Source organism: Hemiscyllium ocellatum, chromosome 35, assembly GCF_020745735.1.
Source record: "Hemiscyllium ocellatum isolate sHemOce1 chromosome 35, sHemOce1.pat.X.cur, whole genome shotgun sequence".
Lineage (NCBI taxonomy): Eukaryota > Metazoa > Chordata > Chondrichthyes > Orectolobiformes > Hemiscylliidae > Hemiscyllium > Hemiscyllium ocellatum.
The window spans coordinates 38,544,122-38,616,210 of NC_083435.1; the positions used below are offsets into that span (position 1 = coordinate 38,544,122).

The window sequence follows — 72,089 nt, forward strand, 5'->3', positions numbered from 1 at the left end:
AGTCCCAGTCACTGTTTCCGATCCTGATCCAGTGTCAGTCCCAGACATTATTCCCGATCCCAATCCAGTGTAAGTCCCAGACATTGTTCCTGATCCTGATCCAGTGCCCGTCCCAGACATTGTTCCCAATCCTGATCCATTCCCAGTCCCAGTCACTGTTCCTGATCCTGATCCAGTGTCAGTCCCAGACATTATTCGCGATCCTGATCCAGTGCCAGTCCCCAACACTCTTCTTGATCCATTTCCAGTCCGACTCATTGTTCCTGATCCTGATCCAATGTCAGTCCCAGTACTGTTCCTGAACCAATCCGCGTCATCGTTCCTGTTCCTGATCCAGTGCCTGTCCCAGATCCTGATCCAGCGTAAGTCCCACTCACTGCTCGTGTTCGTGGTCCAGTGTCAGTTCCAGAGATTGTTCCTGTTCCTGATCCAGTGTCAGTTCCAGACATTGTTCCTGATCCTGATCCAGTGACAGTCCCAATCACTGTCCCCGGTCCTGATCCAGTGCCAGTCCCAGACATTGTTCCCAATCCTGATCCAGTGCCAGTCCCAGCCACTGTTCCCAATCCCGATCCAGTGTCAGTCCCAGACATTATTCCTGATCCTCATCCAGTGCCAGTCCTAGACATTGTTCCCAATCCTGATCTAGTGTCAGTCTCAGCCACTGTTCCAGTCCTGATCCAGTGTCAGTTTCAGTCACTGTTCCCAAACCCGATCCAGTGCCAGTCCCAGACATTGTTCCCAATCCTGATCCAGTGTCAGTCCCAGTAACTGTTCCTAATCCTGATTCAGTGCCAGTCACAGTCACTGTTCCCGAATCTGATACAGTGCCAGTCCCAGACATTGTTCCTGATCCTGGTCAAATGCCAGTCCCACTCACTGTTCCTGTTCCAGATCCTCTGCCAGTTCCAGGCATTGTTCCTGATCCTGATCTAGTGTCAGTCCCAGTCACTGTTCCCAAACCTGTTCCAGAGTCAGTCCCAGACATTGTTCCCGATCATTATCCAGTTCCAGTCCCAGTCACTGTTCCAGATCCTGATCCAGTGCCAGTCCCAGTCATTGTTCCTGATCCTGATCCACTACCAGTTCCAATCACTGTTCCTGATCCTGATCCAATGTCAGTCCCAGTACTGTTCCTGAACCAATCCCCATCATCGTTCCTGTTCCTGATCCAGTGCCTGTCCCAGTAACAGTTCCCAATCCTGATCCAGCGTCAGTCCCAGTCACTGTTCCTGTTCCTGATCCAGTGTCAGTTCCAGACATTGTTCCTGATCCTGATCCAGTGACAGTCCCAGTCACTGTTCCCGATCCTGATCCAGTGCCAGTCCCAGACGTTGTTCCCAATCCTGATCCAGTGTCAGTCCCAGTAACTGTTCCTGTTCCTGATTCAGTGCCAGTCACAGTCACTGTTCCCGAATCTGATACAGTGCCAGTCCCAGACATTGTTCCTGATCCTGACCTAGTGTCAGTGCCAGTCACTGTTCCCAAACCTGGTCCAGTGCCAGTCCCAGACATTGTTCCTGATCCTGATTCAGTGCCAATCCCAGTCACTGTTCCTGATCCTGATCCAGTGTCAGTCCCAGACATTGTTCCCAATCCTGATCCAGTGCCAGTCCCAGTCACTGTTCCCAATCCCGATCCAGTGTCAGTCCCAGACATTATTCCTGATCCTCATCCAGTGCCAGGCCTAGACATTGTTCCCAATCCTGATCTAGTGTCAGTCCCAGCCACTGTTCCTGACCTCATCCAGTGTCAGTTCCAGTCACTGTTCCCAATCCAGATCCAGTTCCAGTCCCAGACATTGTTCCCAATCCTGATCCAGTGTCAGTCCCAGTAACTGTTCCTGTTCCTGATTCAGTGCCAGTCCCAGTCACTGTTCCCAAACCTGGTCCAGTGCCAGTCCCAGACATTGTTCCCAATCTTGATCCAGTGCCAGTCCCAGTCACTGTTTCCGATCCCGATCCAGTGTCAGTACCAGACATTGTTCCTGATCCTTATTCCGTGCCAGTCCCAGTCACTGTTCCAGATCCTGATCCAGTGTCAGTCTCAACCACTGTTCCCAATCCTGATCCAGTGTCCGTCCCAGCCACTGTTCCAGTCTTGATCCAGTGTCCGTTCCAGTCACTGTTCCCAATCCAGATCCAGTGCCAGTCCCAGACATTGTTCCCAATCCTGATCCAGTGTCAGTCCCAGTAACTGTTCCGGCTCCTGATTCAGTGCCAGTCACAGTCACTGTTCCCGAATCGGATACAGTGCCAGTTCCAGACATTGTTCCTGATCCTGATCTAGATTCAGTGCCAGTCCAAGTCACTGTTCCCGATCCTGACCCAATGCCAGTCCCAGTCACTGTTCCCAAACCTGGTCCAGTGCCAGTCCCAGACATTGTTCCTGATCCTTATCCAGTGCTGGTCCCAGACATTGTTCCTGATCCTGATCTAGATCCAGTGCCAGTCCAAGTCACTGTTCCCAATCCTGATCACGTGCCAGTCCCAGTCAGTGTTGCTGTTCCTAATTTAGTGCCACTCCTGGTCAGTCCCACTCACTGTTCCTGTTCCTGATCCAATGCCAGTTCCAGACATTGTTCCTGATCCTTATCCAGTGTCTGTCCCAGTCACTCTTCCCAAACCTGGTCCAGTGGCAGTCCCAGACATTGTTCCCAATCCTGATCCAGTGTAAGTACCAGTCACTGTTCCCAATCCTGATCGAGTGCCAGTTCCAGACATTGTTCCTGATCCTGATCCAGTGCCCGTCCCAGTCACTGTTCCAGACCCTGATCCAGTGCCAGTCCCAGACATTGTTCCAGATCCTGATCCAGTGTCAATCCCATTCACTATTCCAGATCCTTATCCAGTGTCTGTTCCAGTCACTGTTCCCGATCCTGATTCAGTGCCAGTCCCAGTCAGTGTTGCTGTATCTGAACCAGAGCCAGTCCCTGTCAGTGTTCCCGATCTTGAATCAGTGTCAGTCCCAGTCACTGTTCCTGTTCCTGATCCAGTGCCTGTCTCAGTAACTGTTCCCAATCCTGATCCAGCGTCATTCCCACTCACTGTTCCTATTCCTGATCCTATGCCAGTTCCAGACATTGTTCCTGATCCTGATCTAGTGTCAGTCCCAGTCACTGTTCCCAAACCTGGTCCAGTGCCAGTCCCAGACATTGTTCCTGATCCTTATTCAGTGCCAGTCCCAGTCACAGTTCCCGATCCTGATCCAGTGTCAGTCCCAGACATTGTTCCTGATCCTGATCTAGTGTCAGTCCCAGTCACTGTTCCCGATCCTGATCCAGTGTCAGTCCCAGACATTGTTCCTGATCCTTATTCAGTGCCAGTCCCAGTCACAGTTCCCGATCCTGATCCAGTGTCAGTCCCAGTCACGGCTCCCAAACCTGATCCTGGGTAAGTCCCAGTCCCTGTTGCAGGCCCTGATTCTAAGCCAGCTCTGTTCCTTTCGAGACTTTGAGTTCAGAATCTGTATGTCTCTATGTCTTAATAACCTGACTCACACCCTGGTCGGGAGAGTAAGGCCTTAGTTGAGGTCGATCACAATAGTCAGCCTGTGGAAGTGTCCAGTGTGGTGCTCCAGCCCCTAAGACATGTAAAAGATAGTCCCTTTGATGAGGCATTAATTCCGGCACTCCAGAGGAGACATTGTGGAGCCCCAGTCAGCACAAGTACTAGCACAGTGAGCTCAACTTACACACTGACTCTACCCTGAGGTCAATGCACCCTCAACTACTCTGCAGCTCATATCTGATTTCTTTCAAACTAGCCCAGATTCTGACATCTATTTTAGTCTTTTATCTGGTAATTTATATCCACAAAAGCCTAGACAGCTATCAGCTTGGTTACACACATGAGGTGGTCTCCTGCTGTCACAGCCCACCATCGTACCATCTGTCTATGAGGAGGTTCAGTTATCAGCAAGGAACATTTGCCCAACCAAACCTGTACTGTACCGGGCAGGATGATCTCTGAGAGCTTTGTGGTCCTCAGGGATATAATCGCCAACGTTCAGGACAGGGGGTTGGACACCTGCCTCATCAGCCTGGACCAGGAGAAAGCCTTTGACAGGATATCACACAGGTATATGTGGGGCGTAGTCTCTAATGGGCTTTGGGAAGGGAATCCACAATTGGAGCCGACTGCTCTACACCAACATCAGTAGTGCAGTCTCAATCAATGGGTGGGAATCAGATTCTGGATCTGATCTGGAAACTGTCTGATTCCCACTACCTTGACCTCTTTCAGGAATTGTGCAGTAGACAGCCTTGCTATCATCTACATGATGTTAGGGAGACCAGTCAAAGCAGATGTTATTTACCCTGGCTATGTGTGGTTTGACCCATTGGATGCAGGTGAATGTGAGGATGGGGTGTTATACCTCATCACCTTACAATAGATTTTATCCGATAGAAGAAAGAACTAGTACAGTGACTAATTACGGAGGCCACACTCAACCAAACAGTCTCCATGCAGTTATTAAAGACTCTTTTGCGACTGTAAATATCCATTTTGTATTTGGATTCACAGAAAGCAGGGGTGTGAACCCACTGGTGTTTTTAATTTTAGTGTTTGAGACTTGTGACTGTATTAAAGAAAATAATTAAGATTAGGACACTTTTAGTCTTAACTTTTGCAATAATTAAGCTTTTCTGTGTATGAAATTGAAAGTACATAATTAAGGATGTTTGTATAGAGAAAGGGCTAAGGGTTTTGGGCTGACTGTCTGAAATTCAGATGTTTACCAGCAAAGGAAATTTGACTTGGGGCACTGAGGCTCATGGGATCAAGAGGAGGGACAGTGGCCAAGCAGCCCTCAGCCTAAACAACTAGGCCCAATATAAATTGGGCATAGCTTCTGCAAGCAAGGCCAGAAGGAGTGCAGAGACCAAGGTTACCACAGGTCAAAGGTCAGCAGGGACCAGCCCAGACCTGTCTTGAACATTGAACAGAGGTGATCGAACTTAACAATGGGGCAGTTATTATATCCCAAAACCCATCAAGAGATACACAATCAGAACAATAGGAAAATACGTTAGCTTTATGTATTCCCCAGGTTCAGGCAGACTCCTTGGCATCTACAAAAAAACCCAGAGAACTGCTGATGCTGGAAATCAGAAACAAAAGCAAAAGTTGCTGGAGAAATTCACACATTCTGCCAGCATGTGTGGAGAAAAGGCAGAGTTAATGTTTCAGATCTAATGACCCTTCTTCAGAACTGATGGTAGCTAAGAAATGGTTGGTATATTTGCTGAAGATGGGGTGCCAAGGTGAAGGAGGGAGGAGGACATCATAGGTGGTGATAGAGCCCAGAGAAAGAGAACAGCGGTTGGGCAGGCAAATGGAATGGGGAAAGGTCAGCCTGGGGAATCAATAGCTGCAAATGGGGACCAAGCAGAAAATCAGGTGCTGTTCTTCCAGCTTTAGCTGAGATTCTTTGGAGGACTGAGGCAGGCTCCTTGTCACCTTGGATTAATCATATCTTGAAAGGATATAAGTGCACTGAGATGGCCTGGCCTAATCTCATTGGGCGCTTGACCCCTACCCTGTGACCCCACTGGAGGACGCCAAAGAATATGCCAGAAGGACCCAGGAAGGGATAAAAACAAACATATGGAGACAACTCTCAGTGAAGACCTAACCAGCATGCAGAGACCTGCAACTATGACAATGGAAGGATGTGTGAGATCTTCCTTTGATCCAGGAAGACCTTGAGTCCTTGGGTCAACAGAGCTCAGTGAATTGAATCCAGCAGCCCAGTCATATTCACCAGACCAGCCGCATATGTGTATCTGTACAGTCAGCCTGGTCTGGGAAAAGTTAACTTAATTTGTTGTGTAAGGGTTGTTTCTTTAATGTGCGAGTGTTTTAATCAAATTACATTTGAACTGCAGTCCTTTGTTTATCTCGTAAAATAAGAGCACCTGGGTAATGCGGGATTGAGTAATAAACTGGGCAAACTATCTGTAGAGAATAATTCATAGGCAACAATTGAGATGAGGATGAATTTATTCTGTGAGAGGGTTCTGAGTCTTTGGAACCGGTTGCTACAGGGAGCTGTGGTGGTGCAGTGTCCTTGTGTATAATTAAGGCTGAGATAGTCGATCCCTGATCAATATGGGATTGAAGTTTATGAAGAAAGGGCAGGAAAGTGACCGTGAGGAGTCTCGGATCAGCCATGATCCTGTTGCATAGCAGAACAGGCTGGAGGGGCCAATTGGTCTTCTCCTGATCATATTGCTAATGGGTCTTCGGACATGGCAATTGATGTTGGCTACCATAACTAATCAGGAGCAGCTCCCCTGTTCCTTATGATCTCCTTATTTCCAGAAAGCCTTTGACAAAATGCTGCACAGAAGGCTGCTAAGTAAGATGTTAAGATCTTAAGATTAAGGTGTTAAGAATGTAAAATTAAGCTTAAGTTGTTAACCCCATGATGTTAAGAGCAAGGTACTGGCATGGATAGAAGATTTTCTGACTGGCAAAAGCAGAGAGTAGGGATAAAGGATTATTTTCAGGATGGTAGCTGATGACTAGTGGAGATCCATAGGGATCAGTGTTGGCACCACAACTGCTTATATTATACATTAACAATCCAGACAAAGGAACTGAGTTTGCAGATGACACAAAGATATGTGGAGGGCCATGAAGTGTTGAGAAAGCAGAGAGGCTGCAGAAGGACTTGGACAGGCTAGGAGAGTGGGCAAAGATGTGACAGATGCAATACAGTGTGGCAAATTGCAAGGTTATACATTTAGTTAGGAATAATAGAGGCATTGACTATTTTCTCAACAGGGAAAGCCTTCAGAAATCTGAAGCACAAAGAGACGAGGGAGCATTAATATAGGATTCTCTTCAGGTTAACATGCAGGTTCAGGTTCATGCATGAGCAAAACCAACGTAGTGTACAAAATCCCATGCAAGGACTGCGCAAAACACTACACAGGACAAACAGGAAGACAGCTAACAACCCGCATCCATGAACACCAACTGGCCACGAAACGACATGACCAGCTATCCCTAGTAGCCATACACTCAGATGACAAACAACATGAATTCGAATGGGACAACACCACTGTTATAGGGCAGGCCAAACAGAGAACAGCCAGGGAATTCCTAGAGGCATGGCACTCATCCACAAATTCTATCAACAGACACGTCGACCTAGACCCTATATACCAGCCACTGCAGCGGACAGCAACTGACAACCGGAAGCGGCAGATTCAAACCGGTATAAATGCCAGAGGAATCAGCACAGAAGCGCTTCACAGGAGGCTCCCAAGCACTGAAGATGTCACCTAGAAAGGGGACGAAACGTTTGCAAGAAAAACTCCCAGCTCTGCGAACAGACTAAGATAAAAGGTAGGGAGGAGGTACTTTGGGGAAGGGGCATTGGAAATGCGATAGGTGGAAGGAGGTCAAGGTGAGGGTGATAGGCCGGAGTGGGGGTGGGAGCGGAGAGGTCAGGAAGAAGATTGCAGGTTAGGAAGGTGGTGCTGAGTTCAAGAGTTGGGACTGAGACAAGGTGGGGGGAAGGGAAATGAGGAAGCTGGAGAAATCTGAGTTCATCCCTTGTGGTTGGAGGGTTCCTAGGCGGAAGATAAGGCGCTCTTCCTTCAGCCGTCGTGTTGCTGTGGTCTGGCGATGGAGGAGTCCAAGGACCTGCATGTCCTTGGTGGAGTGGGAGGGGGAGTTGAGCCACGGGGTCGTTGGGTTGGTTGGTCCGGGCGTCCCAGAGGTGTTCTCTGAAACGTTCCACAAGTAGGCGGCCTGTCTCCCCAATGTAGAGGAGGCCACATCGGGTGCAGCAGATGCAGTAAATGGTGTGTGTGGAGGTGCAGGTGAATTTGTGGCAGATATCGAAGGATCCCTTGGGGCCTTGGAGGGAAGTAAGGGGAGAGGTGTGGCACAAGTTTTACATTTCTTGCGGTTGCAGGGGAAGGTGCCGGGGGTGGAGGTTGGGTTGGTGGGGGGTGTGGACCTGATGAGGGAGTCACAGAGGGAGTGATCTTTTCGGAACACTGATAGGGGAGGGGAGGGAAATATATCCTTGATGGTGGGGTCCGTTTGGAGGTGGCGGAAATGACGACAGATGATACGTTGTATACGAAGGTTGGTGGGGTGGTAGGTGAGGACCAGTGGGGTTCTGTCCTGGTGGCGATTGGAGGGGCGGAGCTCAAGGGCGGAGGAGCGGGAAGTGGAGGAGATGCGGTGGAGGGCATCGCCGATCACGTCTGGGGGGAATCTGCAGTCCTTGAAGAAGGAGGCCATCTGGGTTGTACGGTGTTGGAATTGGTCCTCCTGGGACTAGATGCGGCAGAGACGAAGGAATTGGGAATATGGGATGGCGTTTTTACAGGGGGCAGGTTGGGAGGAGGTGTAGTCTAGGTAGCTGTGGGAATTGGTCAGTTTATAGTAAATGTCCGTGTTGATTCGGTCGCCAGGATAGAAATGGAAAGGTCTAGGAAGGGGAGGGAGGAGTCTGAGACAGTCCAGGTAAATTTGAGGTCGGGGTGGAAGGTGTTAGTAAAGTGGATGAACTGTTCAACCTCCTCGTGGGAGCACGAGGCAGCGCCGATACAGTCATCGATGTAGCGGAGGAAAAGGTAGGGGGTGGTGCCAGTGTAGTTGCGGAAGATGGACTGTTCCACAAATCCTACGAAGAGGCTGGCATAGCTGGGGCCCATGCGGGTGCCCATGGCAACTCCTTTGGTTTGGAGGAAGTGGGAGGATTGGAAAGAGAAGTTGTTCAGAGTAAGGAGCAGTTCAGTCAGTCGAAGGAGGGTGTCAGTGGAAGGGTACTGGTTGGTACAGCAGGAAAGGAAAAAGCGGAGGGCTTTGAGTCCTTCGTGATGGGGGATGGAGGTGTACAGGGACTGGATGTCCATGGTGAAGATAAGGCGTTGGGGACTGGGGAAGCGAAACTCATGGAGGAGGTGGAGGACGTGGGTGGTGTCCCGAACGTAGGTGGGGAGTTCTTGGACTAAGGGGGACAGGACCATGTCGAGGTATGCAGAGATGAGTTCGGTGGGGCAGGAGCAGGCTGAGACAATGTGTCGGCCGGGGCAGTCAGGTTTGTGGATTTTGGGCAGGAGGTAGAAACGGGCGGTGCGGGGTTGTGGGACTATGAGATTGGATGTGGTGGATGGGAGATCCCCTGAGGTGATGAGGTTATGGATGGTCTGGGAGATGATGGTTTGGTGTTGGGAGGTGGGGTCATAGTCAAGGGGGCAATAGGAGGAGGCGTCCGCGAGCTGGCGTTTAGCCTCAGCGGTGTAAAGGTCGGTGCGCCAAACTACTACCGCACCTCCCTTGTCTGCCGGTTTGATGGTGAGGTTGGGGTTGGAGCGGAGGGAGTGGAGGGCTGCACATTCCGAGGGTGAGAGGTTGGAGTGGGTGAGAGGGGTGGAGAGGTTGAGGCGGTCAATGTCACGGCAGCAATTGGCTATGAAGAGATCGAGGGCAGGTAAGAGGCCAGAACGGGGCGTCCAGGTGGATGGGGTGTGTTGGAGGCGGGAGAAGGGGTCATCAGAGGGTAGGAGAGAATCCTGGTTGAAGAAGTAGGCACGGAGGCGAAGGTGGCGGAAGAATTGTTCGATGTCTCGCCGCGTGTTGAACTCGTTAATCCGAGAGCGTAGGGGAATGAAGGTGAGGCCTCTGCTGAGGACTGATCTTTCATCCTCAAAGAGGGGGAGGTCTGGAGGGATGGTGAAAACACGGCAGGGCTGGGAGCTAGGACCTAGTGTGGGGCTGGAGCTGGGAGTGGGAGCAGGGTTAGGCGTGGGGGCGGGGTTGGGCGTGGGGGCGGGAATCGGGGCAAGGATGGAGATCGGAGCGGGGGCGGAGTTAGGCATGGAGGCGGGGTTCGGCGTGGGGACGGAGATCGGCGTGGGAGTGGGGTTAGGCATGCGAAACTTGCGCCCACACCTCCCTCCTCACTTTCCTCCAAGGTCCCAAGGTATCCTTCCATATCCGCCACAAATTCACCTGCACCTCCACACACATCATTTACTGCATCCGCTGCACCCAATGTGGCCTCCTCTATATTGGGGAGACAGGCCGCCTACTTGCGGAACATTTCAGAGAACACCTCTGGGACACCCAGACCAACCAACCCAACCACCCCGTGGCTCAACACTTCAACTCCCCCTCCCACTCCACCAAGGACATGCAGGTCCTTGGACTCCTCCATCGCCAGACCATAGCAACACGATGGCTGGAGGAAGACCGCCTCATCTTCCGCCTAGGAACCCTCCAACCACAAGGGATGAACTCAGATTTCTCCAGCTTCCTCATTTCCCCTCCCCCCACCTTGTCTCAGTCCCAACTCTTGAACTCAGCACCACCTTTCTAACCTGCAATCTTCTTCCTGACCTCTCCGCCCCCACCCCACACCAGCCTATCACCCTCACCTTGACCTCCTTCCACCTATCGCATTTCCAATGCCCCTCCCCCAAGTCCCTCCTCCCTACCTTTTATCTTAGCCTGCTGGACACACTTTCCTCATGCCTGAAGAAGGGCTCATGCCCGAAACATCAATTCTCCTGTTCCTTGGATGCTGCCTGACCTGCTGCGCTTTTCCAGCAACACATTTTCAGCTCTGATCTCCAGCATCTGCAGTCCTCACTTTCTCCTCCTTGTGAAACAAAAAAGCCAAGATTGAATGGTGAAGCAGATTTGATGGGCAGGATGGCCTAATTCCATTCCTATGCCTTATGGTCTTATGATCTCAGAAGCTTTCAGCAGTATTGCAGTGCTGAATTAACTGAACAGAAGGACAATACAATGTGACATAAAGCAGGCTGCCCTTCACTGTTAGAGCACACTGACTTAATGGTAGAATGTAAAATTTCTCCTGCAGAGAGAGACATTGTAAAGGCACTGTGTGTATCCCAAGCTGCAGTTTAACTTTGAACACTCTGCCTGAGTTTTGATGCAGCACTTGAACTGAAGACAGCCAGGCTATGTTTGTTTTGGCAAATGGTTAATTTGAGCAATATATTTATATTGCAATCCAGGATATGTTTCAGTGGCACCCAATTGTGAACATAGAGAGAAGAACTCAGCTTCTCAGTCACAAAGCGAAAGGGAAGCAGCATATTGAGATGATACTAGAGTCTGAGTCCCTGCCACTGTCTGCATTCTCGGGTTTAAATTGGCCTTCAGATGTTGTACCAACTGGGTAATGATTTATTGCATGACTCACTCACTGACTTCTCCAGCTCAATGGAAATGGGGATAGGATAGTGGGTAAAACAAGCTACTAATTCACTGCTGTTCACTTGCACTTCTGTCTGAGCCTGATTTCTCCACCAGTCACTGCTCCAATTCTGACAGTTAGTCAGATGGGGCAGATTTAATGGCATCTTCCCATTGCTAAAGATGAGACAAAGTGATTCACCTGATAATATTCTAATTTTCATTCTGATTTTTCCAACCTATTACTCACAGCTGTATCAAAATAAATCTTGCCAATTTCTGATTAAAGTATTGGATGTACTAGGTACAGTGGCTCAGTGGTTAGCACTGCTGCCTCAGGGTGCTAGGGACCTGAGTTCAATTCCAGCCTTGGGTGACCATCTGTGAGGAGTTTTCACATTCTCCCCATGTCTGCATGGGTTTCCTCCCATGTTCCAAAAGGTGTGCAGGTTAGGTGGATTGGCCACGCTAAATTGCCCATAGTGTTCAAGGCTATGTAGACTAGGTGGGTTAGCCATTGGAAATGCAGGGTTACAGGGGTGGGGTGGATCTGGATGGGATGTGCTTCATAGGGTCAGTGTGGGCTCAATGGGCTGAATGGCCTGCTTCCACACGATAGAGATTCTATGACACTACCCCACCATTAGCTGCTATTGTTGGCAATCAGAGACTAAGGCCGTAGTCCATTAAACTCTTGGAAGAGGACTCAGTCAATTCAGTTAAATTGATTCAAATTTGTTCAGTCTGTTAGTTATAATGGTCCATGTATATGAACATCCTTAACCCACCTCTCACAATATAAATATGTACAGTTAGTGATAATCTCAACTTAAAGGGGATTCTAATGAAAGGTCATCTTAACTTGACTGAAACATTAATGCTGTTTTTCTGCCCAGATGTCCATGCCTGACCTGTTACATATTTCTAGCACCTTACAGGTGGCTCAATGGTTAGCACTGCTGCCTCACAGCGCCAGGGACCTGGGTTTGACTCCACCCTCGGGTGACTGTCCGTGTGGAGTTTGCACATTCTCCCTGTATCTGCGTGGGTTTCCTCCGGGTGCTCCAGTTTCCTCCCACAATCCAAAGATGTACAGGTCGGGTGAATCGGTCATGCTAAATTGCCCATAGTGTTAGGTGCATTAGTCAGAGGGAAATGGGTCTGGTGGATTACTCTTTGGAGGGTCGGTATGGATTTGTTAGGCTGAAGGGCCTGTTTCGACACTGTAGGGAATCTAAACTAATCTAAATTAAAGCTCAAATTATAGAGGACTACTAGTATCTAAATTACACATTAATAAGATAGGTTTCTGTCAGTGCAGCCTATCAGAGTGTTGGGTACAAGTTGTCTGTGATTTTCCATCAGAATTTAATAGATAGTAAGATGTCCATAAAACTTGTCGTCTTTTTCATTAGAACGCTCAGTGGATGACGCTATTTCCTGGATATAGAATATTTTTTAAAATGCCACAATTGCTGTGTTGTGATAAAAACACACTGTCAGCATGATTTTCTATTCTTAGGCAGTGGAGCACAGATGTGCTGTATATCTAACCTCATGCTGTCCCTGTCCTGGGGATGTTTGATGGAGACAGTGTAGAGGGAGCTTTACTGTATCTAACCCTGTTCTGTCCCTGTCCTGGGAGTGATTGACGGAGACAGTGTACCGGGAGCTTTACTGTATCTAACCCCGTTCTGTCCCTGACCTGAGAGTGTTTGATGGGGACAGTGTACAGGGAGCTTTACTGTATCTAACCCTGTTCTGTCCCTGTCCTGGGTGTGATTGATGGGGACAGTGTACAGGGAGCTTTACTGTATTTAACCATGTTCTGTCCCTATCCTGGGAGTGATTGATGAAAACAGTGTACAGGGAGCTTTACTGTATCTATCCTCATTTTGTCCCTGTCCTGGGAATGATTGATGGGGTCAGTGTAGAGGGAGCTTTACTGTATCTAACCCTGTTCTGTCCCGTCCTGGGAGTGATTGATGGGGACAGTGTACAGGGAGCTTTACTGTATCTAACCCTGTTCTGTCCCTGTCCTGGGAGTGATTGATGGGGACAGTGTACAGGAAGCTTTACTGTATCTAACCCTGTTCTGTCCCTGTCCTGGGAGTGATTGATGGGGACAGTGTAATGGGAGCTTTACTCTGTGTCTAACCCTGTTCTGTCCCTGTCCTGGGAGTGATTGATGGGGACAGTGTACAGGAAGCTTTACTGTATCTAACTCTGTTCTGTCCCTGTCCTGGGAATGATTGATGGGGACAGTGTAATGGGAGCTTTACTCTGTGTCTAGCCCTGTTCTGTCCCTGTCCTGGGAGTGATTGACGGGGACAGTGTAATGGGAGCTTTACTCTGTATCTAACCCTGTTCTGTCCCTGTCCTGGGAGTGATTGATGGGGACAGTGTACAGGAAGCTTTACTGTATCTAACTCTGTTCTGTCCCTGTCCTGGGAATGATTGATGGGGACAGTGTAATGGGAGCTTTACTCTGTATCTAACCCTGTTCTGTCCCTGTCCTGGGAGTGATTGACGGGACAGTGTACAGGGACTGTGATTGTTGATAGACCATCTACTTGACCTTAATTGCATGATTTGCACCCATTAGATTTTATTGGCAGGACGAAGGGGTAGATGCAAGCTATGTCCTTACTCTTGCTCGAGAGTTTGATCTGAGTTGAGGAAGGGAGATTGGGAAGAGTGAGGGTAGAGATGGGACAAGAATGACTATTGAACAACAGGAGAAAAGTCCCAAATTGAAAGTGTAATACTGCATCTTTAAACCCTGTGGGACTGGGATTTTTACTGACCAGTTTCAGTGGCTGAGCTTCTTGCCCAGCTTCTCTTGACCGTATTCGCTCTGATGACAGGGTCTTCAGGGTTAAAGGACAAAGGCAGCAAAAACAACTGCATGATCTTTTCCCCAATGGATTGAACTTCCTGATGGGAGGTTTTGATCATTACTCATGAAAAGTTATTGACCTGAATTGTCAACACAATTTCTCTCTTCATAGTTATTGCCTGATCTGCTGAGCGATCCTATCATTTTCTGTTTTTGTGTCTGATAAATTCTGCTAAATCAAACAGCTTGGACATGGAGATTTCAGCTGGGAATATAGAACAGAGTAGGCAGCATTGGAGTAAAAAATGAGGTCTGCAGATGCTGGAGATCACAGCTGAAAATGTGTTGCTGGTTAAAGCACAGCAGGTTAGGCAGCATCCAAGGAACAGGAGATTCGACGTTTCGGGCATAAGCCTGATGAAGGGCTTATGCCCGAAACGTCGAATTTCCTGTTCCTTGGATGCTGCCTAACCTGCTGTGCTTTAACCAGCAACACATTTTCAGGCAGCATTGGAGACTGAGTGAAACCTCCAAACAGGAATGGTTTAGTTCAATAAACAGGTATCACTTCACTTACTATAATATCTTTTTAGAAAGATCCTCATGTCATTGCAATTCTTTCCCAGGAGAAACAAACTTTATTCAGAGAAATTCAGAACAGGCTTGTAGTTCACCTGGAAACAGTTGATGGAGGAGATCTCAATTTGTGATTGGTTTATTAATGCTAAACCGCACGTCAATTACGGAGTCATACTCACTACAGTCAGTCAGATGGAAACTGGGCTTTGGAAAGGCTGACAGCACACCAAGAGGAGCTGGCCCTTGGTGAAGTCTGATCATATCTGAGAGAAACAAGGGGTTTACAATGGAAGCCAAGAGTTACTTTGCTGTGTTAGTGCTGGTCTTCATTCAAGCAGCCTGGGCTGCAAAATGTAAGTTATATACGTGATCGTTTATAAATATTAATATCTAATCTAAGTGAGCTCAGTGTGGTATTATTACAGGGAGTATAAATATTAATTAACTGAACTGAATCATGTGTATTAACTGGAGATTTAACTGTGCTTGTATATTTCTGAAGAGTTAGACTTTGCAATCCGTAGATCTGTAAATTAATTGTATTATTTCTGACCAACCGAAAATGTGCTAATGAAGTCGTAGGTGAATGAAACGTAACAGTGTTTCTAAAATAAAGCCTTTACATTTATAACGATTTGGTTCCATTTCTATTCTTCGCCACCTGGCTATGAATTATAACAAATAATAATTCTACATATTTTTTATATTGTAATACAACAAGTATAACTTCCATTTATATAGCACTTTTTAAATCAGAGAATTACTCAAAAATCTTTACTGGAGTTTAATCAGACAAAACTTGAAAAGAGTCCGAGAAGGAATTGCTCAGAGGGGGTAACTTGCTTACTGAAATTTAACTTTAAAGGAGCTGCCAAAAGTAGGAGAGCGAGCTGGAGACTCAGGGAGGGAATTCCAGAATTTACAATCTGGGCTTCGGGAGCCATTTCCACCAGTGGTGTCGTGTCAGAAGCCAGAGTTGACAGAATGCAAGGTTGTTAGGCTGCAGGAAGTTACAAAAATAGGGAAAGATGAAGCCATGAACTAGTTTAAACACAAGGATGAGAGTTTTACATTTGAAGCATTGCCAGGTGAAGAGTTGACGCAGATCAACAAGCTCAGGTGAACCCGACTTCATGTGAGTTTGGATCCAGGCGGTAGAGTTATGGTGAGGTTCAGACTTATGTAGGCTGGAAGAGGGGAAGCCAGTTTAAGAAAGCTATGGAACAAATGTTTCAAAGGGTAAATGATTAGATAGAGTGGGCTTGTGTTCACTGGAGTTGGGAAGAGAAAGAAGTGGTTTGGTTGGTCTTGACCAGATGATTGTGGAAAGGATGTTTAATCTGCTGGGTGTGTTCAGAATTTGGGGAAATTGTTTTAAAATTAGGAATCGCCCTTTTAGGAAAGAGATGAGGGGACTTTTTTTCTCACAGGGTTGTGCAACTTTGACACTCTGCCTCAGAAAGTGGCGGAGGTGGGGTTAATGAATATTTTTAAGGCATTGACAGATTGTCACTTGCCTAACATGAATCTAAATTTACCAAGGATGGAAGGAATTTTGAACATAAACAGATCAGCCTTGATCTTAATGAATCACAGAGCATGCTTGAAGGATTGAACGGTGTACTTCTACTGAAAAACGTGTTGCTGGAAAAGCGCAGCAGGTCAGGCAGCATCCAAGGAGCAGGAGAATCAACATTTCAGGCATGAGCCCTTCTTCAGGAATGAGGAAAGTGTGTCCAGCAGGCTAAGATAAAAGGTAGGGAGGAGGGACTTGGGGGAGGGGCGTTGGGAATGCGATAGGTGGAAGGAGGTTAAGGTGAGGGTGATAGGTCGGAGTTATCTGTTCATAAGTTTGAGCCAAGAGAGATGACAGAGATGGAAGTGGTTGGACTCAGTGATGAAGACAGTGTAGGGTCAGAGGCTCAGATTTGGGTCATATAGGACACAGAGTGTGTGAATGGTCTGGTTCAGCTTCAGTGAATGAAGGGGGTGGGGGGGGGGTGGTGGAGAGTGGAAAGACTGGCTAAGTTTAAGTTTATAGTGGAGTACAAATTGAATGACTTTGATCCTTGGAATAGTTAGCCAGAGGAACTTTTTGATCATCCATTGCTGGATATCAGAAAGCAGTATGACAAAGTCAAATCAGCGACGATGTCAGGAGATGAGATGGTGAGGTTGGGCTGGTGTGTTATTGGTGTCCACATGAAAATTGTGCTGTGGATGAGAAATAGCAAGGAGCAAGAATAAACCACAAGGATTCCATCACATACAGCACAGAATCCAGTCATTGAGACACACCACTCCATGCCTTTGTTTATGCTCCATTTCAGCTTGACCATTCATCCTTGTCTACCTCAATCACCTCTATTCCCTTCTCCCTCATCTGTCTATCCAACTTCCCTGGAAATGCACATATACCACACACCTCCGTGCTGTCAGTGGGGGAGCAGAGAGAGAAGTCAATGAAGAATTTCTCTCACCCTGGTTAGATAATACCAGAACCAAGTGAGAGCAGATCTACAGCAGAACAACAGTGAAGGGAAATGGTGTAGTTAACCATGTCAAAGGTCACAGACAGGGCGAGGAGGTGAATTCAGAACAGAAACCTGCTGTGGAGTGGGGGGGAGGCAAGAAGGACAAAGAAGGAAAGTTAAACTTCACCAGTTATTTAGTTAAAAATCACACAACCGGTTTATTTGGAAGTCCTAGCTTTCGAAGTGCTGCTCCTTCATCATATAGCAGGATCAAAATCATCAGAATTTATAGTAAAAGATTAGTGTCACGCAACTGATACAATCTATTAACAAGCCTAGATTGCTGTTAAGTCTTTTATCTTTTAGAATGGGTTGCAGGTTTCCTGTTCATTAATATGGGATTAATCCTAGTCTTTTTCCCTGGGGAGGGGATTCCAAAACTAGAGGGCGTAGGTTTAAGGTGAAAAGGGAAAAGTTTAAAGGGACATGAGGGGCAACTTTTTCACACAGAGGGTGGTACATGTATGGAATGAGCTGCCAGAGGATGTGGTACAATTACAATATCTGGATGGATAAATGACTGATTGGAGTGTCTCTCAGCACGCATGAGTTGGACCTAAGAATCTGTTTCCATGCTGTTTAACTCTGACTCTATTTCGTGGCTAGATTCTACCCCTGTGAAATGTGTTTGTACACAATGTATGTGATTCCTATGCAGGTGTTTGAATATTGTGTTCTTTGCATTAGCATTTCATTTTGATACAAATATGCTGTTTTGCACATATTTAACTTAGTAACTTTTTTTTAGCTTTTTTAAAAGTTAATACGAGAAAATTTGATGTACATTGAAGAATTAAAGAGGATCCCCCAATATGTTATCGCCCTCTGGTGGCTGGGAGTCCATTCCCATGACTACACCACTATTTTGTAATGCACATTGTACTGCTGAGCACGGTGGTTATATCGAAGCTCACTGTTTTCACCTGAATGATACTGAGATTTCAATTTGTCTGCTAACCTGAAGGTAAACATAACCCACTGGCGGATTCACAACACCCTCTCATTTCTTCAAGTTATTAGTGTGAAAAGCTTACCTCGTTCTCTATAGTTTGAGAAATATTTTGATTCTCACCGAGATGTGTATTCTATTCAGTCTAACATTACCTGTAAAATGAACCAGCTTGATGGTGTATAATTGGGGCATTGACTCAACAATGATCATCAGCCTACTTCCATATAGTAGTCCAGATGTCCATTAACATGAATGGTCAAGGTCACCATGCCCAGTACAGATAACGAGTGTTTTATTAGTTGGTTTTGGAAAAGCTTCCTCACTCTGGTGTTGTGGGTTCTGAGCTGGGTAAATAATCCAACACTATATCCTCACACCCTGTTTCAGATACTAGTGAAGGCATTTGCTTAAAGGTGGGTGGATGATTGGATTTTCACCTAATCCTTCCAATGTTCACACTTGGCCTCTTGGCCTGTTGGACAAGCTCAAAAAGGTTAGCACCTTCACAGATGCTGCTTTTTTAGTTTGAACAATTTTAGAGGTTCCCACAATTTGGTGGAGATGTTGAATTTTTTTTTAGGCTGACTATCTGGATGTCTTTGAAGCATTTCCTCTGCTCTCTGATAATTGGTTGTGGTGACAAAGCTTAGAGTAGAAAGCCTGTTTAGGGAGCGTTGTGTCTGGTAAACAGATGATTTGGCCCACCTAATGACGCTGATTGATTAGAGCACCTTTCCTTCCAGTGGATTTACAGGATTTTGCAAAGGCATCACTGGTGCTATTTCCCAAGGGAAAGCTGCCCTGTAAACAATGAGCATGGTGTTGGATCAGTTATCTTTCTCAACAAATACTCTGTTCCTCAGCTGGCCAGGGGCTGTGCTGATGGACTGGAGGCAATGCTGAATTTTAGCAACATCTGCACTCACTGAAAGGAGGCTCCCCAAATTATAGGAATTATCCAGATTGTCCAATAGCTTGTTGTGGACTTTGACAGCTGGAAGGACAGTGCTGTGTGGTGGGAACACTCTGGTTAAATATTTCCCTTCTGGAGTTTTAGCCTGAGGTCCATGTGAATGCACTGACAATAATTTATCTCAGTGTGCAGAGACATAGATACTGCAGCTTGATGGCAGAGGTCACCGTGGTCTTTACTCCATTCTGCAGGTAACACAGGTTAACAATTTCCCACCTGTCCTGTAGAGAAGCTCATTCAGCAAGGGACTTCTGGATTTGAGGTGGAGCACTGCAGGGAAGGTGGAAAAGAGGATTGGTGTGACAGCCCTGCTTCACTCCAGTTTGTACATGCACTGGGTGGATCCCTTCATGAGGATCATACAATACAGCATAGTGACAGACCCTTCAGTCCACCCAGCCTGCACCAATTCATATTTCTTGTTTAAACCCACTACATCTTGTCCAGATATGTTCGTCTCCCATTCAAGTGTCTATCAAGATACACCTTAAACACTGCCAATGTGCTAGATTCCACCACCTCAACTGGCGCTGCATTCCAGGCACCCACCACCCTCTGTGTGAAAAACTTCTCTCTGCATTACTCCCATAAACTTTCCAACCTCAGCTGAATCTGTGCCCTCTTGTCACTGATCTTTCCACTCTGGGGAAAAAGCCTCTGACTATCCACTCTATCAGTGCCTTTTATAATTTTGCACAGCTCCATCTGGTCGTCTCTCAATGTCTGTCTATCCATGTAAATAATCCGAGTTTATCTAACCTCTTCTCATAATTAAAACCCTCCATACCAGGCAACATCCTGGTAAATCTTCTCTGCATCACCTCAAAGCAGCCATGTCCTTCTGGTAATATGGTGACCAGAACTGCGCATGATATTCTAAATGTGGCCTAAATAAAGTTTTGTACAGCTGTAACATAACTTCCCAATTTTTATATCCAGTGCCCTGGCTAATGAAGGCAAGCATGCTGTCTGTCTTCTTGACCTCATTAGCCACCAGTGTTGTACCTTTCAGGGATCTGTGGACATGTACACACAGAATATAAAACTGTTGACTATATTGATGTCACCCACAATATTTCCAAATCAAATTGCATTTTAATTGATTCTCCTCAGAATATGTTAATATAGCACAGTGGCAGATAACTTATTAAGAGCTGAAAAATGTGTTGCTAGAAAAGCTCAGCAGGTCAGGCAGCATCCAAGGAGCAGGATAATCAACGTTTCGGGCATGAGCCCTTCTTCAGGAATGAGGAGGATGTGCCAAGCAGGCTAAGATAAAAGGTTGGGAGCAGGAACTTGGAGGAGGGGCATTGGAAATGCGATAGGTGGAAGGAGGTCAAGGTGAGGGTGATAGGCCAGAGTGGGGGTGGGGGCGGGGGCGGAGAGGTCAGGAAGAAGATTGCAGGTTAGGAAGGTGATGCTGAGTTCGAGGGTTGGGATTGAGACAAGGTGGGGGGAGGGGAAATGAGGAAGCTGGAGAAATCTGCATTCATCCCTTGTGGTTGGAGGGTTCCTAGATGGAAGATGAGCATCTGCAGTCCTCACTTTCTCCTAGATAACTTATTAAGCCAGTTAAAAGGCCTATGAGACCTCTGGAACATAACAATGAGATGTTTCTGCTAGGCAGGTGTCCATAATAGATGTCAGGTTGCTACCAGCACATGGGGCTCAGGATTGCAGCACTCTGGATGGGTTTTTATTGCGTTCAGTGATGAACAGGGTTCCCAGCTCCAGTCTGGGCTGTGGTGAGCTTTCTCCAGCACCAGGAGCCCCAGTTACCAGCCTCAATCAAGGATCAAGGTCAGTGTACCCTCTGGCCATTCACTGACTGCCTTGTGTCAGGGGATAGGGGGCTTTTGCTGCAGCTCCAGGTTCAATCCCCTCACCCCCCACCCCCCTCCAGAGGCGTGTAACAACATCCCTAAACGGATTAGTTTGTCAGGAAACTATCCCGCTGCTTGTCCCGATTCTGAGGCATACATCACATCCTCATAGCTGAGATTCCAGTAGCACATCCAACCCTCGGATTTTTTTGTAAAGAGCCTCTTACCGCCAGAGGCCTCACTGTCATCTGGCAAAGGGTTTATTTATAAACTCCTCAAAATAAAAGCTCAGGAGGTGGGTTTTTGTACAATATTTCAGTTTGTTCAGCTGGTGTTCTTGTTGGCTGATGTTTTCTGTCTGATCCTCTCTCTCAGTGTGGGTGCTGTCTGATCCTCTCTCTCTCACACACACACACACAGATCGACACCGACATGCCATGAACTACTTGGTTCAGGAACGCAGCCCTGATAAACAGTTCGATGTGGAGGAGGACGGAGATGAGGTTTTATACATGGATTTCAACCTGAAGAAGGAGATCGGGCGGATCCCGGAGTTCCAGCACCTCACAATGCAGGGAGGAGAGGCGGGGGTCTCAGCCAATATCGCCATCCTGAAACAGAATTTGAATGTTTGGAAGAACCTGTCCCGCGGCTCCCCGGAACCGAAATGTAAGTAACTGGCTCAGTATCACCCTCATAAATAAACCCTGGAGCTGGGGGACGGGAGAGTTCGGGGTCAGGTCAGAGTAAAACACGGAGCTGGAGTACAGTCTGCTCGGAGTAAACTGTGGAGTTGGTTTTGTTCTGGGACACCATGACTCCCTGACATGAGGAACCTGCTCTCTGCTCTTGCTCCCTGCTCTGTGGTTCCTTGTGCACTGCCCCTCTTGCTGAATACATATTCTTTCTTCCCAATATCTGATCTTGTCTATTAAATCACAGATTATTTAGAAGAAGGTGGTTTTGAATTCTAATTCCATGGAAAATTTTAGCTGGAGACAGGTAGCTTCGAGAAACAGAGCGCACAGACCTCGCAAAGTGTTTGCAAAAAAGTAAATGTAATGGAAGAGAATTTTTCATGGAATGAGTTGGTGTCCAGAGTACACTGCCTGGGAAAGTGATGGAGTCAGGTTTAATAAGACATTTAAGAATGTGTTTTAAAATAAAATTTCTATCAGATTAGACAGCCCCAGTTCGATCCCCTGTGGAGGATCCTTTACAGCGGGATTATTCCTTTCTCTTTCAGTTATCTGTGCTGCACACAGTCCCATTCAATAGTACACTGAATAAGTTTGCAGAGTGCTAGGCCATTTACAGATTATGTACCTACAGGGAAATGATTTTTCATAGTTATGTTGAATATTTCATTTGCAGCTTGTTTTCAGTTTTTTTAAAGCAACTGCTTTTAAATGTTTTGGTGTATTTCAGCCCCATGCTGCTTTTCTACAGACATCTTGTGCAGGGAGGAGGGAGGGAGATAGGTAGGCAACTCGAAGGCCCGCCTAATAAACATGCTTCTGGACCTGGCCACTGTGACCATCCCAGGTTCAGGCAGTGGGCCATGGAGTAGGTTATAGAAACCAAGTACCTGCTCTCTCTTTCATGGTTATGGTCACACTCAGGTGTTGGTTGAGAAGGACCTCACAGTGTCCACCATCACCATAGAGGCCTTTACTGACTTGTGGGCAGTACAGGGGCTGGGATGCATTATCACACTAGAATGTTATTTTGATTTGAGTTGAATAAATGTCCTTGCCCATTCTGTAAGTCTCCATTAAGCATTTGATTTACTTTTATATTAATGCTTCATCACAGGCTGCTAACATGATTAATATTTTCTTTAAAAAGCATCAACAGCTGTGTACTGTGATCCCCTCAGTTGCCTGCTGCCTCCCTATTGATGGCCACCTTGGCCAGGCCCAGGAGCAGACCCACGAGGTGACCCTCTGATGTGTTACCAACAGACTCCTGTATGTTTATTTAAATGTGAACAAAATGCAGGGTTACATCAACAATGGTAATATGTTAAAGTGTTCAGAGAGCCGATGATGATATGATGGGCTGAATGGCCTCCTTCTGCACTGTAACAATTCAGTGATTCTGTGCGGCCAATGAGAAGGCTAAGAATTCTTCTCATGTGGATGTAAAATGGGAGAAACATTCATACCATCTAGTGGTCACAGAGGTCAAACCCTATCATCACTTGTTTCTTAGGCACAGTATTTATTCAAGCATTCCCTCTTTCATAGTAAATAATTGTATATAAAATTACAGGACATTCAAACAGTTCTGAAAGCATTCTGGTGGGTCTACAATATGTTGAGACCATCATTATTTTTTCTTTTATTTTCTCATATTTGATTTGGAACTATGAGTTGCAGTTGAGAGTTCAATTTTAAGTTTGAATAACTTTATAAAGAGAAAACAAAAGACTGATGTTTTCTATTGAGAATTGAACTGGAAAAATGATGTAGGTTAATGACTGCTGTTATGACATGGGGTAAACTCTCCAGCTTAATTTAATCATAAAGGTACTTTTAAGAGATTTTTTTCAAGCAGGCTGTTACATGCTACTGATGCTCTGAGATAATTTCTTTGGGAAAGTAATTAAGAAGTGGAGATTATGATCCAGCTGGAAAACAGCATACAGACGCTGTTAGTTGATCTTCACTTTGATGGAATTTCTGTTTCTTCCTTCATGATACTTCATAACTATGCTGTTAAAAATGAAAAGGCTTCAGTAATGTTCAAGAAATTTTGTCCAGATTTAAATGACGGCGATGAAGCTGAAGAAAGTTGGAATATCTTGCATGAGGATTTGCTATCCTCATGCTTTGAAACCTTCATGCCATTATTGCCTTTACCTGGAAAGGTTTTCCCTGTAATAGCAAAGCACCTAGAAACTCAATGTACATTTCCATTTGTTCAAGGAAACCTTCCAAGTCCTAGCATGTAACAGACTGCTTGAAAAGATATCTCTCTTAAAAGTACCTTTTCGATCAGTAACCTGTGACGCAGAAATTCCTAACAACGAGCAAAGAGGACACAGGAAGATCCAAAGACAAGAACGTACAGCTGCCTGGTTTTGAGATAAGAAGTATTGTTTTGTAAATCTTATTTGGGGGTTTTATCGAACTAGTAATATAGAGGGCAAGGTAAAAGATAGGTTAGAGAAAGAAATTGTAAATTGTGGTTAGTTAATTATTCTCTGTTATACTTTAAGAAATAAAGTTGGTAATTTTTACTTTACATAGTTCTTTGCCATTCAAATTTTTACAGATTACTGCATGGGATAAATCTTTTCCGCGCTGCTGGTTTTAAATTAAGCAGAGGATTTACCCTGTGTTGTAACACTGTTCAAAGAACACTGTAGACAATCTAGCACCCAGATGTTTTATGCTCAGAGACTGGCAGTTGGTTGGATGATGAATTGGTCAATCAAGAGAGGACGTGTGCTAGTCAGCCAATCACAACAAAAGTTGGTAAACAAGAAAAATCTGTTAATGAGATGTGCCTTTAAGAAGAATTTGGTATGTTCTGTTTGTTTTGAAAGCAAGTGTTGTAAACTTGGAGCTAAGCTGTTTGCTCTAGGCTCAACAATTTAGGTCGCTTTTTTTTAAACCAGAGTCAAGAATACACAGACACAAGGATTGCAGGTTTTCCTTTTCATTTGGTGAACTGATTTTCGGCAGAAGATCCAGCTGCAAAAGCTTGAGTTCTGTCTTTCCTTTTTTGAAATTTTATTTTCTCCTGGTGGTTTTTATGAATTTACCTTTGCCAAGTCTATTTATAGGATGCTGCTATTTATCGAATATCAGAACAGTAGTAGTTTATGTGTAAAAAAACATGACTTTGTTAAGCAATTTGATAGAGTTCTTTTATTTTTATTTTAACTGTAGTGTAAGAATAAAGTGTGCTTTGCTTGAAGTAAAGTTTGACTAATTGTGTCCATAATATAATGTCTTACACTTGTTTTAAAATAAGAAAGATTTTGAGTCAAGACTATCTTCTAGACATGATTTGAGGGGGATGGTTTGGTCCATGACAAATCAAAGGGTGAACTGGCTCTGAGTAGGGTTTTTGAGCAGGAGGCAATGTTACTTCAGAAGCTGCAGGACTGTTTTTGGTTTTGGTTATGCTCTCTCTAATTATTCTACAGTTATCCATTTGTTGGAAGGCCTCAGAAAAGAACCCCAGCCTGTAAGAAATAAGTAAAAGTCTCCATAAGTCTGTAGAAGTGACTTGCATTGACTGGTGAACTCGGAATTGAAGCAAGATACAGTCCTTTGCACCTGTAATACAAACCATTCCATTTCTTGAAGGCCTGGTGGTCATTGTTAAAATAGTTATCAAATTGGCAACTTACAATATTTTATTTTTAAAAATATGTATTCCTTAACTGTGTCTGCCAGTGTATGAGTCAGAGTTGGTGATCAAAGAAAATTGGGTTTAGGTGGTAGATATTCATTAGATTGACTTGTAGTTCATCTGTGTTCTGCTAATGTTACATTATTAATAATAAATTGTTAATTTTTGTTTAAGTAATTAACTCGGTGTCCAAGATTGGTTATTTGTAAAGTCTGGTGAGGAACAACTGAACGATTATGAGGGTCATTGAATATTTAAATTTTGCTATGTTATGAATCCAGTGATAGTGAGGGTGTTATAACAGATGTGTGTGCAGTGTGTTGATGCCAGTGCTGCAGCAGGGGTTGGTATTGATCTGTTATGTTTGCTGGAGTGTGGATGACCCATGTGACTGAAGCACATTCCATTCCTAATTATTATTCTTGTATTCTAATCCTTAAAAGGACACTTAACAAAAGGAAAATGCGCTGGGTGCAACAGGAACAATGTTGCATTGGCAAGGAACAGATTCAGACAGAAACATCTAGTCTCCAAGATTTTCAGCGTGAAGTTTCATGTTTGTGGTTAGAATAACGCTACAAAGCATCAAGAAAGAATCTGTGGTAATTTGTCTCAAAAAGAAAAGCTCTTAGCTCACTTTTCCTTTCCTGGGAACTTCTGTCAGCAAAGTATGTGACCTGAAACATCCTTACCACTTGTCCAGTGTTCTGAATATGTATTTCAGAAGCTATCTCTGTCTCTGGTCCAAATAAAATCAGCTGGTGACTGCCATTCAAGAAACACATCACAGTACCAGCAGCTTGTGCTAAATGAGAAATAAAACCAAAAGAACTGTGGATGCCGTAAATCAGAGATAAAAACAGAAATTGCTGGAAAACCTCAGCAGGTCTGGCAGCATCTGTGAAGAGAAATCAGAGTTAATGTTTCACTTCCAGTGACTCTTCCTCAAAACTGAGCAAATTGTGCAGGAAGGGTCACTGGACCTGAAACATTAACTCTGATTTCTCTGCACCGATGCTGCCAGTACTCGCTGAGCTTTTCCAGCAATTTCTGTTTTTATTTGTGCTAAATGAGAGTTCAGCCATAGAAAACCATTTTGGGACATTCAGTGAATAATCATTTTCTCTTGAATTTAACTGTCATCTAGCCAAAGTACTTAACAGTTAACAATCCAGAGAGATCTTCTATTTTTTGTTTTTCCTAGACTGTGCGTGTTAATTTTCTGGAAGGTTAGTTATATATATTTACATCGTATATGAAATAACTCCAAGTAGGGTGGTATCATGTCACCAAGTCACCTTTTATTTAAATGTGCACAGTACATAACACTGACGCAACAAGCACAGAGCCAAATCCATGAGACAGCAGAACCTTGACACTCCTGTTTCTATCTGTCAGCCAGGGCTCTCTGAAGCAGGTAACAGGATCAGGATGAGTTCCTCGATCAGGAACTCATTGAACTCAATGAAGTCAGTGAAGTCCACCTGGCTGACCTAGTTCCAGTCACTACAGTTCACACCTTTGTTACAAATCTAAACACCAGTGTTTAAGCTTATTGCATACAAAACTAACTATTATTTGTTAACTAAGACATGTGACCTACATATTACTAATACTAACCCAGGTACAGTCTGAGACCTATGTAAATGAATGTATCACTGATAAATCTGTTGTGAGTGATAGAGCAGGACAAACACAGTATGGGAACAGATTTGAAACGATTGCAAATTTAACAGGTTGAGGAAGGAACATAATAATGAAAAAAGCTGCTTATATTACTCCCAGAAAATCACTGATGTAGCACCAAAATATTCAGAATGTAACTTTATTTCCAAGTTAATATTTCAACTCAATCAAACTCAGATTCTGTTCCCCAACTCCTTTTCCCTCATTATTACCATGCCACATCTTTCCCCACCACTCCTTTCTCCACTATTTATTTCCCCCACTATTGCTCTTATCCACCCATCATTTTTCCCTAATCCTTCTCCCCCACTCATTTTCCTCCAGACCTTTACCGCCACCTCTTTTTCTCCAGTATTTCTTTGCCAATATTTCTCTCCTCCCTATTCTGTTTCTCTCCTCAATACCCCTTCTTTGCCACCGTCCCACCCCTTTCACTTGTAATTCAGGTTTTTGATGTTTAAATTTCCTATTTTAGGGATGGAATTAATTTATTTTATATTCAAGTCATATTTTTCAAAAGGCATTAGCCAATTATATTGTGCAATCATTGTATAAAATATGATTTGACCCATCCAGAAAATAATCCATTGTCTTTTGTCTTCCCCAGCAATTTTCCAATTTATAAAGTCCCTTGCAGTCAGTTTTCCAATAAAACATACTTACATTTTGATAGGACATGTGCTTTATCACAATTCAAGGCTTAATCTTCATAAATACACTGCTGTTTCTGTCTGGTTTGCAATCTGTTTTTATGTCTTGGCTTGATTAAGATGCATTTTAGAAACTACCTGTGCAAATGTTGCTTCCTTGGTCAGAAAGTGTGATAGCCAACCTTGTCAATCATTGCCCCAAATTCATTTGAAATAATTTTTATGTATGTCTCAAAGATTCTGGTGTAATGGACACTCTGACACTTCTAGCAGGGTTTTCATTTTGCCCTTTTCTATGATGTCTGTTCCAGGTAGGAACAAACTCACCAACCCCATTTGAGTGAGTTAAATCTAAGCACCTTATTTCAAATGTTGGGCAGCAAAATATTTTAACAATATTCTGATCACCTGGAGTCAGGACTGGGGGGTTAGTGTGACCTGTGGCAAGTGTTTACTTGAGAATTGATTCCTGTTCAACTCCTTTTAAGTTGATTTTTTTTTGTTTTCTGACTTATTTGCACCAAATAAATTAGTAGGAATATTACAATAATTAAATAGACAATTATTTGAATATATGAAGCAATTCTTATCCATAGGTAGATTTCAGTAGTCATCATAATATCTCAACATAAAGAATTGTCCCGTTTCAGGGACTTTATCAGAATTTTAGGATTTATTCGGTGTCAAAGTGAAACAATTTCTTGAATAATTAATATATTTCATTAATCTTGGTAATCGGACAGACAAAATATGTATATCTAAATTTAGTGACATATTGTTTGCTGCTTGAGCACATGCTCCATATTAATCCAGGCTGATCATATGAAAACATATTGAACAGAACCCATACATTCTAAACCTGCTCAGAATAAAATAGTTATCATGATACATGGATGGTGTGCAACTTGAAAGGGTTCAGAAAAGATTTACAAGGATGTTGCCAGGGTTGGAGAATTTGAGCTACAGGGAGAGGTTGAATAGGCTGGGGCTGTTTTCCCTGGAGCATCAGAGGCTGAGGGGTGGCCTTATAGAGGTTTATAAAATCATGATGGACATGGATAGGATAAATAGATGAACTCTTTTCCCTGGGGTGGGGGAGTCCAGAACTAGAGGGCATAGGTTTTCCCCATGGTGAGAGGGGAACGATATAAAAGAGACCTAAGGGGCAACTTTTTCATGCAGAGGGTGGTGTGTGTATGGAATGAGCTGCCAGAGAAAGTGGTGGAGGCTGGTACAATTGCAACATTTAAAAGGCATCTGGATGGGTATATGAATAGGAAGGGTTTAGAGGGATATGGGCCAAGTGCTGGTAAATGGGACTAGATTAATTTAGGATATCTGGTCGGCATGGACAAGTTGGACTGAAGGGTCTGTTTCCATGCTGTACATTTCTATGTCCCGATGAGATTACCGTACTGCTACTCTTTGTATATTCCATATCATTTGACCCCATTTAAGTTCACAGGCTTAAGCAGTATGTTCTGGTGTCACAGGATAAACAATGAATCCGAGTGTACACAGAGGTCTAGGACCACATCCCGCGATGCCATTTACTGAGGCTACATAATCTGGTTTATGGCATTGAATTATACAGCTTATTCTGTGTAACGCAATGGTTTCTATAAATGGAAAACTATTTCTTAACATCCTGCCATTGCCTATGGTATGGATTTATAATTTTCCTTCTTCGCCATCCAATATCCATGGCATACTCCCCATTGTGTGCATAATGGTTCTTGTTCTTCTAGGCTTCCTCACCTGTCTATGCTTGGATTCATTACTGTGAAAGCATTAAACCTCATGTTAGAAAATTTAGCAAGGGACTTATCTACTATCTGTATAGTCCTTCATACAAGTTTCAGACACTTTCACAATTTCTTACCATCACTTGGTATTCGATATTCGAAACCTTGGTTTAGCTGTGGCTGAAGCCAGCTGAAATGATATATCTTCCGAATTTTGGTGGCAGCAGCTGAGCGAAGCTTTGTCATGATTTCACATATATATTTGGGAACTTGGTCCTGTGACTTCAGTTAAGTTGATGATTAACAAATGGCTCTACCAGGAAATTCTGCATTGTTTTTGAATGTGCACCCCATGCCCCTCCCACCCCTCCCAAAACAACAACTTGACCAGACCTTGCAGAACAATGGGCTGAGAAGTGGCAGATGGAGTTTAATTTAGATAAATGTGAGGTGTTGTATTTTGGGAAGGCAAGTCAGGGCAGGACTTAACTAGGGATAGACAATAAATGTGAACTTTACAATGTTAGACAGACACATCTTGAGATTTAAAAAAAGGTTCTCTCTTTTAATTGTAATGTTAAACTGAGGTCATATCTGTCATCAGAGGTGGTTATCAAAGGATCCATGATGTTCCTATCAAAAGAGCAGACCATTTTCTCAGCATCTCAGTCAAGATTTAGTTCCAACTAAGACCATCGGACACAAATTATATTGATTTCATTTCATAGGCGGTTTTCTGGATCTTGCTATGTACACAACACATTGTATGTAAAGGACTCAAGGATATACTATATAAATTCTTCCTTTAGTTAACTTCCCATCCACTACATAAAAATAGTCTAATTTTTGATGTGTACTGATAATGATTCGGAATTAGTTATACAGTAGTTGCTCATTATATATTTTACATATTGGTTAATTGTACCTATTGCTGTGTCCTGTCTCTCCCCCTCAGTTGCCCCTCAGATTGCCATGTATCCTGAAGAGCCTGTCGAATGGGGACAGCCCAACACATTGATCTGTCTGGCTGATGGATTCTACCCTCCACACATCACCATGACATGGAAGAGGAACAGTGAGCCAGTGACTGATGAAGTCAACATTACGGAGTTCTATATGAAACAGGATTATTCCTATCAGAGATTCACGTACCTGAGCTTCATCCCAAATCCTGGAGACATGTATTCCTGTCACGTGGAACATGAGGGGCTGCAGGATCCAACCACTGTATTCTGGGGTCAGTATTGATTTTATTGTGTAGGAGCTGAATTCATCCTAGTGTCTAATAAACTGGGTGTATTACCCAAACTCCCCCGCGTTTTCTTAAAAGGCCTCTTTTTAACCAAAATACTAGGTAGAATCCCAAGCAATAAGAAGTAATTAGTAATTACTTTGGCTGTTTAGTGGATTATACACCCACTCTAGATTCCAACAAAAAACTCACAACAATGTAATTAAGTCAAAGATTGGCATTCACAGAATGAGAAAAACCAAGTCCATCGTATAGTCTTCTGCAACATGTTTCCAGTCAGCTGAACTTACCCAGTCTTGATGCTGCAAAAAATAGATTTAAAACAACACCACACACACCAAAATCATACCAATTGCAATATATATCCATTTACATTTTGAGATTTACTTGTCTTTGTTCTGCACGTTCTACACACTCTGACTTCTGTAGTTTAGTTTATTTTCACTGGTGATTATCTTCAGCAAGATTGAAACCTAGGGTGATTGGGAAAACAGAGCTCCAAGATTTACCTAATTCTGAGAAACTGAATTTCACACCAAACCCTGTTTTACATTTTCAATGGAAAACTAATAAATTTAAGATTCTTTGGAAATGTTTTAAATGTATATAATCTATTTTGTTTGGTAATTCCCAGATTAAATTATTAATATAAACGCTTCTTTGTCTCCAATGTCTCTGTTCATTGTCTGTCCCTCTTCTTTTCCACTCTTTCTTCTTGCTTACTTTGTCTTTAATTTATTTTGCCGCTGTTTCTTCCCTTTCTTTCTCTAAACACTGAGAGCTTAGAGGTTCTGAAGAATTTGGCCATAGATTGCAGTTGTCCTTTCTCCTCCACCTTATACTCCTTATTTTCCTTCTCAGCCAAGTTCTGAGTACTCTCATAAGGAAACTGGGGATTGGTTGGTTAGTGTTTTCCTCCTTTAGCTTCTAGAAACTCAAAATTTATTAATAATTGTAAAGCTTTATTCAGAGTAGTAAGGTAATACTCACAAAAGTAAATATTAGTTGTGATCGTAGTATTTATAATTATAAACAAGGAAGATATTAATTAATTAGCATCTATTGGTGAGATGAAGTGTTGAGACCTTAGTAGGTGGGAGCTTGTCCAATTAGTGTCTGCAGCTAGAAAAAGTTTGACTTTGAGTTAATAAGCTGCAGTCAAGTTACAGAGAACGTGAAGCATCACAGAAGGAGAAAGTTACCTGAATACTTTAATAATGAAAGCAGTCACACCTTGTTTTTATTCATTCATGAGTGAGACCCATGTGAGTGAGACCAGCAATTGTTGCCCATCTCTTATTATCTTTGAACTGGCATGCTTGGCCATTTTAGAGGGGAATTAAGTGTCAATAACTTTGCCATGAGTCTGAATTCATATATATTCACAGGCCAGACCAGGTAAGAACAGCAGATTTCCTTCTTTATAGGATGTTAGTGAATCAGGTGGGTTTTAACAAAAATCTATATCACAATCATTACTGAGACTAGCTTTTAATTTCTGGTTTTTTAATTGAATTTAAATTCCACTAACAACTTACTCTTTTGAAGCCATGTCCCTAGCCTGTTAGTCTTGGTTTCTGGATTATGAGTCCAGTGACATTATCACTGCAGCAGCAGTGTCAGCAGAGTTTGACTGAGAGTGTGGCAGGTAAGTGGATTGACAAGGTTGAAGACCTTAGCCCCTGCAGTTACAGAGTCTTGGAATTATAGAGATGTACAGCATGGAAACAGACCCTTCGGTCCAACTCATCCATGCCAACCAGGTTTCCTAAACTGAACTCATCCCATTTGTCTGCATTTGGTCTATATCCTTCTAAACCTTTCCTATTTGCATATCTGTCCAAATATCTTTTAAGTGTTGTAATTGTACTCACCTCTACCACTTCTTCTAGTAGTTTGTTCCATATATGCATCATCCTCTGTGTGAAAACATTGCCCTTCAGTTCCTGTTTAGATATTTTTTTGTCTCATCTAAACCTATGCCTTCAAGTTTTGGACTCCCTGACCCTAGGGAAAAGACATCTTTACCTTACCCTTTCCCCTCATGATTTTATAAAAATCTCTATAAGGTCACCCCTCAGCCTCCGATCTCCAGGGAAAGAAGTCCAAGCCAATCTCGCCTCTCCTTATAACTCAAACCGTCCAGTCCCGCTAACAGCTTTGTAAATCTTTCTGCACCCTTTCCAATTTAATAACATACTTCCTATAGCTGGGTGACCAGAATTGTATGCTGTACTCCAAATGTAGCCTTACCAATATCTTGTATAGCCGCAACATGATGTCTCAGCTCCTGTACTCGATGCATTGACTGATGAAGGCAAGCTGCCAAACAACTTAACACATGCCTCCTTCATTTTCTTTACCAGAGCCTCAGTCTCTGTAGTAATCCAGTGTATTCCCATCTACCTGTGACACAATTTTCAAGGAACAATGTACTGACACCTCAAGGTCACTCTGTTCCACAACACTGCCCAGGTCCCTACCATTAATTGTATAAGTCCTGCCTTGATTTGTCTTAACAAAATGAAATACACTGCATTCTTCTAAATTGAACTCCATCTGCCATTCCTTGGCTCAGTTGATCAAGATCCAGTTGTAGTCCTAGATAACATTCTTCATTGTCCATTGCACCACCATTTTTGGTGTCATCCGCAGACTTACTAACGATGCTTCCTATATTCTCATCCAAATCAGTTATATAAACGACAAACAAGAATGGACCCAGCACCAAACCTTGCGGCACACCACTGGTCACAGGCCTCTAGTCTAAACAACAACCCTCTACCACCTCCCTCTGTTTGGGACCATCAAGCCACTTTTTTAATCCAATGAGCTAGCTCTCCCTACAGCAGCATGCTGAGGACAGACATGTAGGCTTGCGAGCAGGACACTGTGTGAAAATGCCCAGCTGTAGGAAGGTCAGGGTTCTGTTTGTGCACAGACCAGAGGTGTTCCGAATGCGGCCACCCAGTCTGCATTTGGTCTCTCCAATGTAGAGTAGGCCGTGTTGAGTGCAGCGAATACAATACACAAGATTGGAGGAGGTACAGGTGAAATGCTGCTTCACCTGGAAAGACTGTTTAGGCCCTTGGATGGTGAGCAGGGAGGAGGTAGAGGTGTTGCACGTTCTATGGTTACATCGGAAGGAGTGGTGGTGTTGGTGATTGTGGAATGGTCCAGTAGGAATGGTCTCTGCAAAATCTGCAGGCATTAGATACAGTTAATGTTGTAGCCAGGCCATGCAAAGCAAATAAACTGTGTGTCATGTCTGAGTTATAGTATCCACTGATATCCTGATGTCCAAGTCTGTGTACTAAAGAATGTTCTTATTCAAAAGTCTATATATAAAGATGCAGCCTACAACAGGACACACCCAAACAGAATGCAGTTACAGCAGCAAGTTATGCAGAAGAGACTTGTGTAAATGCAGGTCACACACCAAGTTCACAGCACAAGATGTGAGACCCAGAGTAGAACAACATCCAACCAGACGGTGAACAGGCTTTCAACATTCTGAATGTAACACATGATATTAACCTGCTGGAAGTTTCTCCACAACCAACATAATTTGCACAAAGAAAACTGGCAAGCACACATTCAACCACAGACTGACATTGACTGGACCTAGTGAAGGACATGTACCAGGACCATCAAAACGCTATCGTACTACTGAAAGCCACGACATTAACTGTAGACAATGGGTTTCCCATCTCTTTCATTGCTGCATTAACAGTGTAATGTAGCTACAGTAATTAAACATGGAAACCTCAAATATTTTATCCGCTGGACACAAACCGACCAACAATGGCAGAACTACCGTGTATACAGCTCTCAAAACTATGTGTACAGCTACTCACAGATCACCAAGCTACACATGGTAGCAGAAAAGACAGAGAATATTCTTATTGACTCAGTCCAGGATTTACAACAATTGTATAATAATAGGTTTAATGTCATAGAAAGTTTCAGCAGTGACACTATATTGCACTTCAAAGAGCATAAAAATCCATCAGTTGACCCTCCCAGATAGTGTGGTGTTCACATACAGGAAAAGCTTAAATATAAGTGTGAAGATTTGGAATACAATGACACCATCCATCATATGCATCCCCATACAAATACCTTTGATGCTGTAAGCAGATTGCCAAACCCGAACAAGAATATCAGCATCCCACTGGAATTAAACATTGACATCATTAATATTCAGGTGGAAGATCTTCTTAATCTATTGCATTTTGTTCAACAACGCCAATTCAAAACAACAAGCACCCCATAACTGAAGGCCCACATTATCATTATTAATGTTATCATTGAAAGGTGGCCTGACATTGTTAGAGGTTCCAAGCATTCTCAGATAATTCTGACCTTTACAGAGATGAGCTCAGTATCTCAAGGGGCATCATTTTGAAAGGTAAGCAAGTACTCATGCCTAAAACTCTCTGTCAGGGCATATTGTTACAACTATGCCAGGGAATTTATGAGCCTTGAGCAGATGTGATGACTGTTATGTGATTCAGTCTATTAGCTAGTACTGTAATTAGTAGTGGCATCAAAAGTAGGTGAGGCTGTGGGAGGTATGTCAGTGCCACCAGCCACAGCAACGTAGAGAACATTTACATCCATATGAGATTCCAGCAATGCTTTCGTCCAAAAATGGGCATTGATCCAGTTATCATGATAGGAGATAGTTTCATGTTTGTCATTGATTTATTTCTCCAAATGTCCAATTATCAGACAGGTAAGACATTGGAGGTGCAGTGGCAAATGATTTTTAGGGAGATATTTAATGGCTCAGACTGGAGTGCTGCATCAGGAAACCTCAGTACAGGGAAATTGGCCTGAAATTTAATGTTTCTGATAGACAATTCCACTGCAACTCGAACTGTCCAAAAGCATCCATTAAAAACGGAGTTTGGAGAGTCCTGACTCATTTAAATTTATAGCCACCGAGAAAAGGTTACAGGATTAAAAACGTATCCTAACTCCAATGTAAATAGTAACTTGAACCCTAGATTCACCAGTGACTCCCATCCACACCACCGATGTCTGTAACATCTAGACCTATCATCAGTATATAATGCTATTTAGGGACTCAGGTACAGAGATCATGAAAATATCCTGAGCAGGTCCAGAAAATAATCAAAATCCTCAGAGAATTCAAGGAATAGAATACAAGGAGGGAGAAGTTATGTGTACATGCGCCTACACATACACGTACACACAAATACACACACACACACATATATGCATACATGGTTGCACAGAGAGATATGCACACATGCATACAAACAAATATGTACATACATGGACACACGAGCACACGTACACACACAAACACTCATAGGCACACACAAACATACATATGTGCACACAAACACTCGTTTATGTACACAGACATGGAGACACACACACACATACAAACACAACACATATGTATACAATCACTTGTACTTGCACACAAACATTTGTACACACAGAAAAATATACACACTTGTGCACACAAACATGCACACACGTAGACACAAACACGTGCACATGCACACGCACATACACTTAGATACGTACACATGCACAAACACATGTACAAGCATGTACATACATATGCACATACGCACACATGCACACACAAACACTTGCACACACGTACACACAGAACACAAGGGCACACATGCACACACACACACAGAACACACACACACACAACGCATACACATGAAGAGAGCAGACACACAAGTACGCACAGCACACTCCCCACATACACACAAACACGCGCACACACACACACACACAGAACCCACACACACAGAATACACACACACAGAGCATACATATGCATAGAACACATACATTCACAGAATATACACACAAACACACAGTTGACAAAGGCACACACAGAACTCTCCCGTACACAGAATGCACACAACACACATAGACACATACACAGAACTCACATACACAGACCACACACACAGAATGTGTATGTATATACAAACAGAGTCATACACTAAACACACACTCACACATGTATCTACACACAGAGACGCATATACACAATACGTACTGTTGGGATCCATTATTAAGGTGAGGTAGTGTAAGAAACTTTATTGTTAGGTAGTGCTCACGTAAGGTAGTATTAGCAAGTCTGGAACTTGTTAGCTTCACTAGACAACAGTAAGCCAATATGTTACACTAAGAACAGACTGAAAAGCTGATGGCATAGCCTGAAGAGGCCCCAGGGAGGGTGAGAGATAACAGGACATTGAAGCCGTGTCTAAATGCACGTAGCTCAAACTGAGGTAATAGAATGTTATCAGGCGAGAACCAATGACATACTAAAATTCTGCTTTTTACCAAATAAGGATGTAACTCTGGAATGTGAGAGAACAAAAGGATAGACAAATTAAAAAATAGGCAGAATGCGCCTTCTCCAGTGAGCTAGACACCTCACTGTACTGTGTACGATTCTCTCTCATTAAACCTGTTTATACTTTTAATCAGACCCGGTGTCTCTCTCCTCCAAACGAACACGGGGACAGAGGATCTGTCCCAACAGTACTCACACATGCACAGAATGTACACACACCGAACATACATATGCACACGCAAAGGATACACACAGAACACACGCACCATCCACACACACACAGAGCACACACATATAGAACGCATGCATGCACACACACATATGCACACACAACACGCACACTCAGGCACACACACACACAAAACATACAGGTTGTCAACATAGAAGAATTGCCTTGTGGAAAATTCAATCTTCCAGCAATTCCTTTAGAGTCTGCTACAATGGAGATTCTACAGGGTCCCATGCACAACATCCTCCTTCACTGGAATAACACTGTCTGGTCAGCTGGAATTCCAAGCCAGTGTTGGGCTATGAATGAAGAGCAGGTGATTGAGACTGGTTGGGTAACTCTTTCAAAGATCCAGTAATGGGATGCTGAGCCAAATAGCTGTAATTCCACTGTGTGCTTTTATAAATATCTCACATCTCTGCTCATAACTAGTTTCCCAGTCCTGGTACTGTCTGATGAATCTATCTTATTCTTTCTATAGTGTAAAATCCTTTCTTTACAAATAGCATTGCCATCAGTAATTCCTAGCCTTTGGAATCTTGTGTATGTGACTAACATAATTACAGCACGGCCTGTGGGCATTTAAGCTGTTAATGCATAACAGCATAAGTGAGACCCTCTAACAGTCTCTCCACTCTGTTGTCATCTTGAGTTTCACTATGAGACACTCATTCGTTTCCTACCTCTCTCTAATGTAGAACCTGAAGTACCTGAGGAACAGTCTGGTCCTTGGACAGTGATCTGTGTTCTGGGAATTATCCTGGGAATTATCAGTGCTGTTGTGGGGGTCATCTTACTGATTAAAGAGAGACAGCGGCTGCAGGCTCAGCAACACGGCATCTAGGGGTAAGTATAGGGTGCAGTGTCTGTGTTTATAACACATGTTCAGGAATGTTACACAAGGTCACTACTCCTTATTCCTGTACACACATGGGCAGCACTGAGCTGGTCTGCTATACCCTTTGCTGACATTCACATGAAGAATCAGTCCTTGGGTGAGATGGAGATGGGATCCTTTCAGAGCTGTCATCATTGGACATTATTTTTCACTGAGACCATATCACTGCAATAATCTACCCAGCCATTTCAGGGCTTTCTGATGAGCACATTTATCCCATTGGCACTGCCACCGGTCTTCCATTAACCTGCAGGCGTACAGTGGCACTTTCTAAATTTTAAAGCACTCTGAGAATAAGGACAGTATATGAGCGTGGACTGTAGACCACAATTATAGGAAGCATACAGAGAAGTAAATTTGGGGGTGAATTATGGGGGGAAGCTGCAAAATCTACAGAAGGTGAAGAGGAATTCATACTGTCCGCAGTGTCTTAGATCAGTGGGTAGCATTGAATACTTCACTCCAATCTGCATGGGACAGCACTTGACTATTCGGCCCCTCCACCATCCCAGTAAGATCGCGGGTAATCTCCAACTTTACAACAATTATCCATCTTTATCCCACTTCTCTTCATATTTTTGGATAACAAAACATCTATTAATCTCTAATTTAAAGTTCACCACTGATCAGACTTGCCATTTGTGAAAGTGAGTTTTAAACTTCTACCATCCTTTGTGTGTAGCAATGTTTTCTAATGTTTTCTCTGACCAGGTCCAGCTCTAGTTTTTACATTATGCTGCCTAGTTGTATACTCAGCAAACTAGTGAAATAACTTATATCTGCTTATGTTGATGGCTCCCAGTGATTACTTTGAAACTTTGATCACCACTAAACGTTGACCTTCCTAATTCCAGGGAATATAACCCTAGATTGTTTAATCCCTCTTTATAATGTAGCAATCCGGGATCATTCTGGTAAATTTGCACTGCACCCCCTCCAAGGCTAATACCTCCTGCCTGTGGTGAGGTTTCTAGGACTGCTCCCAATATTCCAGGCATAATCAAACCAGGGCTTTGTATCACTAAAATATGACTTTCCCCCCCCCGCTTCTGTTCTTTTCTTCGAGAGATAAAGACCAGCATTGCATCAGCTTTTCTCATTATTTTCCTTTTCTGTTCATGACATTTTCATGATCTGGACCTTCACTGTTTCTATTTCGCACCATTTGTCAAAATGGGTGCTCCCACATTTCCTACATATACTTCCATTTGCCACAGTTTTGTCCATTTGCTTGACCTTTTAATATCTCTGTGATTTTATACTTCTATCTACACTGCTGACAGTGCTATTTTTGTGTCATCAGCAAATATGGATATATGTTTTTCCATCCCATCATCTAAACCTTTCATGAATATAGGGAATAGTTGAGACCACAAAACAGATTTTGTGTGTCTCCACATTCCACATGCTGCCAATTACAGAACGTTACCATTATCCCTGCTGTGTCTCCTACCACTCAGCATCTTCTCACCAAGTCAATAATTTACCTTCAATTCAACTTTACCTGACAGCCTGTAATGAGGAGCTGTACCTGCACCGCTCCAGTTGACCTGTGCTATATGAGACATGAGACACAGTAAGTTCACATATGCTGCTGCAGTTAGGCCTGTCTTTGGTGGCGCTACGCAAATGAACTTTGTGTACTATATTTTCTAACTGCTGTAATATTGATCTGTCTGTCATTGCTAATCTTAATCAATCTCTGACCATCAAAATTCTACGTCAGGAACAACACAGTTAGATAAATCAACAAATATCTGTCACTGAGCCTGATTTACAAATGAAGTTCACACATATGCAGCCAATGAATTTGTGGTTGTGCAATAATTTTCAGTTCTTCAAGACAGTTTATTTCTGATCTGTCCAGACAACTCCAACAAGCAGATGCTTCTTTATTCCACAGATGGTTTCAAACTCATTTCTTTATTGTTACTCTTAGCCTTTTCAACTATAACTGCATTGAATCAAATATCATTTTTGCTGTAAAACTCAAATTTTTTTCCAAGATTTAAAACTATTCCCAAGTGAAACTGCTATTTCAATAATCACTTTCTCAACTTTAACTTCCAATCTTTGCTACATTCTCAGAGGAGTGTAGCTTTTATTTGTTATTTCTCCCGTATACACCTGATACAGTAAAGAAACGAGGCAGTGTTCCTCCAGGACCAAGGTGCTACATGGACAGCACAAACTACATTGAACACAGCTTGAAGTGCATAAAAAGTGCAAAACACGCAAGTTACAGTGTAAAAGAATGATGAATAACAGGCATTTTTCTAGCAGCAATACAAAAGAATTTCAGATGGGAAACAATCTGATTATGCTCTGTTAAGGGGCCTGATGGTCTGGGGGGAAGACACTGTTGCACATTCTGGCCGTGAGAGACTGAATGCTGCGGTATCTTCTGCCAGGTGGCAGGAGGGAGAAGCATTTGAGTGAGAGGTATGTGGAGTCTTCCACAATGCTCTTAGCCTTTCAGATACAGTGTGTGGAGTAAGTGTCTGAAATGGAGGGAAGTGAGACCCCAGTGATCTTCTCAGCTTGTCATATAAAATGCTATTTAAATACAAGTTGTTTCTTGCCATCCAGTTCTCATGTTTTAATGTACCATCAGTGCATTTATTTAGTTTTATCTTGTCTATATGCTTCATGCCTTGGTTCTATCTGCACTATTATCATTGGCTCTTCATAGTTGTATTTTAATGTTCAAACTCATGGGGAAAAGATGGGGAAAATCTTTTACATGATAGGAGCACACATTTTGAAATTGTGAATCTTCTGACCCAGATTTTCTATCTGCAACATCAAATGGATTTTGGATCTGTGTGCCATTTCCTGATAGGCACACCCAGAAGGGCTGAAGCAGAGCCACTTACAGTTTGGAGTAATCTCTTTATTGATGGAGTCGCTGTATTCAAGCTGGGCACTTTTCTCCTGCTTGGGATACCACAGTCTAGTTTGTCAGTGTTAGCTATCCATTGCATTTAATAACAGGTGGTAGTTTTGCTCATTGTATGTGCTGTTCTTCCATAGACTTACTTATTGTAATTAATTTACTTTCACATTCTACACAGATGCTAGAACACACTCAAGGTACTGATGGAAGGATTGTGCAAAAAAGGAGATAGGAAATCAATATATTCAGCTTCTCATGTATATTGATGGCTTTCTTTTCAGTTTAAGTGGGAGACAGAAAATGCTTTACCAAACCATGAATTCATCATCTTCGGACTGCATCCTCTCATTGCACCGAGAAACATCATCGTTCAGCTTCCCTGACCCACAGCATTGTCTCCTCTCACACTTTGTGTAAGCCAGAGCAAACTGAAACTCATTTCTGCAGCTAAACAGGTCTAATATAATTTTATCCTCTGAATTCATGATGATTCTTTAAACAATTTTCCAATATGGACTGATTTGTTTGAAATAAAACATCTCTTTTTCTTGTACCACATGAATGATGTCAGTTCATTGAGCTGTTCATGGTGTCTCTCAGAATTCATTAAAACTTGTACAAATCCAGAACGCTGTTTTTGTCATCGTAGTTGTACTTTTACCATCTTGTCCCAACACTGTATCCTCTACACAGTGCTATTTGATGAACACAGCGGAATTCAGTGCTCTCCTGGATAGTAATGGAATTCCTTATCTCTTGGGCACCAGGGTTAACTCCGTCTAGAAGGGGAGGCAAAATAGAGAGGGAGTGGCGATTTTAATTTGGTAAAACATCACAGCAGTACTTAGAGAAGATAATCCTGTTGGAATCATCCAGTGAAACTATTTGGGTGGAACTGAGAAATAAGAAGGGGGGTGATCACTTTGATGGGAATGTACAATAGGTTCCCCAATAGTCAGCATAAAATTGAGGAGCAAATACGCAGGGAATAATACGCAGAATAATAGGGTTGTAATAAGTAGAGAATTTTAACCAGTTCTATTCGTTTTTAAATAGTCATAGTCAGAAGCCACATGACACCAGGTTATAGTGCAACAGGTTTATTTGAAATCACAAGCTTTCAGAGCACAGCCCCTTTATCAGGGACCTGACTGACCTGCCAAAGGGGCGGCATATCGAAAGCTTGTGATTTCAAATAAACCTGTTGGACTACAACCTGGTGTTGTGTGACTTCTTCTGAGTTTGTCCACCCCAGTCCAACACCATTACTTCCACATTGTAAATCATCGTGCAAATGAATAGGCCTGGTCAACAAGTTAAAGTTCTAAATAGGGGCAAGGCAGGAATTCTAAAAAGTTGATTGCAGGTAAAGGGACATCTCATAAGTGGGAGGCTTTCCAAAGCAAGATAGAGTCATAGAGATGTACAGCATGGAAACAGACCCTTCGGTCCAACCCGTCCATGTCGACCAGATATCCCAGCCCAATCTAGTCCCACCTGCCAGCACCCGGCCCATATCCCTCCAAACCCTTCCTATTCATATACCCATCCAAATGTCTCTTAAATGTTGCAATTGTACCAGCCTCCACCACATCCTCTGGCAGTTCATTCCATACACGTACCACCCTCTGTGTGAAAACGTTGCCCCTTAGGTCTCTTTTATATCTTTCCCCTCTCACCCTAAACCTATGCCCTCTAGTTCTGGATTCCCCGACCCCAGGGAAAAAACTTTGCCTATTTACCCTATTCATTCCCCTCATAATTTTGTAAACCTCGATAAGGTCACCCCTCAGCCACTGACGCTCCAGGGAAAACAGCCCCAGTCTGTTCAGCCTCTCCCTGTAGCTCAGATCCTCCAACCCTGGCAACATCCTTGTAAATCTTTTCTGAACCCTTTCAAGTTTCACAACACCTTTCCGATAGGAAGGAGACCAGAATTGCATGCAATATTCCAACAGTGGCCTAACCAATGTCCTGTACAGCTGCAACATGACCTCCCAACTCCTGTATTCAATACTCTGACCAATAAAGGAAAGCATACCTTCTTCACTATCCTATCTATTTGCCGCTCTACTTTCGAGGAGCTATGAACCTGCACTCCAAGGTCTCTTTGTTCACCAACACTCCCTAGGACCTTACCATATAACGGAAGTTCAGGGATAGGGTGTTCGGGCACCCTGTTAGTTTGTAGGGCAAGGCTGGCAGGAATAGGAAACACTGGATGATCAGAGATATTGAGGCTCTGGTCGAGAAAAAGGACGGAGGCATGTCAGGTTTAGACAGCTAGGATGAAGTGAGTCCCTTGAGGAGTATAGGGGGAGTAGGAGTATTCCTAAGAGGGAAATCAGGATGGAAAGAAGGAGGATATGTGGTAACTTTGGCAGATAAGGTGAAGGAAAATCCAAAGAAACCCCATAAGTATATTAAGGGCAAAAGAATAACTAGGGAGAGAATAGTGCCCTTTATATGCCATCTATATGTGGAACCACAGGAAATGGGTGAGATCCTAAACCAATATTTTGCAAAATGTTAACTGTAGAGAAAGACAAGGCAGCTAGGGAATCAGGGAAATAAATGTTGATGCCGTGAAAAGATTCCACATTACAGAAGAGGAGGTGCTGGAAGTCTAAAACACACAAAGGTCGATAAGTTGGTGGATGACAACTACACTCGTGGTATCGTGGATAGTGAAGAAAGTTATCTGAGAGTATAATAGGATCTTGATCAACTGGGCCAGTGGGCCAGGGAATGTGAGGTAAGACAAATCAGGGCAGGACTTATACACTTAATGGTAGGGTCCTGGGGAATGTTGTTGAACAGAGAGATGTATGGGTTCAGGTACATAGTTCCTTGGAAGTGGCATAATGGGTAGACAGGGTGGTGAAGTAGGTATTTGGCACACTTGCCTTCATCAGTCAGAGCATTGAGTATTGGGCAAATATGTCGGGAAATCAGGTTGGGGCATCAGGTTTTGGCTATAAAGATATTGGTAAGGCAGTTTTTGAAGTACTGTTTACAATTCTGGTTGTCATGCTTTAGGAAAGATGTTATGAAACTGGAAAGGGTGCAAAAAAAGATTTACAAAGGTATAACTGAGACTAGAGGGCTGGAGTTATGAGAGGCAGAATAAGCTGGGGCATTTTTTCTGAAATGTAGGAGGCTGAAGGGTGACCTTATCGAGAGGTTTATAAAATCTCAAGGGACATGTATAGGGTGAGGTCAGGGTCTTTTCTATGGGGTGAGGGAATCCAGAACTAGAGGGCATAGGTTTGGGGTGCGAAGGGAAAAATTTAAAAGGGACCTTGTTCACACAGAGGGTGTTGTGTATATGGAATGAGCACCTACAGGAAGTGGACAAGGTCTGTGTGATTACAATATTTAAATGATATTTGTACAGGTACATAGATAGATAGAATGTGTTTAGAGAAATATGGGTCAAATGCAGACAGGTGGGATGAGTTCTGTTTAGGAAGCCTGTTCTGTATGGACGAGTTGGGATGAAAGATCTATGAATCTGTGCTATGTCCCTCTGTGAATCAATGACTAGGAAGGCTGGTGAGGATGAGGTGAGCACCAAACCCATCTGTCCATCCTCACCCTCAAATCCCCATTACACGAATCCTGGGAGCCTTTAAAAATCCCAAGCTGTGTGACAATATCTCCCAAAACCAACATGAAATAGATAAAAAGACATGATGAGGAAAAAAAAAGACTAGAGCTCGTCAACACTCCAGTAGGTCAGCCGGAAGAAGTTTTTAGATGAGGTTTATTATCCAAAAGGAGTGATACTCTTGACAAGGGAGGCTAAGTTTCCGATGTGGAGCCAGGTGATTGCATCATGAGTTAGGAACAGTAATGATCTTACAATACATTCCAGCATGCTGACCCATCATTCAGTGTTATGATATGGGGTAAAACCTTCTGCTAATTAAACCAAACACCCAGAAAAGCTCAACTTGCCTCATAATCTGTTAAAGTATAAGTGACAGGGAACTCCCAAATTCCACTGTTTAAAAAAATCTTTAACTCCAAAGGAGAACATTAAACAATAATTATTTACAAATGTAAGGCTCCTTTCTCTTAAAAACGTATCCACCTCCCACTCTATAGCAATATACTGATCCAATAAAGCCCCTATTAAATTTACATCAGCTTAATTTTCAAAACCTAACAACAACTGCCTGGTTTCTGGTGTTGATCTTCCTCTGTTTCCCTGTATTATCTTAGGTCTTCTGCTGTAAAGATTTTTCATGTGAAAAAGGGTACCTTTCAGAGAGAAGAGTTGTGGGCAGTCTGGATGACAATAGCTAACTGTTGAAAATGCCTGCTTTTATACCCCAAAACATTGGTTCATCTAATTGGTTTGATGCGGTCAAAACATTAAAATTCAAATTTGATTGGGTTTTAGTATCTTGGGGCATAATTAAGACTGATTAGCTAAATTCAAATTGTTTTGAAAACATAGCAACCCCAAGTCCTGGTAGTTGTTTCACAGCCAAATACTTTCAATATTCTAGTACACTAGGTGCTTGCCAGCATTCACGCTTTCTTAAAGGTATAATACATGCCTACAACTTCATAACATTGAGTATGATGATATTTATGGAAGCCTCCTCTTCCAGTGAGTTGTTTAATCAGGGAGAAAAAAATTAACCAGGAGATTAACTTCTACTCCTGTGAGGTCTGACTCCGAGCTGGCTGGCCATAGCCAATGTGTACTATGGGTTTTTATTTTCTGAGAGAAAAAAATATAAGCAGGAGATTAGAATCTCCTCAGTCGAGAATTGAATCTGATGAAAGAAAAAAAGAATGAGTTGTTTAATTGTCCACCTCTAATTCATGACTGGATGTGACACGACTGCAGAGCTCAGATCTGATCCATTGGTTGTGAGATCACTTAGCTCTGTCTGTCTCTTGCTGCTCATGCTGCCTGTCATGCAAGTCGTTCTGTCTGGTGGCTTCACAAGGTTGACACCTCATCTTCAGGTATATCTGGTGCTGCTCCTGGCATGCCCTCCTCAACTCTCCATTGAACCAGGGTTGATCCCCTGGCTTATGGTAATGGTTGAGTGGGGAATATGCTGGGCCTTGAGGTTACAGTTCTGCTGCTGTTGATGGCCCACAGCGCCTCATGCATGCCCAGTCTTGAGTTGCTAGGTCTGTTCGAAGTCTGTTCTATTTAGCACAGTGACAATGCCGCACAACACTATGGAGGGTATTCTCAATGTGAAGATAGGACTTTGACTCCACGAGGAGTGTGCAGTGGTTGCTCTTACCAATACCGATATGGACAGATACGTCTGCAGCCGGCTTCCTTCAAGTGTTGTTCAACATGGAGGAGTACTGATTCATCAGGACAGTATGTAGTAATCAGCCGGAGGTTATGTTGCCATATTTAACCTGAAGACGCAAGACTTCATGAGATCTGGAGTCAATGTTGTGCCTCCCAGAGCGACTCCCTCCTGACTGTATCCCACTGTCCTCTGCTGGGTCTGTCCTGACAGTGAGACAGCAATCATTAGAGTGGTGCTAAAAAAGCACAGCAGGTCAGGCAGCATCTGAGGAGCAGGAAAAAACTTTCTGTGCTTTTCCAACACTATTCTAATCTTGACTCTAATCTCCAGCATCTATAGTACCTACTTTCGCCAAGTGAGGCAAGACATATCTAGGGATGGTGATAGTGTCTGGGTCATTATCTGTAAGGTAGGATTCATGAGTATGACTATATAATGCTGTTGAATGACAATTTTGGCACCAACCCCCCAGATGTTAGTAGGGAGGCCTTTGCAAGGTCTTTTCCAGTGCCTGGGCTGATGCCAGGCGATCCGTCCAGTTCAATTTCTTTGAGACTTTGTAGCGATTGGTACAACTGAATTGGCTTGCTAAGGGCAGTTGAGAGTCAACCCAATTGCTGGTGTTCTGGAGTCACATGTAGGGCAAGTCAGGTAAGGATGGCAGATTTCCTTCCCTGAAGGACATTAGTGAACGAGATGGGTTTTTCTAACAATTAACAATGGTTTTAGGGTCATCATTAGATACTTAATTCCAGATTTCTTTTTAAAATTGAATTTGAATTCCACCACCTGCCGTGGTGGGATTTGAATCCGGGTTCACACGCCAAACAACCTTGTTATGCAGAAAATTGCTCACGACAAAATCTTTGGATTTCGGAGCTTTTCGGATTTTGGCATTTCGGATAAAATTGTGTACCTGTACCACTAGTACTACTGATGGATTTGGTCAGGTCCTAAAGGACATAGCTGCTAAACTGGTCTGCAGCAGGTGGTGAGGGAACCAACAAGAGGGAAAAACATACTTAACATCATCCTTCCCAATTTGTCAGCTGCAGATGCATCTGTCCACAGCACTTGTGAGGACAAAGTCCCTCCTTCATGTTGAGAATAACCTTCATTGTTTTGTGTGGCACTATCACTATACTAAATGGGACAAACTTTGAACAGATCTAGCAACTCAAAACTGGGCATCCATGAAGTGCATGAAGGTGCATCATCGGAGCAGAATTCAGTCCAACACAATCTGTAACGTCATGGCCCAGCATATCTCCAGTCAATCATTACCATCAAACCAGGGGATCAACCCTCATTCAATGGAGAGTGCAGGAGGGCATGCCAGGAACAGCATCACGCATTCCTGAAGGTGAGGGGTCAACCTGGTGGAGCCACCAAACAGGAGTCCTTGGGTGCCAAACAGAATAAGCAGAAAGTGGAAGGCACTTATGTCAGCTCTAGGACATCTCTGCAGGAATTCCTTGGGAGTTCCTCCTCGGCCCAACCATCTTCAGCTGCTTCATCAATGACTTTCCATCATATGGTCAGAAGTGGGGATGTTCACCAATGATTGTTAAATGTTCAGTACCATTGGCGACTCCTCACACACTTAAGCAGTCTGTGTCCAAATGCAACAAGATTTGAATAGCTTGGGCTGACAAGTGGCAAGTAACATTCAAGCCACACAAATGCCAGGCTATGACCATCACTAACAACAGACAATCTAATCACTGACCCTTGATGGTGTTACTATCACTGAATTCCCCACTGTCAATATCCTGGGAGTTATCATTAACTAGAAACTCATCTGAACTCACCACATAAACACAATGGCTACAGAGGTTAGGAACAGTACAGTGAGTTATCTGCCTTCTGAATCCTCCAATGCCTGTCCACCATCAAAAAGGCACAAGTCAGGAGTGTGATGGAATACTCCCCACTTGCCTGGATAAGTACAACTCCAACAACACTCAAGAAACTTGACACATCCAGGAAAAAGCAGCCAGTAGATTTGTCGACCATAATTGCCCTTTCAGAAGTCTCCGTCACTATTTTCCAAACACACTGCTATTAAATCTTTTAATAATGGACTCAAACATTTTCCCCAATAGTGACATCAGGCTAACCACTGTTCAAACTGGACAGCTCTGTACCAGTCTTAAAACCTGTCTTTAAAAGAGAATGACAAAATAACTTCTTAAAACCATAGCATCATCACAATATGAAAAGAAAGAACTAGTGAAGACAAATGTACAAAGAAAAAAGAAAGAGAACAAAGAAAATTTACAGCCCAGGAACAGGCCCTTCGGCCCTCCAAGCCTGAGCTAATCCAAATGTACTGTCTAAACCTGTCGCCCAATTCCTAAGCATCTGTATCCCTCTGCTCTCCACCTACTCATGCACTTATCCAGACGCATCTTCAATGAATCTATCGTGCCTGCCTCTACCACCCCTGCTGGCAGCGCGTTCCAAACACCCACCACACTCTGTGTGAAGTACTTGCCACATGTATCCCCCTTGAACCTTCCACCTCTCACCTTAAAGCGTGACCTCTCATTATCGAATCCCTCACCCTGGGAAAAAGCTTGTCTCTATCCACACTGTCTATACCCTTCATGATTTTATAAACCTCACTCAGGTCTCCCCTTAATCTCCTTTTTTCTAATGAAAACAATCCTAACCTACTCAACCCCTCTTTATAGCTCACACCTTCCATACCAGGCAACATCCTCATAAACCCTCTCTGCACCCTCTCCAAAGCGTCCACATCCTTTTGGTAATGTGGTGACCAGAACTGTACACAGTATTCTAAATGTGGCCGAACCAATGTCTTGTACAATGTTAACATGACCTGCCAGCTCTTATACTCAATACCCCGTCCAATGAAGGCAAGCATACAATATGCCTTCTTGACCACTCTATTCACCTGTGCAGCAACCTTCAGGGTACAATGGACCTGCACTCCCAGAGCTCTCTCTGCCCATCAACTTTTCCCAAGGCTCTTCCGTTCATTATATAATTCGCACTAGAATTAGACTTGCCTAAACGCATCACCTCACATTTGTCTGGATTGAAATCCATCTGCCACTTCTCGACCCAACTCTCCAGTCTATTTATTTTCCCCTGTATTCTCTGACAGTCCCTTATGCTTTCTGCTGCTCCACCAATCTTCGTGTCATCTGCAAACTTACTGATCATACCAACAGTGCCCTCTTCCAGATCATTTATGTAGATTACAAACAACAGTAGCCCCAACACTGACCCCTGTGGAACACCACTGGTCACTTTTCTCCTTTTCGAGAAACTCCCTTCAACTACTACTCTCTGTCTGCTGTTGCTCAACCAGTTTTTTATCCACCTGCTAGAACACTTGCACACCATGTGACTTCACTTTCTCCATCAGTCTACCATAGGGAACCTTATCAAACGCCTTACTAAAGTTCATGTATATGACACCTACAGCCCTTCTTCATCAATCAAATATTGGTCACTTCCTCGAAGAACTTTATTAAGTTGGTAAGGCACGATCTCCCCCGCACAAAATCATTTTGCCTTCACTGATAAGCTCAGTCTTTTAATGATATAAATAGATCCTATCCCTCAGTACCTTCTCCAGCAACTTTCCCACCACCGACGTATCCCTACTACCCTTCTTGTACAGGGGACAACATGAGCAACCCTCCAGTCCACTGGCACCTCACCTGTGTTCATGGATGCCACAAAGATATCTATCAGGGCCCCAGCTATTTCCTCTCTTGCCTCCCTCAGCAACCTGGGAGAGATCCCATCTGGTCCTGGGAATTTGTCCACCTTAACACCCAACACATCTTCCCTACTTATGTCAACGTGATCCAGACTAATCAAACTTCTATCTCTAATCTCAAGATTCATCATGTTCCTCTCCTCAGTGAACACTGATGCAGAGTAATCATTCAGAATCTCACTCATTGTCTCAGGTTCAACACACAGCCTTCCTTCGTTATCCTTTAGTGGACCAATCCTTTCTCTAGTTACCCGCTTGCTTCTTATATAAGAATAAAATGCTTTGGGATTCTCCTTAATTCTGCTCGCTAAAGCTATTTCATGACCCCTTTTAGCCCACTTGATTCTTCCTTTAAGACTTGTCCTACTCTTCCGAGATTCTTCAGGGCCCGTTCTGTTCTTAGCTGCCTAGACCTTATGTATGCTTCCCTTTTCCTCTTGGCTAGTCGCACAATTTCTCCTGTCATCCACGGTTCACAAATCTTACCCTTCCTATCCTTTACCTTCAACGGGACATGCCTATCCTGCACTATCTTTGAAAACCTCCCACTTCTGAAATGTGGACTTCCCTTCAAATAGCGATATCCAATCCACATTTCCCAGCTCCTGCCTAATTTTGATATAATTGGCCTTGGCCCAGTTTAGCACTCTTCCCTTAGGACCACTCTCTTCTTTATCTACGAGTATTCTAAAACTTACAGAATTGTGGTCCCTGTTCCCAAAGAAATCCCCCACCGCAACTTCTACCACCTGTCCTGGCTCGTTCCCCAACACCAGGTCCAATATCTTCCCTCATCAGGCAATTAACATACTGCTCTAGAAAATTCTCCTGGGCACTTCTTACAAATTCTATCCCACCCAGACCTCTGACATTAAGTGTATCCCAGTCAATGTTGGGAAAATGAAAATCTACCATCACCACCACCCTATTGCCTCTACATCTTTCCATAGATCCATAGATCCCTTCAGAAACAGAAAGTTATAATGGGAGGAGCAAAGAGTTGACAGGCCAATTAAAAATATAATATAATTTTGTCCTCATAAAAGAGAACATAATTGGTACCCCAAAAATATTAGGAAACACATGAGAGAGAGGAACAGAAGGAAATCAGTATTAGTAGGGAAATGGTGTTGGGGGACGTTGAAGGGTTTAATGGACAGATCCCTTGAGCCCAATAATCTACTTCCTACAGTATTGAAGGAAGTTCCCCTAAAATGTGTGGATGCATTGGCTGTCATCTTTTTAGATTCTGTCGTTTCTAGAACTGTTGCTATGGATTGGACGGTAGCTAATGTAACCCCATTATTTAAAAAGGGAGACAGAGAGAAAACCAGGAATTATAGAGTGGTTAGCCTGATGTCACTATTGGGGAAAATGTTTGAGTCCATTATTAAAAGATTTAATAGCAGTGTGTTTGGAAAATAGTGACGGAGACTTCTGAAAGGGCAATTATGGTCGACAAATCTCCTGGAATTTTCAAAGGATGTAACTAGTTCATTGGGGGAGTCAGTAGATGTGGTTTACCTGGACTATCAGAAGGTCCCATAGCATGTAAAATTAAAGTATATGAATTGACATGGATAGAGAGCTGGCTGTAGTCAGGAAACAAGAGTAGGAATAAATGGGTCATTTTCCGGTGGGCAGCCAGTGACCAGTGGGGTATGGTAGGGATCAGTGCTTGGACCCCAGCTAACATGTGCAAGTCTGAAAGTGAAAAGCAAAGAACTAGAGTTTTAGATTTGTACACAGCCAACTTTAACAAAATCAAACAGAGACTATCCACGGTAAATTGGGGAAATCTGCCAACTGGTCAAACAACTGGAACACAGTGAAGATTATTTAAAAAAAACATTCAAAACAATACAAAATCAGTTTACAATCCTGAGAGGGAAAAGCTCCATTTCACAGAAAAATACATCCAGGACAACTGAACAGATAAGAGTAAAGCTGAAATAAAGGACTTACAAAAATGAAAAATAAAAGCACAGAGTCTTCTGAATGGCAAAGATACAAAGACAACTCAAGAACCACAAAGCAGCTTATAGGAGTTATTGTAAAGGATTATTAAAGGAACGTTGACAGGAACATCAAAATCAAGAAGTGTTATAACTACATAAAGGAAATGGTCAGGAGCAATGTTTGCCTACTAAAGACTGGAAGTGGGGATAATGTCAATGACTATCAGGAAATGGCAGACATGTTGAATAATTACTTTGCCTCAATAGAAGAAAGTAAAACATTTACAGCAGTAAAGGAGAAAAGCTTGTCGGAAGTTAATAGTAGATTGGGAGCACAGATTGAATAAAAATTTACATTATATAACACATTCGGAATGAAGAAATTAATGGAATTAAAGAGTGACAAATCCCGGGACCTGACGGTTTCCATCCAAGGATGTTAAAGGAAGTAGAGGAGCTTTCAGCGTTCGCCCTATACAGAAATCAACCCTTTAGATGGAAAAATTGTACACGTCGCTCTGCTCTTTAAGAAGGTAGAAAGAGGAAAGCCAGGAAAGTTTAGACCAGTTAGCCTAATATCTGTGGTGGAGACATTGTTGGAGTCTATAATTAAGGATAGGTCACCTACACACCTTGAAAAGTTTCAGTTAATCAGGGAGAGCCAACATGGATGTAGTGACAGGTAGTTCATGCCTGACAAACCTCTTTGAAGTTTTTGGAAAGGTGATTAATGTCTATGGATGTTGTTTATATTGACTTCGAGAAGGCATTTGATAAAGTCCCACATAAGAGAGTGTTAACTAAGGTCAAAGCTTACAGAACTGAGAGCAAATTACTGATAGGGCTGGAAAATTCCTTGAGTGGCAGGTGACAAAGTAGAGATAATGGGTAGGTCCTCAAATTGGCAGGATAGGGCCAGCTGTCCCACATAGCTCTGTGTTGGTGCCTAAAGTATTCACGTTATTTATTACTTGGATAATGGCATAGAAAGTCACATATCCAAATTTGTTGATGACAAAATTAAACAACATTATAAACAGTGTACATGGTGGCATATAATTACAAGTGATATTGATAGACTAAGTGAATGGGTAAAACTGTGGCAATTACATAAGAACATAAGAACTAGGAGCAGGAGTAGGCAGCCCGGCCCTTTGAGCCTGCTCCACCATTCAATAAGATCATGGCTGATGTTTTCATGGACTCAGATCCACTTACCTGCCCTCTCACCATATCCCTTCATTCCTTTAATCTTTAAAACCATTTACTGAAGTAGTGTTAACTACTTCACTACGCAAATTCAATCGAAGTAAGTGTGAGATTATCCATTTTGAAACAAAAAAAAGGCTAGATCATTTCTTGATGGTATGAAAGTGAATACAGTGGATGTCCACAGATTTGGGGGTTCAGGTGCATAGATCTTTACAATGTCACAAACAGCTGCACAAAATAATCAAGAAAACTAACCTTTATATCTAGAGAACGGAGTATAAGTTGCTGAAGTTACAGATGCAGAAGTTACACTACAGTTATAAACCCATAACTAGAACCCACTTGGAGTGCTGTGAGCAGACCACACCTTAGAAAGGAAATAATCATCTTGGAGGGAGTACAATGCAGGTTTACAAGAATGATACCTGGACTTCAGGAGTTATGAGGTCAGATTGTAGAAATGAGGCTTCTCTTCATTGTAGAATTTAGAAGGTTAAGGGGTGATCTGATCGAAATTTTCAAGCTATTGACAGGCAAAGACAGGACTGATAAAGATAAACTATATCCACAGGTTGGGGATTCCAGGATTAGGGTTACAGCCTGTCAATTCGGGAGGTTCACTAGAGATATTCAGAAGCACTTCTACACTCAAAGGGTAGTAGATGTTCGGAACTCTCTCCGACAGGCAGCAGTGGATGCTGGATCAGTTGTTAATTTTAAATCTGACATAAATAAGTTATTGTTAAATCGAAGTGTTAAGGAATGGGCCAAAGGCAGTACATGGAATTAGATCATGGATCAGCCATGATCTCACTGACTGGTGGAATTAGTCAAGTTCCATCTCATGACCCCACATCAGAGTTGACCACACCATGTATAGAGAGAGCCATTCCATTGTCCTGGCCTGTGGTTCAAGGGTTATCAAAGAGAAAACAACTTTATCTTTCGAAACAATGATTCTAGGGAAGGAGCAATGGTTCAAACAAGACCACAGATGTGAACATGGGCTGCTTCAGTTAAATGGAAAAAGCTTGGGGGGAATAAAATGCCACAATATCTATAATTGCTACTATTGAGATATTAATGAATTATTTGACCTCAAACACTATCACACTTACTTTGTAGGTATTGATTTAAATCTAACTTTTTAAATAAAATACAGCCTTAGTATGGCTTCTCTTCAAATCAAAAACTAAGCAGAAGTGAGGAAGTATAAAATTGACAAATCTAGTGCTTGCAGAGGGATGTGCACCAGAAAAAGAGATTGACCAACTGGGAGGTGAGCAGTTACTGTGGCAATCCAAGTGGGATTGACCTTAGTTAAATGCCTCATTTTAGTGAACAGTGTGAAGTATTCAACCACAGTTTATCCATTAATTCATGTTTACCTCACATTACTTCTTGATGTTAGATTTGATTTGTGGGTTTTACCTATCTATCTTTAAAAAGAAAGTTTATCTTGTTTCTTTAAAACCATGAAATTTTGTGGCATCATTCTCTTACTAAGTACTTGGGATTTCAAACTTCATCTAATCAAAACAAAAATTACTGGTCCTAAACTGGATTATTGCTAAATCTAGGGATTGGATCTGGGATCACAGCCTGTCTTAGAGAATTTAACCTCAGCTTGAGCAAAACTACGTGTTTGCTCAGTGAAAGTAGAATCTGATAAACAATAAGGAAATCTGCCTGGAATAATCATGTATTTATATAATTCCTGACCTCACCACACTATCTGCTCTACATCACTAGATATGACAAAACAGGCTGCTCAGTAGGAATATCACACAATCAAGTTGAAGGTCAGATCAAATAATTGTTTTTCAACAAATTACACAAATACCTATATAAAACCAGTTAAAATCACCCAGCTAGCCATAGATGTCAGTCCAGTAGCCTAGGTTAGCCTTGTCCTAAAAAGACAAGAATGGAAACTCAACAACTGTTACAACGGCAAACCAGTCTCTAACACTTCATAGAACAATATTACTCATAAACAGTAAGTGCTCTCAATCAGATGAAGTATTTCATTCCTATTTGTATAAAGTGTGTCTGAAGTCACAACTGATTGTATGCCATAAGTAATCCTTTTCATAAACTACATGACAAGCCAACTTGTTAATCAAGTACGGAAAATCAAATTATAACAATACAAATTCATGCTGAGTACCAACCAGGCGAGCTCAACCCAGCAGATTATCTTTTGTGACACCTGTTGCTAACAGTCAGAATGCCTAGTTGTGTGGAAGAGGTTACTGTTCAACATTTCTTTTTACAAAAGGCTAAATACAGTGCCAAAGTCACTGGAACTAACAGATCAAATTGGCAATAAAACTAGCTCCTTAAAATGTTACAGCCGCCCTAATCAAGTTAGCTTTCATTTCTTCTCTCTTTTACCTTTTATCATTTATAGTTGTTCTGTAATTATTTAATGCAATTCTTTAATATTAAGTCACTAATCCCTGTCACATTCAGGGTTGGGCTCTAAGTGAGACTGTATGAGCTTCCTTCTCTACACTGGGGCACTGAGACTGCATTCCCACATCCTGGGCAAAGTTCTGAGTCTTTTGCAGCTTTGAACATCAGTCTCCCAGCTGCTGTGTCCCAGACTTCTTCTGGACACATCCCTCACCAGCGTGGAACCCGTGACCTGTCCCTGCCATCCCAAGTCCCCAAGACCTTTCCCAAGCCCTGTCCATATGCAAAGTGCTCCTGGGATTTCAGTGACCCTTCAGTTCATTGGAACTAACTGCAACACCTTAGCTATATGGAGTCTCTAACTGTGTCTCTCCAACTGCTCCTGACTGACCCTTAACTGATCAGGGAGACCTGTCAAAACCCTTGCACCAAGCTTGCACATCTGTTCCAAGGCAGAATCAAATGTAACACCCATTGGGACATTTGGTACTTAAATGTTACAATCTCCACAAGTGATAACCTACCACAGCTAAAAAATATGATAATTTTATCATGGACATTGTAGCCATGCGTGCAGCTGTGTCTCCAGCTCACTCAGTGTGCCCGCAGACTGGATTGTCATTATGTTTGTCTCCCCTTACAAGGCCCTGATGTACAAACTGAAATGCCTCAGCAGCTGAATGGATTCCAAAACTCAACCACTTCAATCCAAACATCTGAGTGCAGAATACTACAAGATACTGAATTCATTCTACAAATGTCATTTGATGGTTTCCTGCATTGAGGTCAATTTTAGTGAAGTGTACTTTTCTGTGCTTTCTCTATTATGTTGTCAGTTGTCATTGTCTAAAGTCTTTCTCGCTTTATAGTTTATTAAGAGGATAGCAATGCAGATTCTCAGCTGTTTCTCACTCCTACGTTTGTTGGTGACTTAGGGGTAAATATAGGGCAGGGAGAATGGGTCTGGGTGGGTTACACTTCAGAGAGTTAGTGTGGACTTGCTGGGCCGAAGGGCCTGTTTCCATACTGTAAGGAATCTAATCTAATGTGTGGGATGCAAAGTTTAGCCTCATCCTCAACTTTTGAAGTCATTTCAAAGAAATGCTGAGATTCCTCAGTTTGTTTTGAATGTGTTAAGTGTTAGCTGGGTGTCATTGCTGCACCGTTGGGGATATATTGACATCTATGTACAACTCACCTTCCAGTTTACCAAAGGTAGTAAAGCAGTCAGCGTCCCCACCGTCCAACCCCACCGCCCCGTGGCTGCAAACTTCAACTCCCTCTCCCACTCCATCAAGGACACGCAGGCTCTGGGCATCCTCCATCAAACCCTAACCACCCAACGCCTGGAGGAAGAATGCCTCATTGTCTGCCTCGGGACCCTGCAACTACTTGGGATCAATGTGAATTTCACCAGTTTCCCCATTTCCCTTCCCCCACCTTATTCCAGTCACAAGCCTCCAACTCGGCACCGCCCTCTTGACCTGTCCTACCTGTCCATTTTCCTTTCCATTTATCTGCTCCTCTCTGATCTATCACCCTCCTGCCCTACCTCTATCTACCTATCGCCTTCCCAGCTACTTTCCCTCCCAACGCCACCTCCTCCTATTCATCTCTCAGCGCGGACCCACAAGCCTCATTCCTGATGAAGGGCTTATGCCTGAAATGTCAATTCTCCTGCTCCTCAGATGCATCGTGAGCAGCTGTGCTTTCCCATCACCACACTGTCAACAGCGAGAAATACAAGAATGTTATTGGTATTGGTAGGAATTGTATATTTGATGGCAATCCTGTGCACACCTGTTTCAGTGTGAACACAACTGTGTCATATTCACTAGATGTGACAAACTACAGACTTCATTCTGGTATCTTTAAATCAGAGTGACATTTCAGAAGTTATGAGAAGTTTCAATTGTCTGTCTCTGTTATAAGGAAATTTTTACATTCTCTGGTTTGAAGTTTATAGTCTCCCAAAACATTTAAACCTGCTCTTGTATCAATCAGAGTTTTCCTGCCTGAGTAGTCGATGGTCACTGTAAGACATGGCTGATTACTGTATAATAAACAGAACACAAAATTATGATCAGGATCATTTGTCTCTATTATGGTGGCATTCTGTTGACGTTTCACTATGGCATGCATGGGGGCAACCTCATGGTTTTACCAAATGATTGTGTTGATAAGTGACAAGAATGAGCAAAATGGTGAAGTTTACCACAAGATTTACTCTAATAGTTACCCATGGCAGAGGTGATGATGTGGTGGTACTGGGTTAATAATCTAGAATTGTAGACTAATATTCAGGGGACATGGGTTTGAATCCGACCAGATGGGGAAATCTGTATTTAATGAAATTATGGGTCATGTAACCACTGATTGTTGTAAAAATCCATCTGGTTCACTAATTTAGAGAAGAAAATCTGGCAGGCATACATGTGACTCCAGACCCACTACAATGTTATTGACCTTAACTGCTCTCTGAGCAATTAGGACTGGACAATAAATGCTAGTCTAGTCTGGTCCACATCCAATGATTTTTTAAAAATTAACAGGACACTCTGGTAGGATAAGTACCACCTCAATAGAAATATTGTTTAGCTACATCACAGCTCTGTTTGTGAAACATTTGTTTGTGTTTTAAGTTTCCCGGAATGTGAGCTATGAACAATGTTTACAGGAGTTGAGCTTGGGATAGGTTTAGTAGCCTCAACTTCAATGGCCCAGGATTCAGAGGGTGTTAATGATATTGTGAGGTGCAGTATCTCTGTTAGCTTCCTATCATTACCAGTGCTTTCCAACATATTTTGCTGGAGAAATACCCACAATACTTTCCTTTTCACCTGCTCACCAAACATCTGGCTGCTGGCTACCTCAGTATGTGACGGTACTGATTAATGGTCTCTTTTTTTTATTGCTTCATGTGCCTAAAAATGATTGCTTTGTAAGCTGCAGTCTTATTTCGCTTGAAATGAGACATTCGTACCAATGTAGCTGACTCAGTCATTTTTCTCAGGTGTAAGGATTTTGAAAATGTTTTATCATTCATTGGTGGAAAGATAATATCACTTTCAGTTTGTCCTGTGAAATTGCAAAAGCTGCAATTGTTCCTTCAAAGTGTCTCCACGATGTTTGTCGGTATTGGAATTCAGAATCTCCAAACATGAGAATTAGGAACAGAAACTGAGCAGTTAGCCTCAATAGTCTGCTCTGTTACTCACAAAGATCATGCTTGGTCTGATTACTGTATCCTCCTGCCTATCCCTGATATCCATTCACCCCCTTGCTTAACAAGAATCTACCTATCTCTGCCTTAAAAATATTGTATTGAATTGGCTGCCACTACCTTTAATGAGGGGGAATTCCAAAGATTCATAATCTTCACTCTCTGAATTGTTTCCACGGCATTTACATCCTTTTTTAAATGAGGTGACCATTTCTGTACACTGCCTCCCCAATGTCCTGTTTAACTGAAGCATAACCTCCCTACTCCCCTCGCAATAAAGTGTACCACCTGTTAGCTTTCCTGATTACTTGCTGTACCTGCACATGCTAACCTTCTGTGATCCATACAGATATCTCACTGCATCTCAGAGTACTGCCACTTCACAATTTAGATAATCTCTTTCATTCTTCTGATCAAAATGGACAATTTCATTTTTTTCCATTTGTTAGATTTTTACACGTGGACCTATTTATATATTTTTTTTCAGGATGGCAGTGGAGTAGGGGGCTGAGCCTGGGACTCATCTGCTTCTTTTTACTTTTGTTCTTTTACTCCTTTTTCTCAGGATACAAGGTGAACTTGGGGATATCTGCTGTGTGGTGAGTTGTTCTTGAAATGGCGTGTGATAAGATGAGGTCAGAATTAGATGAGACAGATGCCACATAGTTACGGAAGGGAATCAATAAGGTGAGTTTGGTTGGATATGGTGAGAGGAGTTTCTGGGCCTTTGTGATGAAGCTGCTCCTTTAACAAGGTTATTCTGTTCTTGGCTTTTTTTGAGAGGGGTTGTAAATGCAGAGGTTCCAATTTGTCTGGTCTGTACGGGTTTTAGGGCCAATTCAGTGATAGTTAACAGATTGCCTCAGGCTAAAGGCTTTCAAGGTTTAAAAAAAAGTTGTACAATGAAACTCCCAGCTCAGAGTTTGGTTTAGTTTGGTTTTAGCAAGCAGTCTGTGGAAGCTGCTGGTAAAAGAGGTCTTGCCTGAATCTTCTCTGCCATCTGTCTCCTGCAAGAACCTGTGTTTGATCTTACCCTTTTTTTGCCAAAGGACTGTTGATGGTGATGTCGCTAGTAGTTGGAACAGCATCATTAAGTTGCAATAGAGTTGACTTGGTTTTATATTATTCTAAATTTGGTTTTATTTTGTTCGTGTACAAATAAATTTTGTTTTGCTTAAAACTGAGTGGTTGGGCCAGCTGCATCACTCCTGGAATATCCACATTAGACCGGCATAAAATAACTAACAAAGTTAGGGTCCAGGTTACTTTCTTGAAATGTTTTGAAGGAGCCTGGCCTGGTCCATAACAGACTGGGGGCTTGTCCAGGATTTGTTCTATCATTCCAAACTGGGATTAGGGTTGCTGGACTCAAAGTGGTAGGTATGAGAGTCTTTTGTTCCGGGTGTTGAATTCGGTTGGTTTAAGCAGCCTGGTGTAGTACTGTCGCTTTCAGTCACTGAGAGTTCCCTGGGAGTGGAAGTAATGACTTTCGGGCCTTTACAGAAGGTGAACCAGGAAAAGCTGTTGGAATTAACAGACAAGCTGGAGGTGGAGCTGTCTCCTTCTGTGAGGAAAGGAGAGATACTTACAGCAATAGCTCAGCATTTACATTTACTGGGAACACCACCGAAATATTTGGAGATGGCTAAACTTCAACTGAGAATGGAACAGCTTGAGTCAGAGGCAAAAAAAAGAAAGGGCAAAAAAATGAAACCGTTTGCATTACAATTAAAAGCAGAGGGAAGAGGAAAAAAACAAATCGCTTCAGTAGATCAAAAAGGAGAGAGAGGAAATGGAGAAGGAGAGAGCGTTTGAACTTCTTAACTGGTACTTAGACAGGAAAGTTGGCTTAAAGGATGGAACCGAAGGCTGAGAGCAAGCTTGATGAGGAAGACAGTGAGGATGAGCAAACTCATCGTAGCTAAAGGCCTGATGGGGATCTTTTTAAATATATCCAATCATTGCCTAAATTTGATGAGAAGAATGTAGAAGCATTTTTCATCTCATTTGAGGAAGTGGTTAAACAAATGCAGTGGCCACTGACCATGTGGATTTTGTTGATCCAAACAAAGCTGGTAGGTAGAGCTAGTAAGGTATTTGCATCACCAGCAGAGAAGTATCTATGGAGTATGAGGAGGTGAAGAAAGACATCTTAAATTAATATCAGCTTGTGCCAGAAGCTTACAGACAATGTTTCCGGCATCCAAAGACACACCCTGGTCAAATGTACATCGAGGATCAAACAAAGCAAATTTGATAGATGGATCAGGGCATTAATAATTGAGCAAATATATGATGCTCTAAGAGAGACGATTATTTTGGAGAACATCAAAAATTCACTTCCTGAGTTAGTGAGAACTTGTGGAATAGTAGAGAGTTTTGCCGAGAGGTGTGAGGGATAAGCAAAGGACTGCTGGGAAGGTGAGTAAAAATGTTTTTGAACAGAGTGACAAGGAGAGAGGGCGGACAGAAACAAGGGCTGCCAGGAAGTTTTTAAGTGGGTGAGATCTAAACCTGAGACCCTACAAGGTAAGGTCTCACTGCCACCCACCTCCTCTAACTTTACTAAGAGTCCGTAAACTTGGTAAGTTTTCAGGTTTTCTCTTTTATTTATCTTCTCCTTCTTTGTTTAGACCTGTGCCGGCCTGCAGAGTAGCGGGATACGGATCTTAGGGCAGTTACAAGTTCCTCCTGCAGAAAGTGGTAGGGGAGAGACAGTTCACATGTCTCAGCCGACTACATCTGCGGGAAGTGCATCCAACTCCAGCTCCGCAAAAACCGAGTTCGGGAACAGGAGCTGGAGCTGGATGAACTAAGGATCATCCGGGAAGCTGAGGGGAAAATAGAGTGAATGTACAGGGAGGTGATCACTCCCCAGACACAGGATAAGTACAGCTGGGTTACTGTCAGGGGGAGGAAAGGGAACCGATGGTCAGAGCTGGGATCCCCTATGGCCGCTCCCTTCAGCAATAAGTATACCGTTTTGGATACTGCTGGTGGGGACAGCCTACCAGGGGTAAGCCATAGTTGTCAGGTCTCTGGCACTGAGCCTAGCACTGTAGCTCAGAAGGGAAGAGGGAGGGGATTGGAAAAGCGCTAGTGGTAGGGGACTCAATAGTTAGACAGATTAACAGGAGATTTTGTGGTCAGGAATGGGACTCCTGGAAGATATGTTGCCTCCCTGGTGTCAGGGTCCGGGATGTCGCCGATTGGTTTACAGGATTCTGAAGGGGGAGGGTGAGCAGCCAGAAATCGTGGTACATATTGGCACCAATGATATAGCCAGGAAAGGGACTGAGGATCTGTAAAGTGACTACAGAGTTAGGTTGGAAGCTGAAGAGCAGGATGAGTAGAGTAGTGATCTCAGGTTTGCTACCGGTGCCACGAGATAGTGAGGTAAGGAACAGTCAGCGAATGCTGCTTAACACATGGCTGCGAGGGTGGTGCAGGAGGGAGGGCTTCAGATAGCTAGACCATTGGGATACTTTCTGGGGAAGGTGGGACCTATACATGAAGGATGGGTTACACCTGAACTGGAGGAACACAAATGCCTGGGTGGGAGATTTGCTCGTGTGATTCTGGAGGGTTTAAACTAATTTGGCAGGGGGGTGGGAATCAGAGCCACATGTCTGAGAGGGGGACAGTTGCAGATGGGACAGTGACAGGATGTATTGAATCTATCAGGAAGGTTTCTCACGTGATGAAACAAAGGGATCGGTTAAAGTGTATCTGCTTTAATGCAAGGAGTGTCAGAAATAAGAGTGACGAACTTAGCGCATGGATCAGTACTTGGGGAGACATTGTTGTGGCCATAACGGAGACGTGGGTGTCACAGGGGCAGGAATGGTTGCTTGATGTTCCAGGGTTTAGAACATTTAAAAAGAACAGGGAGGGTGGAAGAAGAGGAGGGGGTGTAGCATTGCTAATCAAGAGTGCATCACAGCTACAGAAACAAAGGTTGTTGAGGAAAGTTTGTCTACTGAGTCAGGATGGGTGGAAGTTAAGAACAGCAAGGGAACAGCCACCACATTGGGGGTTTTCTACAGACCACCTCATAGCAGTAGAGAGATTGAAGAACTCATAGGAGGGCAGATTTTGGAAAAATGCAGATGTAACAGGGTTGTTGTTATGGGTGATTTCAACTTTCCCAATATTGACTGGAACCTCCTTAATGCAGATGGTTTGGATGGAGCCATATTTGTCAGGTGTGTTCAGGAGGGTTTCCTTACTCAGTATGTAGACAGACCGACGAGGGGAGGGGACATTTTGGATTTGGTGCTCGACAATGAGCCAGGACAGGTGTCAGATCTCGCAGTGAGAGAACATTTTGGTGACAGTGATCACAACTGCCTCACATTTAGCATAGCCTTGGAGACGGAAAAGAGCAGTTACCGAGGGAAGATATTTAACTGGGGAAAAGGAAATTATGACGCTATCAGACAGGAGTTAGGAAGTACAGATTGGGAGCAATTGTTCCACAGAAAGGGCATAACAGACATGTGGAGACTGTTGAAGGAGCAGTTGTTGTGAGTGATGCACAAATTTGTTCCTCTGAGACAGGTAAGAAGGGGTAAGGTTAAGAAACCTTGGATGATGAGAACGGAGGGATAGTGGAGGGAACTTGTGCATGGAGTTTGAGCAGATAGGGGAAGCCTTGAATGAGATTTTTGCTTTGATTTTCACTAAGGAAAGGGACGTTGTTGTGAATGAGAACTTTGAGGAGCTGGGATACAGTCTTGACCAGATCAAGATTGATGAAGTTGATGTGCTAGAAATTTTGGAAAACATTAAGATTGATAAGTCCCCAGGGCCAGACCAGATTTATCCTAGGCTGCTCCAGGAGGTGAGAAAGGAGGTTGCTAAGCCGTTGGCAAGAATATTTGCCTCCTCACTTTCCACAGGAGTCGTACCAGAGGACTGGAAGGAGGCGAATGTTGTTCCACTTTTCAAGAAGGGTAAAATGGAAATCCCTGGCAATTACAGACCAGTCAGTCTTACATCTGTGGTCAGCAAAGTTGTGGAAAGAATTCTGAGGGATAGGATTTATGACTATTTGGCAAAGCATAGTGTAATTGAAGGCAGTCAGCATGGCTTTGTGAGGGGCAGGTCATGCCTCACAAATCTTATTGAGTTCTTTGAGGAGGTGTTAAGACAGGTCGACGACATTCGAGCAGTGGATGAGGTGTATATGGATTTCAGCAAGGCATTTGATAAGGTTCCCCATGGTAGGCTCATTCATAAGGTCAGGAAGTATGGGATACAGGGAGATTTGGCTATCTGGATTCAGAATTGGCTGGCTGACAGAAGGCAGAGAGTGGTTGTAGATGGAAAATATTCTGCCTGGAGGACAGTGTTGAGTGGGGTCCCGCAGGATGCTGTTTTGGGCCTCTACTCTTTGTAATTTTTATAAATGACTTGGATGAGGAGGTTAGGGGTGGGTTAGTAAAATTTGCAGATGACACAAAGGTTGGAGGTGTCATCGATAGTATAGAGGCTACTGCAGGCTGCAGCGCTACATCGGCAGGATGCTGAGCTGGGCTGAGAAATGGATAAATGCAAAGTGATGCATTTTGGAAGGTCGAACTCGAATGCTGAATATAGGATTAAAGACAGGATTCTTGGCAGTGTGGAGGAACAGAGGGATCTGGGTGTGCAGGTACATAGATCCCTCAAAGTTGCCACCCAAGTGGATAGGGTTGTTAAGAAAGCATATGGTGTTTTGACTTTCATTAACAGGGGGATTGAGTTTAAGAGCCATGAGGTTATGCTGCAGCTCTACAAGTCCCTGGTGAGGCCACACTTGGAATATTGTGTCCAGTTCTGGTTGCCCTATAATAGGAAAGATACAGAGGCTTTGGAGAGGGAGCAAAGAAGGTTTACCAGGATGCTGTCTGGATTGGAGGGCTTGCCTTATGAAGAAAGGTTGAATAAACTCGGACTTTTCTCTCTGGAGAGAAGGAGGAAGAGAGGAGGCCTGATAGAGGTGTACAGGGTAATGAGGGGAATAGATAGAGTCAATAGCCAGAGACTTTCCCCAGGGCAGGATTGACTGGTATGAGAAGTCATAGTTTGAAGGTATTAGGAGGAAGGTATAAAGGAGACATCAGAGGTAGGTTTTTTACACAGAGAGTTGTGATTGCATGGAATGTGTTGCCAGTGGTGGTGGTGGAAGCAGTGTCATTGGGGACATTTAAGCAACTGCTAGGCATGCACATGGATAGCAGTGAGTTGAGGGGTGCATAGGTTGGGTTATTTTATTTTACATTAGGATTAATCCTCAGCACAACATTGTGGGCCAAAGGGCCTGTTCTGAGCTGTACTTTTCAATGTACTAAACAGTGAGATTAGCAGCTGAAATGGCTGATGTTTATGAGTTGGTTCATAAATCCAAGATTAGCTTCCAACATCAATTTCAATCTGTGAAGTATAGAAATTGGGGAAAAGAGAAATCCTCACATGGTAAGGGAACAGTAGATCTTGGTGAAGATAACAAAGGTAATGTACCACAGGGTAAAAAAGAAACCAATGAGGGGGAAAGAGAAGTTAAAAAGCTCCAATAATAACAGAAAGTACAGGAGGCTAAAAAGCTGCACCAGAATGTACAAGCTGGTTGGAGGTTGGTTAAGGAGTAAGTGCAGATCTTCTTAAACCATATACCTGCAACAGTAAAGTCTACTCACATAGGCCAGGAGTAGCAGGTAAAGTGGTTACAATATTAAAATATATAGGGTCCTCTCAATCTGTGATGTTGGAAGCATGAGGAGATGAGGAGATATGTACCCTTGAAGGAGTATTGCCAGAACAATGTGCTGGTAACGGGAATTCATGGTGAGACAAGAAGCACTCAATTATGTAAAGGGAGGTTAAAGTGTTCAGTGAAGAGTGGGGGAGTTGTGGTAGGAGGACTGGAGAAATTCTCAGCTCCAGGAATACAATTCGTCCTTGGTAACTATATAGCAGGTTCACAGCGAGGAGTGCTGCCTACTGTGGGTGAAAAGCCAGTGGAAACTCAGGCAACTGAACTAATGCAGGACACATATCCTGGGATTTTTCTGGATTGTGTGGTCACAAGGTCCAGTTAAAACAGGAGAGATCAAAAAGTACAAATAAGAAAGTTGAAGTGGAATTAGCAGAGACCCTGTTTGTTCAGATGGTTGAGACAAACCAGGAACAGATAGATGACAAAGTAGAAATCTTTAGTTCAGAGAAATTAACTGAATTACAGCAGAAAGATGAGAAACTAAACCAATTGTATCAAAAAGCTTACACAGAGAGAGAATATGAATGTATCCCTGAATGCTACAAATTTCAAAATGATGTCTTAATGAGGAAATGGAGACCATCACATATCCAGGCAGATGAGAAATGGGCAGAAGTTCACCAAGGCTTATTTCTAGTGGGTTATAGAAAGGAGGTGTTGTGAGAGGCACATGAGCTACCACTAGGGGGTCATTTAGGAGTAAGGAAAACTCAAGCTAAAATACAAATACATTTTTACTGACCTGAACTGCAAAAGAATGTAATTGAATTTTGCCAGACATGTAATACATGACAGGTAATTGGAAAACTACAGGCAGTAATAAAACCTGTATCTAAATACTATTCCTGCATTTGAGGAACCTTTACAAGAGTCTTGACTGATTGCATAGGACCCCGACCTAAAATAAAACATGGTAATCAGTATTTGCTAATAATAATGGATGTGTCCACTAGATTTCCAGAGGCAATTCCTTTACACAATATCACAGCCAAAATGACTGGAGAAGAGTGCCTCAAATTTTTCACGAGATATGGACCACCCACCGAGATACAATCAGATCAAGCAACAAACTTTACATCAAAATCATTCAAGAAAGTTATAGACAGCTCAGGAATAAAACAATTCACATCCACTGTGTACCATCCTAAATCGCAGAGAGCACTAGAAAGTTGGCATCAGACATTATAGACCATTTTAAGGGTTTATAGTCAAGACTATCCAGATGACTGGGATAAAGGAATTTTGTTTGTACTTTTTGCCATTAGAGATGCACAAAATGAATCGATCACTCCACTTGAATTAGTTTTTGGGCATGAGGTCAGAGGACAACTGAAATTAATTAAGGAGAAATTGGTGAGTCAGAATTTAGAGACAACATATTTTGACTATGTTTCAAATGTTAAATAGAGCTGGGGAGTTGGCTAGACAGCATTTAAAATATCACAGTGAAACAGGAAGCAGACAAATTGCTAATGGAGATAAGGTATTAATGTTACTTCCAGTGATAGGGGAACCTTTAAGAGCAAGGTTTAGTGGGCCTTATCAAGTCGAAAAGAAATTGAGTGAGATGAAATATTTAATAAGGATTCCAGACAGAAAGAAATCTCATAGAGTGTGTCATGTCAATATGCTCAAATGGTATTTTGACAGGGAAGGAAAGCAAAAAGAAAATATGTTACTGGTTACAACATAGAGTGAAGAACAAAGTTCAGAGGATTCTGAATTGGACATTCCTCAAATCAAATTGGACAATGAGGATGTTGTCAAAAATTGGGATAAATTATTGATTTGCTTTGTAAATGAAAATCAAAATGACCTGAAAGAGTTATTACTATCACATGGGGAGATATGTGAAAATAACCTGGGAAGTACTAACCTAATTGTGCATGATGTAGATACAGGAGTTGCTGTTCCGATTAAGCAACATCCTCACAAACATAACCCTCTCAAGTTGGCCCAGGTTCAGAAGGAGACTGAACGTATACTCCAAGACAACATAGTTACAGTGAGTTACAGTGAGTTACAGTGAGTTACAGTGACTGCAGTTCACCCATAGTCTTGGTACCAACTAGATGGTACCCAATGGTTATGGGTGGACTATTGCAAAGTCAATGCACTTACAAAGACTGATGTGTATCCAGTTCCATGGTTGGAAGAGTGTGTTGAGAAGGTGGGACAAGCAACTTATATTTCTAAGTTGGACTTGCTCAGCAGATACTGGCAGGTACCTTTGTCAGAAAGAGCAAAGGTAATTTCAGCTTTTGTAACATTGGATGGACTGTATCAGTTTAAAGTCATGCCATTTGGTATGAAAAATGTGCCAGCCACATTTCAGAGACTAACCAATAAGGTCATTGTTGGATTACCCAACTGTGTCATTTTATTGATGACCTGGTGATTTTTAGTCACACATGGAAGGAACATTTACAGCATTTATCAGACTTGTTTGAGCAACTTCAGAAGGCAGGCTTGCTGATAAACCTGGCTAAAAGTGAATTTGCCAAGTCACCTTCCTGGGCCATGTTATTGGACACGGACAAATAGCCCATGGGATGCAAAAACAAAGGTAATTGGGGAATTTCCCACACCGTTGACAAAATGAGCAATACTATGATTCCTGGGATTGAGTGGATTTTATGAAACATTCGTACCAAATTTAAGCAGTGTGGCTGCTCCACGCACTGAATTGCTAAAGAAATTCAAGATGTTTCATTGGACAGCAGTCTGTCAGAAGGTGTTTGACAGCCTGAAAGCTGTGTACCCACTGCCCCAGTGTCAGTCACACCTAATTACACAAAGCCATTTAAGTTGGCTATCAATGCAAATGATATGAGTATCAGCGTTGTGCTCTTGCAAGAAGATGATGAGAAGATAGAAAGATCTATCGGGTATTTCTCCAGGAAATTGTACATTCATCAGCAGAAGTATTCGACACTCGAGATGGAGACTTTGAGCTTGGTGTTGGCATTGCAACATTTCAACGTTTATGTTACCAGTAACGTGTCTGAGACAATCATATACACTGATCATAACCCATTCAAGTTTGTGGGAGAAATTTAAGGACAAAAAATTCCAGTCTGTTTAGATGGAGCTTGTTATTACAGCCATTCAGTTTGAAAATTGTGCATGTGGAGGACGAGGAAACATGATTGCCGATGTGTTGTCGAGACTCGAATGAGAATCAGAGGTGTTCGGTGGCAGGACTGAAACATAGAAGTGCATGTTTGCATTATTATTGTCAATGCAATGTATATTTGTGTTGTAGTGTACTAACAGTGTAAGATTAAGGCGGTTTTAAAAATGAAGCCATCTTTCGATATTGATGGTTCATTTTTTAAAAATATTTTTTAATTGAAAAACAGATTTTTAAATATTACAACAAATACAAAACAATACAATTCAAAACAAATGTAAAAAAAACAAACCACCCTCCTACAAATGTATAAACATATATTTTAAAAAATTTTACAACCCCAACTAAAGACTTAACTAAATAAATAATAACTGACAAATAAATAAAAATAATACAGCTCAGCCAAACAAAACACTAACTTTCAAATATGGAGAGTATTAATTTTCCCATACTCATGTATCCGCAGATCACCCCTCCCTGGGGATACTGGATTTGTAAAACACAATCATTACGGCTATATAAAAGCCCTTATTAGTGTGGCAGACAGATCTGTGTCCAGGTAATCCAAAAAGGGCTGCTACGTCTTATAGAAATTCTCAGTTTTGTGGTGTAGTATATTTGTGAGACAGTCCAAGGGGATATGCTCCATAACAACCCGACAGGCCTGGGTGAGTTTCCCAACTGAACAAAATATTCTTTCTTGCGCAGGAAGTGAGGATATTGACAAGTTTTTTCTTATACGCATCTTCAGGGAACAGACTGGGCAGGCCAAGGAGAAGACAGAGCGGGTCCTTCTCCACCCTTATACCCAAACTCCCCTCCATTGCACACGCTACAAGACCAGAGACATGCTGAAGATACCCCTGGTTTAAATTTTGACAAACGATCCATAGCCAAGTGGACCCTGTGGAGAATCTTCAACTGTAAAGCATGGGTCCGATTGCAAATTGATATCTTCCTTGCATTCTCCCAAATATCGTCCCGTGTCTCTGAGGATTCAACACCCAGCTCTCTCTCCTACACCCTGCAGAGTCGATCAAATGCATCTGAGGGGGCACCCCCCAGTTGATGATATAAAATGCTGACAGAAAGTGTACTCTTACTACTGAGTACCCTCCTCTCTATGTAGGATTTGTAGGGATCAGTCAAAAGTGTAGTCTTTTATTGAATAAAATCTCTAACTTGGAAAATATGAAAGAGGTCCCTATTAGATAGCTTGTATTTCTGTGCTAACTGATCTAAGGACATCATTGTGTCTCCATGAAATAAATCACCCAGGCAAGACACACCCCTAGCTGCCCAATGTTTGAATCCTGAATCTATCATCCCCGGTTGAAAACTCGGCATACCCACTATAGGTGTAAGAGAAGATGTTTTGCCAATATTACCTTCCCTCTACCGAATAGCCCTCCATGCTTTAACGGTATTGATAGCTATTGGGTTATGGCATTATTCCCTAACCATCCTCATTTTGTCCAAAAACAGCAAGTTAATAAGGGGGCGCCCTGCCTGAGAGGTTTCAATACTAACCATATTGAAAGAGGGTTCCCACAAGCCCAGTTACACACACACGATAAAAGCGAGCTTAGTTGGTATCTTTTAATGTCTGAGAGATCCACTCCCCGGAGTCTGTGAGGCAATTGCAGTTTAGCTAATTTAACAATTTAGCACTTACAATGTCAAATAAAAGAGCTGAACTAGCCATTCAGTCTCCTGAACATTTGCTTATCGAAAATTAGGGGGAGCATCCAGATAGGGTACAACAACTGAGGGAGAATATTCATCTTAATAAGCACTATCCGACCCAACCACGAGACCGGAAGCGCATCCCATCTTTGAAGGTCTTGTTTGATTTTGTCAATGACTGAACAAAATTGGCTTTAATCAACAGATCAAGAATTGGAGTGATGAATATACCCAAATACACAAACCCCCCCACCCCCGTGAACGCTTAAAAGGAAATAGAGATTTACCCTTAAGACCTAGCACCTTTGTGAGACCACCTTTGTGAGATTTGACAAAAAAATGAGGACATCTTCCACATACAATGAAATCTTATGCGATTTTGACCACACATTTAGAGCCTGTATATTGGGATCTCTACTAGTGACCTCTAGGTAAAAACAATGACTGCAGATGCTGGAAACCAGAGTCTAGCTTAGCCAATGGTTCAATCACCAGTGTAAATATTCACATCAATGGTGAAAGGGGACAGCCCTAAAAATGTTAAAATTGCTTGATCGTACCCCATTGGTGAGGACGGCAATGAAAGGGTCACTGTAGAGAACCTTTACCCATCTTATAAAGGCTATACCCAAGCCAAACCGCTCCAGAGTATAAAAAAGGTACGACCCACTCAACTCAGTCAAATGCCTCTCTGCATGTAGAGAAATCACCAATCCCTGTACAGACTGTTATTGACACACTTGAATTACATTAAACAGCCTCCTAACATTATTGGAGGACCTGCAGCCATTTATGAAGCCTGTCTGGTCCTTTTTAACGAAAGACGTTAACACAAGTCTCCAGCCTGAAAATGTGTTGCTGGAAAAGGGCAGCAAGTCAGGCAGCATCCAAGGAGCAGGAGAGTCGACATTTCGGGCATGAGCCCTTCTTCAGGAATGAGGAAATTGTGTCCAGCAGGCTAAGATAAAAGGTAGGGAGGAGGGACTTGGGGGAGGGGTGTTGGCAATGCGATAAGTGGAAGGAGGTAAAGGTGAGGGTGATAGGCCGGAGTGGGGGTGGGGTCAGGAAGAAGATTGCAGGTTAGGAGGGCAGTGCTGAGTTTGAGGGTTGGGACTGAGACAAGGTGGGGGGAGGGGAATTGAGGAAACTGGAGAAATATAAGTTCATCCCTTATGGTTGGAGGGTTCCTAGGCGGAAGATGAGGCGCTCTTCCTCCAGCCGTCGTGTTGTTATGGTCTGGCGATGGAAGAGTCCAAGGACCTGCATGTCCTTGGTGGAGTGGGAGGGGGAGTTGAAGTGTTGAGCCACGGGGTGGTTGGGTTGGTTGCTCTGGGTGATCCAAAGGTGTTCTCTGAAACATTCCGCAAGTAGGCGGCCCATCTCCCCAATATAGAGGAGGCCACATCGGGTGCAGCGGATGCAGTAAATGATGTGTGTGGGGGTGCAGGTAAATTTGTGACGGATATGGAAGGATCCCTTGGGGCCTTGGAGGGAAGTAAGGGGGAGGTGTGGGAGCCCAAGTTTTACATTTCTTGCGGTTGCAGGGGAAGGTGCCGGGAGTGGAGGTTGGGTTGGTGGGGGGTGTGGACCTGACGAGGGAGTCACGGAAGGAGTGGTCTTTTTGGAAAGCTGATAGGGGAGGGGAGGGAAATATATCTCTGGTGG

General features: G+C 42.9%; 1 protein-coding gene across 2 annotated transcripts; it reads left to right on the plus strand.

The window, feature by feature from the left end:
* The first annotated feature begins 14,792 nt into the window (after nt 1-14,792).
* Nucleotides 14,793-41,536, plus strand: LOC132832912 (H-2 class II histocompatibility antigen, A-U alpha chain-like). 2 transcript variants are annotated; one of them, XM_060851150.1, is made up of 5 exons: nt 14,793-14,966; nt 21,316-21,564; nt 30,300-30,581; nt 37,888-38,035; nt 41,162-41,536. In XM_060851150.1, exons 1-4 carry the CDS (start codon nt 14,900-14,902, stop codon nt 38,031-38,033), a joined length of 744 nt encoding a protein of 247 aa, XP_060707133.1. In that variant the 5' UTR covers nt 14,793-14,899; the 3' UTR covers nt 38,034-38,035; nt 41,162-41,536. The 2 variants fall into 2 exon arrangements, with proteins under 2 accessions (XP_060707133.1, XP_060707134.1); XM_060851151.1 differs by having other exon boundaries at nt 41,265-41,536.
* Nucleotides 41,537-72,089: the final 30,553 nt, after the last annotated feature.

Excerpts from the sequence above, each read along its gene's own strand:
- LOC132832912 (XM_060851150.1), top strand. The coding sequence starts at position 14,900 with ATGGAAGCCAAGAGTTACTTTGCTGTGTTAGTGCTGGTCTTCATTCAA. Across the intron at positions 14,967-21,315 it reads AGCAGCCTGGGCTGCAAAAT|ATCGACACCGACATGCCATG; the intron begins GTAAGTTATATA and ends ACACACACACAG. Across the intron at positions 21,565-30,299 it reads CGGCTCCCCGGAACCGAAAT|TTGCCCCTCAGATTGCCATG; the intron begins GTAAGTAACTGG and ends TCTCCCCCTCAG.